This window comes from Magnolia sinica, chromosome 13 (assembly GCF_029962835.1).
Source record: "Magnolia sinica isolate HGM2019 chromosome 13, MsV1, whole genome shotgun sequence".
Taxonomy (NCBI): domain Eukaryota; kingdom Viridiplantae; phylum Streptophyta; class Magnoliopsida; order Magnoliales; family Magnoliaceae; genus Magnolia; species Magnolia sinica.
The window spans coordinates 17,820,150-17,892,238 of record NC_080585.1 but is presented as its reverse complement, the minus strand read 5'-3'; the positions used below and the strand labels follow the sequence as shown (position 1 = coordinate 17,892,238).

General features: G+C 39.7%; 2 protein-coding genes across 4 annotated transcripts; both read right to left on the bottom strand.

Annotated features, from left to right (window-relative positions):
• Nucleotides 1–19,021: 19,021 nt before the first annotated feature.
• LOC131223037 (probable tocopherol cyclase, chloroplastic) lies at nt 19,022–65,202 on the bottom strand. 3 transcript variants are annotated; one of them, XR_009160268.1, is made up of 11 exons: nt 64,718–65,201; nt 53,635–53,879; nt 38,230–38,309; nt 35,507–35,583; nt 28,182–28,351; nt 24,285–24,382; nt 23,168–23,275; nt 22,411–22,527; nt 21,166–21,315; nt 19,270–19,564; nt 19,022–19,236 (listed from the first exon to the last, which is right to left on the bottom strand). XR_009160268.1 is itself a non-coding variant. In XM_058218317.1 (10 exons), exons 1-10 carry the CDS (start codon nt 65,008–65,010, stop codon nt 19,388–19,390), a joined length of 1,515 nt encoding a protein of 504 aa, XP_058074300.1. In that variant the 5' UTR covers nt 65,011–65,201; the 3' UTR covers nt 19,221–19,387. The 3 variants fall into 3 exon arrangements, 2 of the variants coding, with proteins under 2 accessions (XP_058074300.1, XP_058074301.1); XM_058218317.1 differs by having other exon boundaries at nt 19,221–19,564; XM_058218318.1 differs by lacking the exon at nt 53,635–53,879 and having other exon boundaries at nt 19,221–19,564; nt 38,230–38,305; nt 64,718–65,202.
• A 2,515-nt stretch (nt 65,203–67,717) lies between these two features.
• LOC131223036 (pentatricopeptide repeat-containing protein At3g12770-like) lies at nt 67,718–70,277 on the bottom strand. Its single transcript, XM_058218316.1, has one exon. The coding sequence runs from the start codon at nt 70,252–70,254 to the stop codon at nt 67,822–67,824; it is 2,433 nt and encodes an 810-aa protein (XP_058074299.1). The 5' UTR covers nt 70,255–70,277; the 3' UTR covers nt 67,718–67,821.
• Between the last annotated feature and the right edge of the window lie 1,812 nt (nt 70,278–72,089).

Genomic DNA, 72,089 nt, shown 5'->3' with positions numbered 1-72,089 from the left:
AAACTGTTCAAATGATATGTCCAATCTAAGTGTGTCATGAAACAAAAATTAAGATTAACTGATCATTTACATCAATGCCACATGTGAGTCTACTATTTTCAAAATGAGTCCATGCCATTTATCTGATATCTTAGCCATCCAATCACTGCATTCTTTTGATATTTGTTTCTGAGTCCGTATGGGCCGTTCTTGATGAATGGTTTGGAATCTAGATAATTCCTTTCATTAGCATAAGAATGGTCCAGTACTGTTTAGTGGTCACCTTGGTTTTTTTTTTTTTTTTTTTCACACACGGTCACGCCCATACACACATCAAGGGCACTTGAAACCATAATCGTTGTGTTGAAATACATGCACGGCATGAGTATTAGAACCCATTACCAGATTGTCAAAATACATTCTATCTACTACTGAGCCTTGAGTTAGGGTTCACTTTCAAAATCATTTTTGCTTTTGTCTACTCCACTTGTATTTCATGTGATCCATATTACTCTATCTAGAAGTGGACCCTACAGGGATGCATGTTGAGTGTGACCCTGCAACCACTTGAGATTTGGATCTGTTTTTTTTTTTTTTTTAAATTCTGGGATGATGCCTTGAAATGATATGAAAAGACTGATGGGCCACGTTGATATACGAAACATCCGTCAGGATGGGCTCCATGATCAGGCCAACATCCAACGAGATACCAAGGTCACACCTAATCCGCTCTCAGGAGGAGGGTTATATATCCTCCTTTTGAATTTTATTTATATGAGAAAACTTTGATACTTTGGGATGGTGTGATTGATGATGTGCAGCCACTAAAAATAAATTAAAAACTGCATATTTATGATACAATTATGTTAAATTAAACTGTTCAAATGATGTGTCCCAATCTAAGTACGTCATGAAATAAAAATTAAGATTAACTTATCATTTACATCATTGTCACATGTGAGGCATTTTCAAAATGATGTTAAACTAAGAAATGAGTCCATGCTATTTATATGATATCCTAAATGGTTGTTTGGCCACTACTTTGGTTACCGCCACATCATAATTGGGATCATAATAGTATGTTCCAACAGATATGTTATTTTACTTTATTGCTTCCGAAAAAGCGCTTCATACTTTGATTTTTTATTATTATTATTATTATTATTATTATTATTATTATTTTGTTAAGTCATAAAGGTTAGCAAACTCCATTCCGATGAACTTTTTACGGAGTTTGAATTCTAGATCATCTTGGGCTAGTTGCATAAACTCGGCCTCGGTCGTGGTTACTTTGCATTAGCTGTTTGCTATTTTAAACCGAACGATAGATTTTTCGATTGACTTTCCTGAGAATTGTCGAAAACGGGCAAAATCAGCTATAGAAATTTATTTATCCTTATAGAAGAATTGAGTATTGAATTTCTCATTCATTTCTTGTCTGTTTGAACATATTTTGGCAACAAATTTGAGTACCAAGTGAAAGCTACCACAGTTAGTGAATGAACAAATAATTGTAACTGGTAATAACCATTGTTAGCAAGTTCACCACATTGCATGGTAAATCGACTTATATGTTCTATGGTCGATTGGCCAATATTACTGGTAAATAGTAGAAAGTCTGGTTGATAATTCCTTGGTAAAGGATATTGCCGATCAATCCATTTAGGATATTGTTTGTGGTAGATGAGAGTGGTGGTTCGGCCAAGCACTTGGCCAGCTACTTCTTGGACCATTTAGAGAATTTGGTCACAGTCGATCTGGTGAGATTTGGCCACAGGAAGTATCTCAGGACTTATTGAATATTGTTCCTCATTATAAGGTTGATTTTTTAGAGAGAGGTAACCCCACAGGTACTTGATTCTCGACCTCTGGAATGATTCTCGTACTCCTGCTCGAATCATTTGGCCTCAGCAGGAGGAGGAACCATCCGTGCTTCTTGTACTAGAGTAGGAGGCGTATTCCATTATAAGATGGGTACTACCGATATTGGTGATGTTGGAGCCAAATTTTCGATAGAGCTTGCTTCAATAATGGGCTGATGTACAGTTTGTTACGACGCAACAAGCTGAGGCATAGTTTGTTAAGAAACATCACGCATCCTTTCAACAATGATAGCTATCATCCATATATTCATACTCTCAACTTAAATAACCATCCATCTATTAAAGGTTTCGGCCTTATTCTACGATTGCTCAACCTGAGCTCATGATTGGTTTGCAAGGTGTTGAATCCCTATTTGCATATCACGTAACTCAGCCAACATTATCTAGAGAGAATCGGCCTGAGATGTAGATGCCCTGTTCAGGTTAGAAGAACTAGGTGTTGGGTTCAACAACAATCTAAGTGTTGGTTGTGCCTGTAATTCCTCCTCAACCAGTGGAGGTTCATGAGTAGTAGAAGTATTGCGACCACCTCTTCAACTTATGTTTGGAAACACAACGAAAATGGATATATTCCTGATAGCCAAGTAGTTTTTAGTCCTACCAGGTGTGCCAAAACTTGTTTGGCACTTTTTCCATTTTAGATTTTGTGGTCACGTGTACTATGTGCGAGCGTGCCAAAACTGACTATGAGGTTAGATTCCAACCAAACAACTTGACCCTAAGCACCAACTTAGGCGGATATGATGACTATGATTGTATATGATCGAGATTTGAGCATATCAGTCGCCTATTCAATCACTCACGAATTGTTTTAGAAAATAATTAGGTGATAGTCTGACGCAGGGGAGGACGTGAGGTCGAGCACCGTCTTCCTCAAGAGGATAACTATTCCGAATCCACGGAACTTCTCTGGACTCCTCACAGAGACTTCTCGAATCCACGAGGAAAGAAAGCAGAAAATAGAAATAAATTCTAATAAATTCAAAATTGATTGATGAATGATTAAAATCGAGTTCACAACCCTTTAAATAAGGGTATCAAGCAATGGGAAAGAAATCATAATCAAACTACAACTCAAACTCCTAGAATCCGCGACTTACTATAAATAGTAAACTTACTATTTATAGACGGTCGTGATGTCTACTAGTGCGCAAGGTTTTCGGCCAAAATAGTAAGTGTCCTATTTGGCTTCACCAAACCGTTCCCCTAATTATTCTAAGCTCTTTTCACGTTGGGCGCAACTCCTAAAGCCCAACGGATGAAGAGTTATAATCAAACTAAAACTTACTATTTATAGTAAAAACGAAATTAAAATAGGGAAATGACCGTCAATCAAGGGGTTTTTCGCAATTCCTAGCTGCGTAGGACTTTGGTTGGCTAAAGTAGCTCGTTCTACCCCAAAATCATATATTTTACGTCGCGTAACTGATTGCGAGATACGCCCGATCTAAGGTCCGATGGTCCGGATCACTTCTGTCGTCGACCGGGCCTTTTCTGATCCATCTTGGCCATGAAACTGTCCGCGACCCGCTCAACATTATAGTCGGAGGGTAGGGTTCTTCCTCCGAAGATAGGTTCAGCTTTGCATTTCATAACGAAAGAACTTTTTACACCTGGCTGTTGTCAAATAAGAAAGAAATACTTATGGTTAGTCGAGATATGACTGCAATGAGCCTTTCTAAATGAAGAGTTGCTCGTATTGAGAACAGATAAAGTCCAACGCATGGCTGTAGACTTGGATTGCAACTAAGAGATTACCGCTACTCTTAAGATAAAGTTAATGCTGAAAGATTATGTTAAGATAAGATAAATTCGATTGGATTGGTGTGAAACCCTTTGCTTGGTGGATTCCCTCTGTTATTTATAGACTCCTCTGCTACACCAATACTCTGTATCTGTTTCTCCTCTTTACTTCAACCGTTATAATAGTTGAATCATTACCATATCAGATTTTCAGATCCTTTTGTCTCTTTATATTCTTCCAACCATTCCACTTCTCTCAACCACTTTCGGCCTTTTAGACTTTTTGGCCGCACCCTGTCATCAAATAACGTGTATTGTTAGCTCAACACCAACTATGCTTCTATAAAAAAATGTTCTAAATATCTTTAAAGATCTTTATACATGTTATATTTTCCTCTGTGCAGCAACACATTTCCCTAATTGATTAATCCAGAAATAGCTAGAAATATGGTTTAAAACATTTAATACCTTCTTTCCCAAAGGAAAAGTTTGATTCCAAACCTAGGATTCTACTGTCAAAATACCATTGTATTTCTAAACATACAATCATTGTGTAACAATGATGTTTATTTCATACCATTTAATCCCACATTTCAAGAAGGTCGTTAAATGCGGCCCGACTCGACCCAACATGGTGCAACACTAACCATGGGGCCCACCTTAATATATTTTTAGTATATCCACACCGTTACTATGTTTTTCATATTATTTTAGATTAAAAGACAAAAAATGAAGCAGTTCCAAATCTAATGTTAGGCACACCATAGGAAACCGGGGTGATTGGTCACTAAAAATTTTTCCTATGGGCTACAAAAGTTTTGGATCAGGCTTATATTTGGTTTTTTCCTTCATCCATGTTTTGTGTGACCATGTCAACATGTTCGATGGAAAATAAATATTACAATAAGCTTAGGAAGTTTTAACGGTGTGCATTCAATCACGACAAGTTGTGTACTCTTGTACCAGCGATTTGTATCTGCTTTTATTTTTGGGCTCATGCCCTAAAATGAGCCAGAAAAATGGACGGCATGGATATATTAAACATACATTAAGGTGGGCCCTATGGTCGGGGTTACAATGTGTTGGGTGAGGCTGTGCCGCACCTAATCCGCTCCCATCTGATGGTAGGTATAATGGGAACCGATTAAGTGTGGCCCCTGACAATGGGCCTACCTAAATGGAGCATATAAAGTCTTAGGTGATTGAATGTCCACCATTAAATCTTCACAGGGCTCACTGTAGCATTTATTTGTCATCCAATCGGTTGATAAGGGTCACACGCCTACCTAGATGGAGGGAAAAAACAAACATCAGCTTCATTGAAAACTTTTGTGACACACAAGAAGTTTTAAATGATTAATCACTACTGTTTCCTGTAGTGTGGTCCACCTGCGATTTGGATCTACTTCATATTTAGTTTCTTGCCCTAAAATGGTGTGGAAAAAGGATGGACGAGGTTGATATCCAACGCACATCAAGGTGGCCCACACGGTCAGGGTGGCACCGTGTTGGATGAGGTTAGAGCACACCTAATCCGCTCCAAGGAAGGAAGAATCGAAGGAAGTTGTCATCTTGTGTTGACATTCCATCAAAACCAGTGATTCTCAAAAATCGCTGTGGACTCTATCATGATGTATGTGTTTTATCCGTGTCGTCCAACCAGTTTTCTAGTGCATTTTATAGCATGACCTTTAAAAATAAGGCCGATCCATATCTAATAAAACAAAAGTTCGATTCACTTGTTTAAAAGATTTTCTAATGAGTTTAGATTCTACACGCATTTCATATTTATTGAATTCTTTATTTTAAACATTGGGTAATAAACCGAATCTTTTCATTTTTTTCAAAAATACTATATTTACGTGACCTAATCTACTATACCATATATAAAGAGGTTTAATGATATAAATAGAATTAGATATCTTTTTATTATTATCATTGGATACATTTATAATGAATAAATCATCACTACAATATCTATTTCCTACAAAAGTTTCATTTTTAGTCATTACAAACTTATCTGAATCAAATACTAATTGAACTTTAGTCTTATTGAGGAGCGAACTAGATACCGGGTTTCTTCTAACGTCAGACACATATAGAACATCATTCAACATCAGAGTCTTCTTAGAAGCGAACTTCAGAAATACTTTTCATTTCTCTACAACTGGAGAAGTTCAAGCATTAACCATGAACACCTGTTTATGATCATCTTCTAATGCTTGATAGGAGGTAAACATGTTATGATTCTTGCACACATGCCGAGTTGTACCAGTGTCTAGCATTCACTCTTAGTTGTTTACAATGAAGACTTCTAACACCACAACTACCACCATATCAGATTTGTTGCCGCTTATATAATATTAACTTAAGACTTATCTTTGTTTTTCTTAAGCCTGCAATTTTTAATGTGATACCTACACTTTCTACAATTATAGCAATTTTCTTTTTTCTTAAAGTGCTTATTTGTATTCTTCTTTTTGAGCTTACATTCATTAGCATAATGTCCAGACTTACCATGATTGTTACATTTATCTTTTTCTTGTTGTTGTTTTCCTGTCTTTATTCTATAAGATTCGTCTTTAAATCTACCTCATTAACATTTACTCTCTTTTTTTTGTCTCTGTTTCTATTAGTATCTTCTATTTGTATGTGTACGATTATATGTTTAACCAGATGTCGTTCGTTTTATGTTTTATTCTATTTTTATATTCTTTCTAAGAGGGTGGTAGCTTTCCTATCAACGCTCCTGATAGAAACACTTCATCCAATTTCTTTCATTCAAATAATAATTGATGAATAGATTTTGAAAATTATGAATCTGATTTGTGATAGGTTTATCATCAGTCATTAGATAATGAAGGAAATTCACGACTGGATATTTTTTAGCCCCTACATCTTTTGGGACTGCTTTTTTTTTTTTCTAAAGCAATCCAGATGTATTGGCAAACTCATAAGAAACATACACGTCATCTAAGTCATTGGACAAAAAGGTTTAGAATGTATTTTTTACAATTATTTGTATCTGTGACTTCATTTTGATTTTCTAGATTGATTGTAAAAGATTTGGATAATATGTATGAAACTTTAAGTGTGGTCAATGTAAAAGTTAGCTTCTGTTTCCACTGGTCAAAGTGTTGTCCAAAGAATGGTTCGATTTTGAATAACTCAATGGAAGCATTTATTATTATGGCGGTCATAGTCTATTTAATTCAACAAATTTGATTTCAAAATTATTGGATTATCTAGTTGAAATTAAATAGACTATGTAAACAGAAAATCAAAAGGAAATTAAAGAAAATAAGATAAAAAACTTATAGAATTGAGTCGAGACAAGGCGTGACGTAAGTTACTTGGCTTGAAATCGACTCTGCTCCCCTTGGACAACATCCCAAGTGCAACATATTTCCAGAGCAATCGACCTCCCAGTTACAATAACTATGACCCAGTCCTAGCGGTGTACTCACTGTACGTAGACTCGAACCACTTGCAATTAACTCAAAAGTGGTAAGTTGGCTCAACAATAAACTCTGTAACAAAAAAACAATAGCAACAGACTCTCGCACAAAATAAAAGTCCCACGAGTACTCACATATATGCGCTCGCAGCCAAGTGCGACACACTCGGGCTCAAGGCGTGTGTGGTCTATAACATAAATTATAGGTAATGGCATAATCTCCTATAAGGGGCTTAAAACCCCTTGCAAAAAACATTTCTTATATACATGAAAAGTTTCTTGAACAAATTAGATATGTAACCAAACCCACAACTCAAAAAACAATTTAACTTTTCAAAAATATAAAGAAAAATAAAATAATTATTTAAATAAATTAATTAATTAAAAAAAAACAAATACTAGATAAGGTGGGACAACTTGCACGTGGGGAAACCAAATTTGTGGCTCAGGGCCTCTTCAAGATGGCCCCACTTGATGAGTCACCCTGACGGATATCTCACATCACGTAGGCACATATTACTTTGGACCAAGTCATTGTGTAATGGGGTGCAAAACTCCGACTCGACAAGATTTTGTAATTTATATATTAAGAATAAGAAATATCCGAACAAGTCAGACCCAGGACCAAGTTTCCCAATCACTCGGCTCAAAATCTCACTGAGTCAATTTAACTCAGCTGAATTTTGAGTCAACTCAGAGATTTTTAGAACTATGGTTTATTCTACAATGTTCACAAGTGGGCCCCATGGTAATACGTGTATGGCATCCAACCCGTTCACAAGGTTCGTCCCACCATGAAACTGGGATGCGTAAAAATTCAGCCTGACAAAAGGATCATGTGAGCCACCATTTGAAATTGGAGGTCTTGGGTGGATGTCGACCGTTTCCATGATGTAACCCAGCTGACGATCGTGGAGGTCTGGCTTCTATAGTCCCCTTAGCGGGAGTTGATTAGGTGTTACCCTTACTTTGGAACCCACCTTGATGATGTGTTGTATATCCAAATCCACGCCATCCATCCGTTTTTTCACCTCATTTTAGCCGATTAAGTTTTTTATTTGTTGCGATATGATTGGGTTGCATCGTTACGGGCTGTATTTAATACAGCAGTGCTGATAAAATCAGTCAGGATGTGGACCAATCACAGTGGGAAACAGAAAATGCTAGAGGATCAGATTTTTTAAGATATGGTTCCAAAAATTAAGTAGATAAATATCTCACCTGGAACGGTGGTGATTAACACCCACCATTAAAAACTTTTGTGGGCCCACTAAGTAATTTTTATTTTCCATCCAACCTGTTGATAAGGTCAAACATGCATCGTTAAAGGTAAAATACAAATATAGCATGATCTAAAACCTTTGTGGTCTAAAAAAAGATTTTACTGGTCATTCACAACTTTCTTTTTTACAGTGGTGTGGTCCACCGGAGATTTGGATCTGATTAAGTTTTTGAATAATGTCTTAAAATGAATTAAAAAAAAACGGATGGGCAGTGTTGATTTACAACCAATTCATCAAGGCGGGCCCTACGCCTGTTTGGTACGTGGGCTTAGGTGGGATAGAATTGCTTTTGATTCCACAAATTCCACCGGGAGTTTGGAGCTATGGAAAGCCTAGTATTATATGGAATGCAATTACATTTGGTCTCATCCAGATTTCTAAAATCTATTACATTAGTGGGCCCTACATTGACACATGTATTTTATCCACACCATCCATTCACATGCGCATTTTACATGTGACATTCAAGTCATATAGGTGTAAAAGTGACTCACATCAGTTGTTAATCTAGTTCATTAATTGGATCCTTAATCTTGCTCCGGTGGTAGACTCTGGGGAGTTTCAACACCCGGTCAAGGGTTTGAGTATCCATAAGTGGTGAAATCCCACTGCCACGTGAGTGTGTGGGGATGTGTGTGTGTTTAATAAATTATATAATTTTTAAAAAAAATCCATTAATTACACTTTCATAGTCCACCGAACAAAAGTTTCACTTAATGCAGTATTCTTCGAAAAGAAGAAATTTGATTCAAAACCTAAAATTGAATGGCATTTCTGATCATGCAATTATTATGCAATAACAATGTTACGTACGAAACAGACAGACACACCTAATCCACTCCCCTGACAAATCTTATCTTTGCATTCATGAATGAGTGGTGTAAAAACAAGATGGTGGCCCCACATGGACAGTGGATCAGGTGTCGTGATAAAATATGTCTGACAACGTGCCTATTTCGAGGATTCAATGTCGCTAGCTAAGGCTGTCATCGGGCGGGCCTGACGTTGGCTTCAGCCCGGATTTTGAACTGTTCGGGCCGGGCCTCAAAAGTGTGCCATCAATGATCCTGCTGTCTCATTTTCCTAGGGAGTGGATTACGTGTCACAAGTATCTGGTGGACTGATATGCCAAGATTTAGATAGATGATGCTATCGAAATGTACAAATTCATCTTATCCAATTTTTGGACACAAATGGATTTACAGTTGTATGTAATGGTGAAAAAATAAAAGAATAGTAATTTGAAAAAAGATTAAAAATATAAATGTAACAAAGAGCGAGCTTACCCGAGAAAGTATTTACATATGCAAATGAAATCCTAATAAAAATGTTTTACCTTGTAAAGCAATTACATGTGTAATTTGGTCTACATACACATATACCAAAGACAAAAAATGAAACATGTCATACATCTGGTCTCTATAATCAATTCTCTATTTATTAGACATTTTTATCAGAAAATCTGTCACGAATCCCATATTTACCAAAGCATTATAAGTCCTTACTAATCTCATATTTACCAAAGAATTATTTTATGAATCAAAATACTCGTCAAAAGGAAAAGTTAACAAAATACCTTCTATGTATTTTTTTTTAAAGTAATAAAGTAGAAAATTTTGAGGCTCACATTGTATTAATGACATCCAACTTGTCAAGGATAAGGATCATTTCGGTGGTAAATTACTTTAGATAAGCCACCTACGTCATAAGTAGCTTATCTTGGTTTATACTTAATCCGTGCTTGGTAAACAATTTACTTATCATCCAAAAAATAGAAAAGCATAACTGGTTTCCAACATCATAAGTAATTACTTTAAAAGTTTGTTAGTCTCCTCACATGCATTGTCCATCCTATGGGGCCAACCGTTAATGTGAACGATTCATTTGTATGGGCCCCACCTTTGATGTGAGCCATCCAACATGCAAGGTCCACCTTGGTTGTGGGCCATTTATCATTATGGACCGACCTTTAATGTGCACAATTTATTAGGTAGGGTCCACCTTTGATGTTAGTCATCTATCATGTGGGGCCCACCATCAATGTTATTGTCCATCATGTGAGGCCCATCTTCAATATCCACTACCCCATCATGTGGGCCCACCTTTGATGTGGACCATCCATCATGTGGGCCCACCTCCGATTTGGGCCATCCATAATGCAGGACCCACCTTAGATATGAGTCACTCATTATTAGGTTTATCTTTGATGAGGACTTTCATTCATGTGGGGCCCACCTTAATGTGGATCATCCATCATATGGGGCTCACTATTATTAATGGCCCATCATGCGGGGCTCTCCTTGGATGTGGGCCATTCATCATTAGGGACAGACATTTGATGTGGATTGTCCATCATGTGGGGCTACCTTGATATAGGCCATCATCATATCGGGCCCACTAGATTATCTATCCATTCATTGAATGATTTTCCAATCTCATGAACTTAAAAAGGGTTCATAGCTATATAAAACATATTTCCTTAAATAATTTCTTAAATTGTTATGTCACTAATGAAAATGAGGAAAATAAAATACTTTTGGACGTTAAAAAGCAATTAAAAAAATTTATATATTTAAAAGTAAGTTTTTTTTCCCTAAAAAACTACTCATTTAAGTTTAATAACCAAATTAAGTTAACAGATGGACTGCAAGTGAGTTTTGATAATTTCAAGTGATATATATTATTTTTAACGATGTGGCTCAAATTCTGTTTAGATCGATCAAATTTTTATTATGATTTCTCAATATCATGGCAGATGACATCTAGTGGATGGGTTGGATATCATATGAATACCGCATGGCCCATAAGTATCCTTATTACCACTTTAGTAATTTCCCATTGAAAAATATTTTTTAGTTTTTAAAGCCATTATTTGGTAAAATCATAATTTTCCGAGGAATTTTAAGGTAAAGATCCCAATTATCGATTACTAATCCAATTTTACTAAGCCCACACAACCATCAGCGATGGTCCACCTAAAGACCAGGCTCGTCAGCTCATCGAGTGGGACAAACCAGCACCACCCGTCCAACTTACATGACAGATGCCCATCCTCATGACAAGCATTTAATACAGACCATCCAAATTACGGGCCAAAGGGGGCTAAAACCTACAATTTCAACAAACGAGATCCAACCATCCAATATTCCCTTTTAGCTATCCTTTTGATGCCTGTGGACAGTTCAAATAGTCCGATCAGTAACAGGCGTCCATCTCTTCAATTTGGACATTGACCACTCTTCTAACCATCCGCTTGATGAGGCACGGACAGTCGGGATTTTCCTATCAGAGTTTCTCTTGGCCTGTGGCCCATCGACAGCAAAGCATATTGGGCAATCATAATAGAGCAAGGACATGGGTTCTGTAGCCCCCCTTAAATCTTTGCCACCGAGCACTTCAATAATCAACGGTGCTGTTTCATTTTCTACCCTTGAGGAATGCTAAGGGCGCGCTAAGCACGCTATTTTATGCACATGGACTTCTACAAACGTAACTGTTGGGGAACGTAGAAACACTCGGAGACAAATCAAGCAAAATAATGACAATTGCACAACCAAGTTTAAACAAGAATAATTCAAATTTTATGTAGAAAAATTCTTTTAAGAAAAAACCATGGCATAAAAGGACGAGTAATATACTATGAAAACAGAAATTACAAGAGATAGAGTATTGCCAGTTTGAACAAGCCTCGAGTCTTCCTTACATGCCCTAACTATGCCCTTGAACTCTTAGGAACGAATTAGAAAGTCCTAGGACACCTCTCATATATCCAAATTCTGATTACATCTGATATATAAACTATCACAGCTGGAATAGGAAACAAATCTTATACTTACTGTAAATCTGAGCACGTGCTCGATGGGACCTTCGAAGGTATTGACCATTCATTGAACATCTTAAATGACATCGAGTACCAACACTAAAACATTACAGCAACCAACATGAATTTTCCAGATTTTTCTGATGGGATCGAGCATATGTCGAAGGCATCGACCTCTGCTCGATGGCATCGAGTGGGCTGTTAATGGCATCGATGGACCCTGTTATTGATAGATTTAAGACATCAACAATAGTAGATATGAGCCACTCATCAGGTAGGGCACAATACAAGCCTACCCTGGGCGGAAATCAGGTCATCCCTACTCATCCATTATGCCACATGTTTGCATTGAAGATGGACCGTTTCGCTTTTTCTAACAATCAATTTATTTCCATCAACTGCACACTGCCTGATAAGATGAAATTTCTGATTTTGCATGCCAGGGAATGCTGACACTGACTTGACGATTGGGTTAGACAAGGCACAAAGGTGCCAGGTTAGTACATGCTGCCAAGCCCTCTTATCTGAGTTTACGTCTATGGAAATGTGATGCAGCCATCCCAATCATACTCTCATTACACCTGCGCGCGCCCTGTGGACTCCACTCACCAGGTACCCCACAGAGAATATGTCACGCCCCAAAATTTGGATTGATCTGGCCATCAGGTTGGCCGGATATGTTTCCAAACAATTGAATCAACAGTTTTAAAAGATCGACCGATGATCGACTATGTACATGAGCAGCCACCTGATTAACGGTCCAGCCTAATTTTTGGACTCGAGGGCATGCAAAACTTACCTGACAAACAACTCCCCATCGTGCATTAGGGAGGATGGGGTTTGCCGTTGGGACTCGCCGAAGCTCAGAGAGGAATCAAACAAGATAACAACAATCTCACAAACAAGGCCAACAAGAAGGCAATCTGAATTTACGTGAAAAAAACCACGGCATAATGCATAATGCATTGTGAAAATGAAGTCACAAGATATGAAAATCAAAGCTTCAACAAGACAAGCCCAAGCCTTTTCCCTTTAAAATCCCTATCAAATTCTTAAACACGTTTAGAGAACCCTAATTCATACTCTAATCCCGATTACACCCAGTATATATATACTACCACAACTGAAATACATTGCAATTATGCATGCGCCTTCAACGGTATCTTCAATGGCATCGACAAACATCAAAGAACCTTAATGCCATCGAGTAGCAACCTCCAAACTGTTCAACAATCAACAATGATTTTTTCGAATTTTCTTGATGAGATCGAGCATTTGTTGATAGTATCAACATATACTCTATAGAATTGAGTGGTTTGTCAATGTAATTGGTAGACCATGTTAGAGACATATTTAATGTATTAGACAACAATCTCCACCATGTCTTTAATCTTCTCACTTCATTTCTCCTTTGTCGTACTCAATTGTTCATCTCTACTTCCTCTCCACCATAGCTCCACAATCATCGCTTCTCGTGCACACTCGGTCTTCAATCTATTTCTACTAGACTCAAAGAAGTCGCATAGAATTTGAACTTCTTTGCAAGAACCACCTTAATAAGCATATCCACCGGATTCATGATTATATGGATTTTCTCGAGAGTCACGCCTCCTTTCTCAACTACTTGTTGGATAAAATGATGACGCACATCAACATGTTTAGTTATAGAATGGTAAACCAAGTTTTTTGCCAAATTGATCGCATTTTCGTGTTCACAATTAACCGGTATGGCCTCCTAAAGCCCCAACTAATTTATTATTCCCTTCAACCAAACCGCTTCCTTCAATGCTTCTATCATTGTCATTTACTTATCTTTGGTTGTGAAAAGAGCCACCGCAGACTAAAACTTTGACATTCAATTGTTCGCTCCTCTCGCAACACAAATGAGTAACCAGAAGTCGACCTTCTGTTATCCACACTGCCCGTATAATCAAAATCCACGTAACCTACCAACTTCTCTTGATTTTCCAAATATCAAGATGTAATCCTACGTACCTCGAATGTATTGAAGTAGCCATTTCACTACCTCCTAGTGTTGCTCGTAGATGCTGGACATGTATCTGCTAACAACACCCATTAGATATGAAATATCCAGTCTTGTATATGCTATGGCATATATCAAGCTGCCAATTGCACTCGAATAAGACACAAGACATAACCTATTTTTCTTCATATGTTTCAGGACACTGCTCAAAAGAAAGCCTAAAATGAGCCGCATGGAGAACGCTAATTAGCTTTGCCTTGTCTATCTCACACTTCACCAATACTTTCTTAAGATATTCAGCCTAAGATAATCATAGTTTGTTCATCTTCATGTCTCTGTATATGTCAATGCCGAGAACCCTCTTTGCACCCCATAGATCTTTCATTTCAAATGTCCCTGATAAGCAAGTCTTCAATATATCGATCTCACATATACTATGTCTGGCGATAAGTATGTCATCAACATACAATACTAAGATAATAAATTTTCTACCACTCAACGTCTTGTAATAGACACAACGATCATACTCACTCTTGATAAACTTTTGACTTATTATGAAAGAATCAAATGTCTTGTATCACTATTTAGGCGATTGTTTCAGGTCGTACAACAATCTATTCAACCTGCAAACTGTGTTATCTGCCCCTTATATTTTGAAACCTTTCGGTTGCTTGTTGTAAATTTGTTCTTCCAATTCCCCATGTAAGAAAGCAATCTTCACATTTATCTGTTCTAACTTGAGATTGTATTGGGCAACCAACATTAATATGAATCTGATAGATACTTACTTCACCACATGCACGAAGATATCAGTGAAGTCAATACCTTCTCTTTGAGCGTATCCCTTTACTACCAACATTAGCTTGTACCTATCCAATTTTTTCTTAAAAATTCACTTATTCTCGATCGCTTTATATCCAATGGAAAGCTCCACCAGCTCCCATGTCTCATTCTTATATAAGGAGTCTCATCTCGTCATGCATCATCGCTTATCACTTTTCAACATCTTCGTCCTCAAGAGCCTCCTAAAAAGTAGATGGATCCCCATTATCCATGATGAGGTCAAATGCAATATTCAAGTCATCCATATATCTCGTCAGTAACCTATGATCCATTGATGCATTCTTTCTCACATGTGATTGTTTCAACTGCTCCTGTACCTCTATTTGCGTCTCAGTATCAGTCTGTGCCTCATTTCTTTCTATCTGAGCATACACAACCAACTTTTCTTCTTTCTTGTGCTTATCCTTAATGGAACAAGGATCCTTTCTCGAATTTGACATCACGACTAAAAATGATTTTCCATGTGACCCAGTCATATAACTTGTAACCCTTTACACCACCATCATTGTCGACAAAGATGTACATTTTAACTATTTGGTTAAGCTTATCTTTCTTCACTGACGATACGTGAGAGTAAGCATCGCAACCAAATACTTGCAGTCCTGAGTAATTTACTTGTTGATCACTCCATACTTCCTCTGAAATTTTATAACCTATAACTGTAGAAGGGAACCGATTCACCAAGTAACAAGCCGTGTTAACGTCCTTAGTCTATATTTCCTAGTCCAACGCAACATTAATCATCATGCATCGAGCTCTCTTCAAGAGAGTCTAATTCATCCATTTAGCCACACCATTTTGCTCTAGTGTGTGGTGCACTGTGGTGTGCCTCACGATCCTTTCATCTTTACAAAATCGATTGAATTCCGAATAAGTGAATTCTCCACCGTTATCTGTCTTCAACACTTTATGTTTTTCCCTAAATATTTTTCCGCTAGTCTTCCACTGTTTGAAGTTGATGAAAATATTGGATTTACTTTTCATAAAATAAACTCACACATTTCTAAAAGTCTCCAATGAGTAACAAACCATGACAACCTTCCACAAAAAACTACGGGCGACAACCCCTATACATTAGAATGCATATAATTTAGAATCCCCTTACATACATGTTTTCCAAACTTCAAATACAACCTTGTTTGTTTACTATATATACAATGCTTGTATATACTGAAATCAATGCTTTTAAAATATAGAATTAAACAACAGACAGAAAGTACTTTCATACGTCACTCGCTCATGTAGCTTAAGCGCGCATGCCACATACGTGCAGAGATGAAATCCGCTACAGCTACTACAGCTCCACCCTATAAACTGCTCCCGATCAACCTATATATATGGTCATTTCTCTATGCTTTCATGACTACGAGTGATCCCTTTAAAACCTTAAGGACACATAAAACCTGATGAATTTGCACCAAACTGCCTCGAGTGCACTTAGAGATATCACTCTTCTTTAGATCAGGAACATGTCTCACATCAGTCAAGATATGCTCCATGCTATCAAACATCTTGATGTGCACCGATCCAACACCAACCACGTTACAGTCATTGTCATTGCCCATAAACACCTGGCCACCATCGCACTCATTGTAACTGGTGAACCAACTCCCATGAATAGTCATGTGATATGAAGTCCCCGTATCTAAAATCTAGCTGAAGTATCTATATTTTGATACAGTCAACACGTTACTACTACTCGCTTCCTCAATGTATTTCGCAGTGTTGGCCTCTCTAGAAGAACTCCTTGATTTCTCCTTCCCGACTTAGGATTCTTACAATCCTTCTTCATGTATCCTAACATGCCACAATTCTAACACTTCAATTTTCCTTTTGCACTTGCCATTGGATTTAGATCTCGATCGTGAAGATTCACTATCCCGCTTAGAATTCATCCCCCTCATAACCAGTGCATCTGTAGAGCACCCACATCACCGTTTTCTTTCTTATCGCTTTCGACTAAATAGCTGAGATAATGGTCTCAATTTTAATGGTTGTCTTACCGATGCAGAAAGTATTTGAATGACTCATATGATTATAGAAGAGAATTCAAAAGAATACATGCTTGATCTTCATCATCCATTACCTCATCTACATCTAACAAGTTGCAAACAAGCCTATTGAAGTTACTAATGTGGGTTTCAATGTTAGCTACATCAGTCATCTTCAGATGAAACAACTATAGTTTCAGATACAAACGATTCTCAAGAGACTTCTTCGCATAAATGTTTTCTAAACTTCACCTATGTATTTACTGCAGTCTTCTCTTTCATAACATTATAAAGGACCTCATCCGTTAGAGATAATTAGCTTGAGATATTGGCATTTTGATTTAACTTCACTATTCGTCTTTCATAGTTTTCGATCGCTTTTTAAGGAGTGCATCTTCCAATCTTTGCTGAACTAGAGGACCCTTCTTCTTCACTTTCCATAGTTCAAAATTATTTTTTGTGGAATACTTCTCTACATCAAACTTTATATTAGATGTCATGGATACATTGTAGTCAGAGTCAATCTGCTTCCCAACGTTAACTCTGATACTACTTGTTGGGACTCGCGAAAGCACATAGAGAGGAATCAAACAAAATAATCACAATCGCACAAACAAGTTCAACAAAAAGGCAATTCGAATTTACATGGAAAAACCCTTTTGGGAAAAAAACCACAGCACAAAGCGATAATGCACTATGAAAAGAAAGTTACAAGAAGTGTTCAAATTATCTCTGATATTATCTTTATCTCTAAATCAGCGATACTAATAACACTAGTAGCGATAACGATAATGCTGGTAGTATCAGAAATTCCAAGTATTAGCAATGTATTGCTAAGTATCGCCAACGTATCAATATCGCTAATGTAATTTTCAATTATGTAAATTCTAGGTGTTGCTTGTATTGCCAGTGCATTAATATCACCAATGTATTGCCAATATTTTTGACTATGTAAATTCTAGGCAATGCTTGTATCATAAGTGTATCAACAATATTTCAATAATATCACTAACGTATTGATATCATTAGAATTTTGTTTATTAGAAAAATTTGTATTTCAATTTTTTTCATGGGCAGGCTGTATGTAGTGTTCAATCTGTCATTGATAATGTTAATAATATCTCGATATTATCAATATCACAACCTACGTGATATTAACACCACAATCTTTCCAATTGTTAATGATTTCTTAATGAAATGTCATGTGCTGTTGATGTTTTGCAATATCAATGGTTGTTTGGATGGTTAAATAGGCTAGATGGGATGGTCAACACATGCTTTTAAAGCCCCATTAAATGGGAACTTGTTATGTATGCATTCTTTTTGCAAATTTTTTATTTCTAAATATGCAAATATGTACATTTTAATAGCTCCTGAAGTTTTGCTAAAAATTCCACCGTTCTTCCCATGTTTCCATGCATTTCTGGTTATCAACGATATTATCGGCGATATTGATATTGTTTCTGTTTCACTGGCCAACAAAACTTGTAGTGATATTGATACTGAGAACATTGGTTACAAGAGATCAAAACCTTACCGATTAAAGCCCTAAGAAGAAAAGCATAAGCCTTTTTTCTTTAAAATCCCTCTAAAACCCTTAAGCATATTTAGAAAACCCTAATTCATACCCTAATCCCGATTAGACCCACTATATATACTATTGCAACCAAAATAGGAAACAAATCACACACTTTCACAATTCTCAATGTGCCTTCAATGGTACCTTTGATGTCATCGACAAATATCGAAGACTAATTGATGACATCGAAAAACCCTCGATGCCATCGAGTAGCAACCTCCAAACCATCCAACAGTCAACAACGATTTGTTCAAAATTTCTCGATGGGATCGACATATGCTTGATAGAATCGAGTGGTATAACAATGTCATCGACAAACCCTGTTACAAACAAATTTAATACATTAGACAACATTTGCATGGCTACTATCACTGGTAGCACCAATCGGGACTTTAATTATATAAAGGATATTATGCTGTCCATATTCAAAGCTAAAGAAAGAGCCAAATGATTGAAGGGTTGAAATTAGCGGCTAGCAAGGAACAGCTGCCGAAAAGCCTATTAGTAAAGCATGCTAGCATGCTCATATGTTTTTTGGGGTCGGTGATCAAATGAGGAACTACTTTCTGGATCCAGCTTAGGAGTTTTTATTTATTGGTATCCAACATACACTGTGAGCCCCATCAGATAAATTGTTTGGACTATAAAGCAGTATCAATGGCTAAAGTCCCAACGTATCATATTCCAATATGTCAGGATGTATTCAGAACAAAGCTCATATTATCATCTCATGATATTATTGCTTGTAAGGATTAAAGGATGCTGTTCTCTCATATTGAACAACTCCGATTAATTTTAAAATAGAATCCCTGAGTCACCGGATGGCTAAAAGCCAGGGGGTTTGAAAATTGGAACCATGTTGAAAATCCCCTCCACATCCACAGGAAATCTGAGAGCCTGACTAACCAACTCCGGTGAAGTGCTCATGCCTTTCCAGGTGTTGAACCATGGCCCTCCCCCAACTTCTAAAGCAGCCATGTCGCTGGTCACATCGAGAATAACCTGTAGGCAGACATAGCAAAGTATTCCAGCTAGTCAGCACAAAAACACCCAACTTCAGATATTTATGGAGTCAATGGTTTTTGGGGTGCATTTGGATGCACTAACAAATTCAATTACAATGATGATTCTGATAAACTGGAAATAACTTAAATCTTAGATACCAATTGCCAGCATCACGTTCAGGGTCAGGGATCAAATTGAAATTGCATTACTTCAGTGCTGGACTTGAAAGGAATTTTAACTTCAAAAGCATGATTTTTCCTCACTTCCTCTTCATTTTCACAATTTGATTCACTAGTGCATCCAAATGAGCATTTTCATCCAAACGAGCATTTTCAGAACCCAACTCACATTTAGATGGGCGAAGGCAGGTAAACCAACAGGATATGAGAAAGGGAGTGGATTTTATCTTTCCTTTTTCCCAACTATATTCAAGGTTTTATAAGGTTTCAACAACCAAACTTCCATTAGGAAGAAAAGAATCGCATTAAAAACAAGATTCAATTCAAATTAGAAACTGAAGTATAAGAAACAAGATGAAGAGAAAATCAGGAACATCCTTTTTAAACAGAAGATGAGGCAGTCCTATAAGAATGAGCAAGGTTTACCAACTCAAGTAATCAGAAAACTTGCCACGCCGTGAACCAAAGTAAAGGGATGTTTCTGTTTTCCCGAAGCCCGAAAGGCTATAAGTAAACACTCAAAATTTTTGAGGGGTACTAGAAATACTAAAAAATGGGGTGTCCAAGTACTCACAAAAAGTAAAAGAACTTCTAAAGCCAGTGTTTATACCATAGTTCTAAAACTCGGTGAATCAACTCAAAACTTGACTGAGTCAACTCGACTTGGCAGGATTTTGAGCTGTCAAATGGAAACTTGCTGAGTGGTATGACTAGGTTGGGTTTTGACAAGACTCATCAAGCCAGCACTCAGCCGACTTGATATGACTCGGCATGACTTGGTCAGTCATCATCACCATCACCATCACCATCATCATCATCTAAGCCTTATCCCAATTGATTGGGATCGGCTACATGAATCGTGTTCCACCATTCCACTCTATCAAGGTTCAGACCTTCAGTCAGACCATAGGTCATCAAGTCTTTTCGTACTACATCCACATCCTTTTGGGCCTTCCCCTTGCCTGTTTAGAGCATTCAACTTGTACCACTTCCCTACCATATGCGGTTGTATATGTTGAGGTATTTCAATCATTTTAGCAGTTTTCAACAGTTTTAAATATATTCAAGTAATAAAAATTCAATTATTAAAACTTCAAGTCGAGTTTATTGAAAAAGATCCTGAAGAACCGACCTTGCTTTTAGTTGCTAAGACTCAATCAAGTCTACAAGTTGATATGACCTAGCTAGACATAAAAAAAATCAAGTCAAGTTTTGAAGTCTTTGAACTACAGTTTATACTCCAAAACCTCAATTGAGTATCAACCAAGTTTAGATTCATTGTGTCCAAGTCGAGATTAATCTTTTTAAACCTTGGACTTGCATAAGATTCAAGTTTTTAAACTTTGGTTTCATGTAAAAACAAACTCACATTTCTTGGGTCTTTAGTAAAGAGGTAAGTGGAAAGAAAAGAAAACAAACCTTGCCTTTGCTGCCATCATATCTTTTTTCCCATATCTGTAACCTAAGATTGCCATAACATGTATCCTTGCATGCCAAAGCGAACCCAGCTTCCATCGTTGGAGCCCGTAGCGGTGTACCTGGCTCCTTTGTGGTTGCCTCTAATTCCGCCTTCCCAATAAAATTGAGTCAATGGATTAATAACAAGAATAGTTCCAAAAAACCATGAGTTTTTATTATTAAGATGAAGGTAAAAACAACATTCTCACAAAGCATAGAATAGCCAAAGCAATGCTACCTTTCAATGATATTCACAAATTTGTACTGGAAACTAAGAAGAAACTTGAAATTGGTGGGAAAAGCTCTTGTCATGTGTGGTTGACAATAAATAAACAAAGATTGCACCAAGTGGAGGAGAATCAAACCAAAATTTGGGTGTCTCCTTCACAAGTGTCAATTCTTCCAAGTTCCTGGTGCTCATTACTGAGTTCAACTTGGCTTATTTTTCAAAAAATTGTGAACTGTTTGGAAAGAAAGGAAGAATCTGCAAAAGGAAAGGATTCATTGCAGATGGTTAAAAGAAAAAAAGAAAAAAAAAAAGTAAATAGGGAATTTGGGAGGATGAAAATGATTGATACAAGGATCTGCAATCAAGGTCTAGGGTAAGGAATGGTAAAATATAGGAATTCACTAAGCATTTTTTGCATTATGGCTGAATGATGGGAGAATATTCTGAAGACAAGAATATTGACACCAATAGGGTTAGGTTAGGATTAAGTCTAGAGGAAAAAAAAAAACCAGAGAGAGAAAAATAAATAATAAACAAAACTCCCCTTGATAAACAAGGTGACCTCATGAAAGAATATGCAAATAGACTGATTCAACGGCTTTTTATAAAAACCCATAAAACTGCCCCCATGACAAACAAACAAACTTGGCATAGTACTGAGTTTTGAGTGATTAAATGTAAATATTCACCACCATATCAGCAAGTGGATTGGTAGATCAACTCATGAGAAGGATCAACCACAGGTTTTTTCACGAAACCAAGATGACCAACTCGGAAATGTTTTAGACACACGGATTTTCCTCAAGGTGGCTAGACTGGATTTCCATTATGACTTCTATACACGGATTTAATTAGACACAGTGAGCTTGTAGCACCATGCATCTACATATTTTTCTCAAGAAAGAATGCCCAATGTTGGATTCGAAGGATTTGAAACCATGTTGAACTAGAACAGAGTGAATGTAATAAATACTCACCTTATACATTTCATTTTCTGCAGATATATTCCAGTAACCCCATTGAGCAATTTCCCAACTAACAACACCAGTCCATGGTACAAATTCATAGAAAATTCCATTGTGGTGAACTCCAATCTGCACCAACAAACGTCAACATGACTGGTGAGAACATCAGAGTAAACACTCAGGTATGTACATCCTGACTTAATGCATCCAGAGATGTAAGTGTCCAAAATAATGACGACGACGACGATGAATATAAACGGCATCTCTTCCAAAGAATCACAAAAGTCTCCAGTTATTTGAAAATTATAGAATAATCTGATGCACCTCATTTGGATTGACATAATTAGTTACCGATGATTCAAAAGATTTTTCTAACAGAAATTTGATGCTTCTTCTATTTCATAGAATTCAATAAATATAATCAATTAAGCTGTATTTTAAAAGACATGGTGAAAACATAAGCCTTCAAAAAAACAAAAACAAAAACAAAACAAAAGAAAGGGGGGGAACATACTTGAAAATAATGGTGTCATTCTAAAGAAAAGTACATCCATGGGCTAATAAACTCTACTGAACACAGTATTGTTTGCTGAAAGTAAATGTAGACAGGTCCATTTTGTTGAGATCCTTGGATTGACCAGAATTGTATTCTTATGACGCTCTTAGAGAGTTCGAGTCCAACAATGGCATGAATGTGGCAAGAAATGAACATGAAAGAAAATGGAAGTTGGGAGAACATCAGGTAAGAGAGTTGCTATAGATGATTTACCATTGCAACCTCTTCATAGTTATCAGTTAATCCAGATAGCTTCCTCAATCCACCACCTGAAGTCAAAGCAACTTCCCCTGTTGCACCTTGAAACACATTACACTGGACCTGCAACAAGCTACCAACTGCTTATTCTCTCAGTAGACAAAAGGAAAATTAACTCATCTTTGCTTTTTAACTAAAATCAACAAAAATGTGCATTATTCAAATAAACCAAGAACAAGAACTTCACTCTTGAGGGTAAGATTAGAATGTGGAAAAAGCTTGAGATAAAGGAGAACGATTTAGACAGAAGTGTGCATATGTACAAGCACGTTCTTCTTGAAGCACTAAATTTACCACACATGTAAAGCATTAAGAAGTTCATAACATTTACGAAGTATGATTTAGAAAAGTACAGTGAGACTCAATGCATAGTAAAGCATGAATATTTGGACCCAATGGTGAAGTTTTTATGCTCACTATCTTATATAGATTAAAAGAATCCAGGTTAGACAGATATTGAGTTAGGTTTCAAACTAATTCCTATGCATATATATTTCTGGAAAATCTTTAGATTGATGAATTCTGCACGTTAATGAAATCATCATCATCATCTAAGTCTTACCCAACTAATTGGAGTCAACTAACTGGGGTCAGGCTACAGTAATCTAAATTTGTTTATCAGATAAATGAAATCTAATGACTAAAAAAGATAGGAAGAAATGGTTTCTCTTCTGATCTTTTGTTTTTTAGGTGTGAAAATTATCAATTCTGTTCCTCAGAAACTTGAGGTACCAAGAAGAATTTGATTCATTTATCCATCAACCTTCTCTATCATTGATTTTTCTTCTTCATGAAGACATTCAATTCCAGAAAATCCATACAATTTCATTTGTATGGTTAATAAATAATAAATCATTCACAAATCTTCAAATAGAATATAAGTACCTAGTTGATGTTTAAGGAGTGGTAATCACATAATTAATGTTCTCGATGAATGAATAAATCTGGAAATAAGAATTATGCTTTAAATCGCATGAAAAGAGGGTGGATTTATATGTCAAAATCTGTACTAAGTTTTGAGATAAATGCAACACATCTACAAAGAATGTCAAACAAACAAATAAACACCTACCCAGAACCATTTTTTTGGGAAGGCTGCGCCCCAATTTTTTTCGGAATAAGATGGTGCATTTTCAAATTCAAATCGTTCTCCATCCCACTCTATCCAACCTGTAACATACGATAGGAAACTCTGAGCATGCCATTATACAAATCATGGACTACATGTACAATGTTGAGTATTTTAATTTCAAAATGCAAGACTTAGTTCAACAGGCAAAATTGAAACATGTACACACTCATTCCAAGAAGCAAATATTTTGAAAGGGTGTTCCCATCAATAAGCATGCCCTCTTCCTGAGAAAAACAAAATCACTCCCTTGCAATACTCATTGGAAAGTGCATCTCCATTTTTGAATAGAAATGGCCCAAAGCTTGCTCAACACTTGCCACTAGCATTAGTTCGTAGTGAGGTCAAAAGCCAGATACAAAAATTGGGGGGGTGGAAATCCACCTGTAGGTCAAGATGCTGCTACCAACAGATTTCTGATTGTTCTAAACAAGGCACAAGGGTATGATAACCAGTTATGTGGAATACCCTAGTGATGGAACACCTAATAACTGTTAAGAAATCTCCTGAATTCATATTTCTTTGTTATGACAAAGGAAAAACTAAGATGTCTAATGTTTCCCAGGATTATCATTAAGCTACATCAACTTGGACTGTCAAAGTTGCATAAAGGGGTTAGAAATTGTGCGGCATACATCAATCATAAAAAATGGCTATTTCCTATTCTGGTAAGTAGGCAATTTTATTCCATTCCAGAAGCACCAAAAAAAGTCAAAGGCAAATGCTAAAAGATAAATCAATACAATACACCTTCATCCACCATAGCTAATACATCTTGTTCCATTTGTATTATCCTCAACCCATTAAAAGTTCAATACCTATAACTTTAAAGAACTCGATAGAGAATTTAGTTGTTTTTCAGAAAGTAGGAAAAATGCTAAGAGAAAAAAAAAAAAAAAAAAAAGCTATAAATGATCATAAATGAGAATAGAAGTATTGAAAAAAGGAAAGGAAGCTTTTCAAAGGACAGCACGTGAGGACTAGCTCCTAGATCTGAAGGGAAGAATGTGGTTAATGGAAAATGGATATACAATTTAAAGGTGAAGTTTGATGAGGTTGAGCATTACAGACCAGTGTTTTAAATATCAATGATATCAGCCGATATATCCCATGATATATCTTGAATCCCACCTGTGCAATACGAAACACACGAGTAGTGGAATCTATCCCACATGTTCGATCCGGTGAGCTTTTTTTTTTTTTTTTCCGATCATTTTTTTCTGTAAATCATGTTAAATCAGTGTCAAATTGTTACAAATCCATGATTTTTCATGTTTCTCATGGCATGAAAAATCATGGATTGGGAGCTTCGATTTCGAGATTTAGAGGAGAATGACCGAGTTGCGGAAAATTGAAAAAAATCAAAATCAAACATGTTATGTAACCTAATCTAGTGATTCTTCTTTTTCTTTTGAATGTATTGCTTGTGTTTCCACACATCTTCTTACATTTATAAATTATATGAATAGACTTTGAATATACTTACATCAATTCAGTTAGACAACACATAGATTAGGACCCCATACAAAGAAAACCTATTATGTGCAACTGTTTTTTGTAATGTTTTGATTTGTGTATATTGATGTCTTCTTTAACAATCATTGAAAAATTCAACCAATTTCCAATGTTTCCCCATGTTTTCAACCACAACGATACATTACACGATACAACTGATATATCCCATGCGATAACCGATACGTATCCGTATCCCAAGGGTGCGATACGTAACGTGATACCGATATTTCAAACATTGTTACAGACCAAGAGTTGTTAAGATTGTTGCAGTTGAGATAGGTTGCCACGTGGCAACTCCTCATCACTTCCACGACTGCTTTGCATAGCTTTTTGAGCCACTTATTGGTTGTGTAAGTCATGATAAAATTGACCACAAATTGGACCTCAAATCTTCAATCTAAAAACAGAACATGAGGGGACCAAATGCAACTCCATACTACCTAATCCCACGTTCCAAACAGGCCCTAAGATTGTTCAGATTTTATTATTGAAAATGTATTACATAAACAAACACTAGGATTGTTTGGATATTCATTGAACAGAATTGCAGCCCTTCAATTCAGTTAAGAGGAAATGATCCTAGCGAAGTTAGCCCCTCCATTTTAAATGAGGGACCAACCCCCAAACTGCAATTAGTGTTGTTTCAACTCCAACTTGAAAACACAGGACCCATAATGACGGGTCTGGTTGTCATTGTGAATTAAAATGCTGCCAGCCCTGCTTTGGTCTGTACAAAATGGATTGAATGAATTGCACCCAGTCCAATTGAGCATCAAATGCATCCAAAGAGCCTGTTTGCGTGATGGCCACTCGAATAAATAAAAAATCAGATTGATCACCCAATCTTTTTCATTTTGAGCAGGAGAGGAACAAAACCGATTGCAGAACAGTGCCTTTTTCTTCTTCTTTTTTTCATGTGTTTCTGCCTTTGGCAAGGGATGTTTTGCATAAACCAAATGTCCAAGTTTTTCAGACTCAGACCCCTTTGAATTAGAAATCCAAAAAATCCAGATTTTACTTCCATCCAAACACGGGCCTAACAGTATTTGACAACCTCCCTCTTCAGCTATCATTATTAACAGCAATCAAAGTGTGATATGGATATGGCTCAAAACACAGTTTACCAAAAAAGGACAAGGTGTGTACATATCTTTCTTTTCATTTTCTAAAAGAGAAGGAGAAGCTTGAAACTGGACAACAAAAGCCTATGTACATTCCACCCAGTGGAAAGATTGCAAACATTGTCACCAAAAGTAGAGTAATAAAGTCCCTTGATATACATTGATACACCACACTCTGACAGCTTAAGCTTTTAGAGTAAATGGTTGTTTGACATGGTATCAAAGCGGTAGGTCAAGTGTTCGAATCCTGGGAGCAACAAATACACCTCGGTTAATATATTCTCCCACGGGGGGCAAGCCTGGCCTATTTATGGTGTGAGTGTCCCTCCACGCTTGCCCTGTATGTTCCTGTGCAAGGGAGTGTTGAAGTGTTAAAGTCCCTTGATATACATTGATATGCCATCCTTTAACGGCTCAAGCTTTTAAAGAAAGTGGTTGTTTGACATGGTATCAGAGCGGAAGGTCTTATGTTCAAATCTCAAGAGCAGAAAATATGCCTCGCTAATATATGACTCTCCCACACGGGGTCAGGAAAATCAGGTCCGGCCCAGGGACCGGGAAATCAAGCCCGGCCTATTTATGGCGTGAGTGTCCCTCCACCCTTGTCAGTATCTTCCTGTGCGGAGTTCCCAACCTGCACATGCGGGGGAGTATAGGAGTAATAAAGTCCCTTGATATACATTGATACACCACACTCTGACAGCTTAAGCATTTTTATCTTAAGCTTTTAGAGTAAATGGTTGTTTGACAAAAAGACCATTAAGAAAAAGGCATGACTCTATCAAGCAGCCCATCAGTGCCCTAATCATGCATATCATTGACTTGTTCATTTCTCCTGTAACTTGTTGGCAATGATAAGTTAGTAAGGGATTCATTTGTCATTCCAATTTTAGGTTTGGGGTATTTGTCAAAAAATAAAATAAAAATAGACACCTATCATTGCACGTAAATGCACTTACAAACCATATCAAAACAAGAACCTTCCAATCTAGACACTGGACTGATCAAGCATAGTGCACTTTTTACTGGTCATTAGAATCTATTCCTTTTCTTCTTCTTCTTATTCTTCTTCTTTCTCATAGGTAATACTCGAACCCAAACATCAATGTAGAAATGCTGTGCGCCTACCATTGAACTACTGGTTTGAACCCCATTAAAGTCTGAATTATTTATTAGATGTGAAATTAACCAAAGTAATTCATACCTGTTGACAATCCACCTGCCATACAAATTTGCCAATGTGGTTCAAATATGGGAAAAGCTGCAAGCCACCCTGCCGTAGATTTTTGTTTCGAGTCAACATTACCCCAACCATAGACAGGACGCGTACTGTACTCCCAACGTGCAGTCTTGACAATTTTCATGTTATCTGACCTATCATTTAAAGCAAATGGTCAAACAAATGCATGTGTTCAGATCAAGTATGAACTATAATTTATGAATAAGGTCATTTAGCAAAAAAGAAGATATGTCCATGTAAACCAACGCATAATAAACAAAGCTAATCATTTAGCATAAAAAATTTCAACCTGCGCAACACCAACAACATATGTGAAGTGTGAAGTCATCATATTTCTTAAATCATGTAAAGCATTCGTATGATCCATACAGGCCATGCTACCCCGGCCTCCATAAACAGGGAGTCACACCTGTGTTTGACACATACCATATAATTGTACTTCTATAAAACCATCCTCTTATGCAAGGTGTAGATGTGATAGGAAAACAGGTCCTCGTCATCCAAAGCTTCTCGTAAATGATAAACTTTTATATTTTAAACTGGGAGTCACACCTGTGCTTGACACATACCATATAATTGTACTCCTATAAAGCCATCCTCTTATGCAAGGTGTAGATGTGATAGGAAAACAGGTCCTCGTCATCCAAAGCTTCTCATAAATGATAAACTTTTATATTTTTACACAGATTGCAGCACAAATAACTAGAAAATACACTAGAGATTTGACATGTGATGTCTCCTTCGCAGAAAGGGCCAGTGACGAAGGACACCTTTCTCCTAACAATACCAAATTCCAAACATTGCATTATGAAAGGTCATTAGGTCCGCCAAGTGATTAAAGCTGCAACAATGTACAATATGGCTCGATAGAGTTGATCGGGACTTCCTGGATTATATGCTAACCAGAATGGGCTTCAATTTGGCCCATTTTTCCATCCTGATTAATGGCTCTCCAGCAGGCTTCTTCAGCAGCTCAAGAGGTCTAAGACAAGGGGATCCCCTTTCTTTGTCCCTCTTTCTTTTGGCAGAGGAAGGTTTGCACAGTCTATTTGTGAGAGGAGAGAGATACATAATGATCCAGTGGCTTCAGGATAGAAGTCTGTCAGTATCCCATTTACAGTTCACAGATGACACGATGGTTTTTATAATGCTTCGTCTAGAGAAGTGAAGAACATCAAGGTCATCATTAAGATGCTTTAAGGCACTGTCAGATCTCAAAGTCGACCTAAGATTGTTAGGTCTATGGATAAGGTGGGTTGTAAGATCCAAGAGCTTCCATTGTCATAGCTTGGGCTCCTACTGGGGTCCAGTGGTTCTTGCAGATCTATGTGGGACCTTGTGATTGAAAGAATGGATAATCAAGTGCTTTAGACAAAAGGAGTATCCACCTGGTGAAGTGGGATGAAGTCCAGAAGGCTAAAGAAGGAGAGTTGGGCATCGGGAAGAAATGGGAGAAGAACATAAGTTTATTAAGCAAAGGGTGGTGGAGCTTTGGAAGAGAAAAGGATGCTTTTCAGCATGAGGTTATCTTCGAAAATATGTGTGACTAATAGCGGGTGGGATCCTGGTACCAAAGGAGAGAACAAAAGTGCCAAAGATTTGGAAGGATATTCTAGGTTTGGGGGATCCTTCAAAACATTGGGAAAAGACTCTTCTCAAAGAGTTAAAATTCTCAGTCAACAACAGCAAATCCACGCTTTTTTGGGAGGATGAAAGGATCGACAGCAGCTCTCTCACTGTTAGATTCTCAACACCATATAGATTATTGCAGATTAGGCATGTTTCAGTTGAAGATTGCATAGAGATCTCTGGGAACCTAAGGGATGAAGAAATTGATGATCTGCAGGCCCTCCTGTCCATCTTAAATGTTGCTGCATCCAAAGCTGAAACGCAATAGAATCTGGAATTGGGACAGATTGGGGAAGTTCACCCGACCTATTTGAGGAAGTTAACTCTTATCAAGGTGACTTTTGCTAACCTGCTTATCTTTCTTTCTTTCTTTTTTTCAATCCCTTTTCAAAATTCCAACTTCAATAGTAGCAAAACAGAAAATTCAAAGACGATTCTTACAGGTTGATGCTTTGGACAAAAGAAGTATCCACCAAATGAAGTGGGATGAAATATAGAAGGCTAAAGAGGGAGAGTTAGGAATCGGGAAGATATGGGAGAAGAACATAAGTTTATTAAGCAAACGGCGGTGGTGCTTTGGAAGAGAAAAGGAAGCTTTTCAGCGTAAGGTTATCTTTAAAAAAATATCGTTTGATTAATAGGGGGTGGGATCCTGGTACCAAAGAAGAGAACAAAAGTGGCAAAGATTTGGAAGGATATTGTAGGGTTGGGGGATCCTTCCAAACAGTGGTTAAAGACTCTTCTCTAAGAGTAAAAATTCTCAGTCAACAAAGGTGAATCCGTACTTTTTTGGGAGGATGAAAGGATCGACAGCAGCCCTCTGACTGGTAGATTCCCAACACCATATAGATTAGTGTAGGTTAGGCACATTTCAGTTAAAGATTGCATAGAGATCTCTGGGAACCTAAAGGACGAAGAAATGGATTATCTGCAGGCCCTCCTGTCCATCTTAAATGTTGTCAAACTGCATTCAGAGATGATGACAATAGAATCTGGTAATGGGACAGATTGGGGAAGTTCACAGTTCACTCAACCAATTTGTCCCCCCCCCCCCCCCCCCAAAAAAAAAAAATAATAATAAATAAATATAATAAAAAAGGAGTCTACATTTGTGTGGCTTGCTATTAGACAAAAGATCCTCGCAGTTGACAATCTGCAAAAAAAAAAAAAAAAAAGTGGCATATATCCCAAACAGATACCTTTTGTGCAAGTTGAACAAAGAAGACATTGCCCATTTGTTTCTCCACTGCCCAGTTGCAGTAGTGATTTGGAATTCTGTTCTTGAGATGTTTAACTTCTCTTGATTGGAGGAATGAGTCAGTTAAAAGATGAATTCATTAGTGGAGTTCTTGCCCAATGTCCAGCGATTCCAAGATCATTTGAAACCTGGTCCCTTTTGCTACTTGCTGGGAAATATGGATGAAGAGAAACAACAGAATCTTTGAGGATGTCCAGAGTCCCATTGAAGCCCTCAAAGAGAAGATTGGTGGCTCCATTTCTGAGTGGGCAGCAATGTTGTCTTCTAAGCTTAGGGGCCGCCTATCTCAGGGATTAGGAGAGTCTGGGGGTCTTAGCGTTTTGATGTCTCTCGGCTCCCCTGGGTAAACTATTCGTTTAACTGGATGAGTTGGGTTCTTCTTGCCATTTCAGTTGTTTCTTCCCTAGGCAGTTTGCCATTGTTATCCTTGATCTTCAGATCTTTAATGAAATATCATTATTTGTTCAAAAAAAAAAAAAAGTACAGTATGGCACATGTGAATGCATCCACTACCAGTACCATGGGAAACATTACTATTTCACCCTTTGCAAATCTAAACTAGGCTTTTCATGCCAGTGTTGCCCATGAACAAGGCTTCTCCATATATCAATAAGCATTAAGAGGTATAGAAGTAGCCTTGTTACCTGGCAATAATCTTTTGGATCAATCTCTTAGTATCTGGTTGTATTGTATACAATTCAACTCAGTGGATTGTTTAGAGAAGATCTATTTAGTAATGGCAATTTTCAACGCAGTTCTAAAGAATTCTCACACTAAAATGATGACAAGGCCATGAAAGAGCTTCCCAGACGCATACATATCTCATCCCTAATAACTACTTTTACACAAAAAAGGCCATTAAGCTTCTACCAATCAGATTTTCAATTCAAGGACTACGCATATTTATGTAAGCCCTCAACAAAAATGGCCCAGAAGAGTTATTACCCAATCTCAAAAGTTAATCCATTAAGACACTACATCTTTTGACCATGTCAATGAGAGATTTGTCTTGTCAGGGAGTACCCAATCTCACAAGTCAATCGATTAAGAGACTACATCTTTTGACCATGTCAATGAGAGATTTGTTTTGTTAGGGAGTGATAGTGATGAGGACATTACGTCACGTACACCCTTACATATGTATCAGAGGAGGAGGTGGGCCGCGCTGATTTCCCTGTGGCTAGGTGAGTACTCGTGATCATGCTGAAAACCCCATGCGCATGTGCGAGCATCTGGAAGACCCCACACTGGGAAGATACACATGGGCTACTTGATGGAGTGATCCAAACTGTTGGATCAAAGGGACGCAACGATCAGGCCATTGATCATTGATCGTCCACATCAATTTTAGACTATCATATTTTAGGATTTAGTTTTTTATTATTTTACATTTGGACACATTATGAGTATTTTAGTTTGATTTTATTTAGACTAGGGCTATTTTCGTTAAAATTCACAAGATAGGAATTTTTGTAATTTTTGAAACTTCTTGGATCTATAAAAAGAAGGGGGCGTGTGACCTTTCTCCCATTGGATTTTGTAATAATTATAAAAAAAATAAAAAATTTAAAAAAAAAAAAAGACAGAGAGAAAAGCTCTTGCTTTCTTCTCTCATCTTCATGCGATTTGAAGATACTTCCATGTGATTTGGAAGGAAGATTGGTGCGAGGCTAATCTTCATCAACGGAGGTGCGAGGTCTCCATCTATCCCCACGTCACCTTCTCTTTTCTTCCCCATCTAGGTATTTTTCTTCATGTTCTCCATTCTCCCCATCACAGATCTTCGTCTTCTACCAAACCCAACATTCCCATACCCATTCACAATCCAAACCCTAACTGACCAAAACTCATCCCACGCCACACGTGTGATCATACGGCGAAACGTGTGAATCCCACCTGCCCTTTTGGCTTCCCACCATCATTATATCAAAACTCCTTTCTTTCATCCCCGAAACCCTAACCCTAAATCTAAAATTCCTAATTTTCCTACTTTCTCAAATTACCCAATCCCTAATTTGCAGCCTAGGTTGTATTAGGTTTCCTATTTTGAAATAGACTATACCCTATAATAATTACATGTCCCTACATTCATTAGATCCTAGTTTCTTTTTATTTGATAATCTTGTGTTACGATGTTAGTAGCTTAGGTCAGGATTATGCATGATTTTCTTTTGATTTTCATGATATTTACGATGAATATAGCGATGATTCTGTTTTTTTGTTAAATATCTTAATTCGGTTATTTGATCTCGCATGTTACTTAGTTCATGCATCGATCCTACATCAGATCGACAGAGTAGAATTGGACCAAATCTACTTATGAATGGGTGAAAATGGGAACCCAGGACAAATTTTTGTGCTAAGATCAGGCGAAGAATTAGCAAAAATATAAGTCATATTAGTCCAGTATTTGCTAAATTTCAAGAAAAGTGACAGAACAAATTCAATAAAATGATGTACTGCAAATCTCCTAATAAAAGGAAACACGAAATCATCATAACCACTCTCTCCTTGTCCCAGCTATGAGGGGTAGGCTTAAGAGGGAAATATGAGATGTCTTGTCAAATTCAGAGTGGAAATAGTTCAAGAAACTTCAAAATGGCCTTGATATAAGAGCATTTGGAGATGTTTCTTGCAAAAATAAAAATAAAAAATCACCTGAATCTACTGTGAATTTCAGAGGGATAATATAAAGTATTTGAGTGATATGCATTGCTTGGTTTTCATGCTGAAAAGAGGAAAACATCGCCTCTTGATATTCACTTCGGTAGTTTCTATCTACTATTTAATATTTTTTTAAGGGCTCCTACTTTTTTAAAAATAATCTAGGATTGATCCTGAAGGCTAATTGATATTATTACAGACCCATATGAGCATTTATGTAAGACGGAAAAAAGAAGGGCATGTACCAGATAGAAGAACTGAAACAGAGCGTAAATAATAATAATGCCTAGGGTTGATACTTGAGCAGGTTTGCGTCGGGTTGAGGATCAAGCCAAGCCCAACTTGATCTTAAGAGGCCACAACCCAACCTGAATTCCTCCATACTCGACCCAACCCGATCCGACCAAAAACCATGTGATTGTTCTAAAATCAACCTGACCCATATTTTGCTCAACCAGACCTAATTTGATTTCATATCGAGTTGGCATTTTCCAACCCGAACTCGACTCCAAGACCTTGACAACCCAATCCAAAGTTGGGTTGGGTCAACCGGGTTCAGGTCAACACAAACCCCAGTTGAAGTCTTAATAATGCAGCAATAGTATGTGACACTAAGTGTACACATCCAATAAAGCAGCCTGAGTTCTCTAATAAGAAACATACCGTGATCCCTTGCAATAGTGTTAGTGGGAAAATAATGATATGCTAGACAAAAATGCAATACGTGTTCGCACGGTACATGCTCAACGAATCACCGTAGAGATGACAGAGGTGCCATTAGGCTCTGGATCGCTGGGTGAGATTTCTCAAATCTCAACAATCTACATGGATGTTTTTGGTCATTTTGTTTCCTCTGTTGATTCTTATGCTTTCATTAGTTGCTGCATATAGCAATCAACATTTTGGACTTTGCTATTCCACAAACTCAAGAAACCGCCATCAAATCTTGGAAATTTCAGCTGCATATGCCAACTGGCATGCTTATCCAGTGCGATAGTTTTGGGGTGTCAAGTAACAAGTGGGAGAAAGGTTTCTAAGGCCATATTGGTCACACATGTGCAAGCACATGCCAACAATGGTTGCCTAAGGCAACAAATGGAAGCAATTCAAGATCAACCTATCACTTAGAAATCAAGTGGCACTTTGTATGCCTCGTAAACTCTTGAAGCTACCAGTGGTAGTCTAGTACTATCAAAGAGAGCCAAAGTAATACGACACAGTCAAATGAGTATATCAGCAGCACAAGAAACAACAATCTTGCCATGCACTATGTGCAAGCAGAAAGCCTGTGAGTAAGCAAGAATCCCGCTACTTGCTACTGCTGCAAGGAACAGAGATGAAGCGACAGAAGTGAGTGGTAAACGATTCATCAAGCTTAGCAACCACCAGAATAGGATGAAAGTTTGACTTCTTGAAAATCAAGGAGTAAAATTCCATCATCTGCATCAAATAGACTTCATAATGCAGGATTTGCTGTAAATAAGGACAGTTTCAGATTTTGATGAACTACAAGCACGAGAAGTGAGGTTGTAGCTGTAGCAAAAGCACCTAACCAAGGAAGCAGAGACTTCCTAGCAGCATAAGTAAGAACCAATCAATTTTATTTCGTTGAAGATTTCAACGATCATTTTCAGAAAATAATCATGCCACTTAAAATGCAACCATATCCACCATATCTACTTACTCCTAAACATATACTACAAAATTTAGATCCTGCTGTAATGAAGAAATTGCATGCCTTCCATCATCACGAATAAATCCTTGATGCCAAATTGGGCTGACCTGGAACCCTTCTAACACACGGTTATTGAATTCCTGTACAAAATAAACAAGAGTCAAGGTTTCTTGAGAGTATCATAACTTAGGATGCTAATAAGATACAACAGTAATTATTAAATACATTAAAAAAATGGACCTAGAAGATGCAACCAAGTATGATGCTTGCTTGACCACAATGTCTTAAATATCATTATTGCGTAATGTATTGCACCCTTCGGATATGGATAAATATCGGTTATTGCATGAGATATATCGGTTGTATCTCGTAATATATCGTTGTTGTTGGGAAACATGGGAACATTGGGAAATTGGTCGAATGTTTCAATGAAACTTTAGGGATTGTTGAAAAAGACATCAGTACACACTTAGAAATCAAATATTACCCAAAAAAAAAAGTGCACATAATTGGGGTTTCCTTTGTATGGGGTCCTAATATATGTGCTTTCCAACTGAACGAATGGAAGTATATTCTAAGTCTATTCATATAATTTATAAACCTAAGAAGACATATATGGAAACATAAGCAATACATTCAAAAGCAAAAGAAGAATCGCTAGATCAGGTTACATACAGGTTTAATTTTGTGTTTAGATACAAAGATTGCAACTGATTTGTGATAAATTGAGAAATTTTGTTTTTTCTCAATTCTCCGCAACTTGACCCATCTCCTCCTAATTCGAAATCAAAGTTCCAAATCCATAATTTTTCATGAAAAACATGAAGAATCATAGATTTGTAACCATTTGACACTGGTTTAACATGATTTACAACAAAGACATGGATCAAAAATTGAAAATGCTCACTGGATCGAATAGGTGGGATATATCGACACTACCTATGCGTTTCGTATTGCACAGGTGAGATACAAGATATATCGTGAGATATATTGGCTGATATCGTTGATATTTAAAACACTGCTTGACCAATTTCACATAGTATTTGCATCTTAAAATAGTTGAGATTAACTGACTTTACTGATAGCTCAAGTCATTTACTTTCTAATTAAAATGTAATTCCAATCAGCAATGACCAATTAATTTAATACCATCCATAGAAATGTTTCAGGGGACAACAAAATGCAAATCAATTGTCAACTGGTGAAGTATCAAGGTTGTAACAAATATAGTACATGTCAATGCCTTTCTTGCACAACTGTTTATCATGAAGAATATATTTCAAAATAATACTTCGAGATTTGGAAGCCCTCACTGGATCAAGAAAGACAATAGTCTAATACCAAACAGGGAATGAGTCGATTCTGAATGTTAAGGAGTTCAGATGTTCATTTTGAGGGCTTATTTGTTTCTTGTCTTTAGATTATTGAAATGGTTGTCTTTTGATAATTTTGACTAATTAATTTTGGAAATGGTTGATCTTTGTTTTATCTTCACCTGTTTAACATGTTACTTCTTTTCTCTAAGGTGAAACAGTTGAAGCTAGGGTAAGCATCGAAACTTTCGATGCTGAGATTCCAAGAAAATATCAACTCAAAAAATTAAAGAAAAAAAAGAGTATCCGCTCAAAATAGGTGTGGTCTGACCATTGCAGGTCATACCCATGCTTTGTTTGAACCTCATAAGTATCTAGTTCTTCGCATGTGCATGTTTTGCAATTATTCCTTTGCCAGCTTTTTGCAAAATGAGGTGACGACAAATGTCAAGACAACCCACCCTGGTTAACAACTGTTTTAGTTCCGTCTAGTCACAAGATTTCAGAGTTCAATTTTCAAAACACAAGTGCACAAGGAAATTGGAGATTAGGTTTGGCACAATCAATTACAATTTGATATAAGAGCTGCATGTTTGTGCGCAAATGAGCAAAAACGTCGCTTCAACAAATGTATCAATGTAATCACTTCTACTGAGGGATGGCACGATGTGGGTGTGCAAAAAATAGGTACAACAACCAAGTTCAAATCAAGATTGGAAGATTTTCCCAATCTTAAGACAATTCGACAACTATTCTACTGTCAGATGCAAGGTGTTCCAAAATAACGTTATGATGTGGGCCGTAACGGTCATTACGGCCCCCCGTATCGGCCGTTACGGCCCTTTTCTTTTTTTTTTTTTGAAAAAACTGTTACAGGACCGTTACAAGGCTGTTACGGACCATTACAGGGCCTTTACGGCCGTTTCAACCCCGTAATGCGTAACAGTTATCACTGTTACCATTACGTAATGGCCGTTACAGCCGTTACATAACCGATTTTGAATACCTTGGTCAGATGTCATTAATTTTCACTAGGCCATGCTCTTGTTTGCCTGGACATGCAAAACACCTTTTACAACAATCTTATCTTGGAAAGATCATGAACAGAGACAGACATATTCTAAAATTGATGCGTCCTCTTGACAAATACCCAGGACAAAACATGTTATTCCAACCAGCACAAGGAAGTTAGGTATGTGAGAATTGAATGAATAAAAGCTGAAGCAACAAGTAACGCCTACCTGCTTCTTTCTGGTAATATGTTAGTATACTACATAATATTGAGAAGAAGTTTGGTGAGCTTTAAATAAGGAAGCAGTTATAGAAATTGAACTGAAAAGATTTCAGATCCAACAATCAGAGTTCAAAATGTCCTTAAAGATTTAAAACAGAAAACATCAAATAAATGCAAAAATTTACATATTTTAAATGCTAAATAAGTTAAAATTTGAACTTCACAAGAAAGATATATACCTGAGGAGGAACTTCCCCTCTTGGTGGGGTGAAGCCTTTCCCCTCTTTGAAGGTATTCCCTAATATAAGCTCATGCCTACCTATGCATAAACAAAGAATTAACTGAAGGAATTTAACAAACATGAGCACTTAACATTCAGAGTTCAAAGAATACAAAAGCTAGAGCCCATAAAAACCAAACCAGTTACAAGCCTAAGATAGATGCGTATCAAAATTTAAAAAAAATTAAAAAAATGTACACATTGATGAAACTTGAGATGGAATGTGACAATAAGGAATGGAAAGAGCCTGCTCTAAACCAAGGAAAAAGTTGATGTAAAATTGACAATGGTAATTGTGGTTGATCAAATCTTTTAGCCTACCACGCGTTGCATTAATAGAATGTTAAGGGGAATCATAATGAAGTTATATCCAACCTGCTTATGTGACAAGTGGATGATAAACAGGGTAGAAGGTCATAGTTACCAAAAGATTAAATGAAGTTGATCCAATAAGGAGTTGCTTTCATGAGAGGAGTGGAGAAGACCAAGATTGGATTACTTGCCTTTCAAGCGCCTCATAGTTAAAGAGTCCTTCTATCTCGATTGCAAAGTGAGATAGGTAGTATCATCTCAGAAAATCAGAGTTCCTTTGTCCTAGGTAAGCAAATCTTGGATAGTGCTCTTATCGCTCACAAATGCCTTGATTCAAGACAGAGGGGAAGTGAAATGCAGTGTACAAACTGTTAGGATTTGATCTGCGGAATCACACAGAGATAGATCTAGGATGGCAATCCAAGAGCACCAAGCAAACACAAGAGAACACAAAGATTTAAAATGGAAAACCCTTTCGGGAAAAAACCACGGCACAAAGCGACAGAAATCCACTATGAAAGCATAAATTACAAAGAGAAAAGATTTACCCGATTCGAACAACCTTGAATCTCACCCTTGCTACACCTTTTGAAACCCTAGAACCCCTTCTAGAAACCCTTAAAATACTTTTAGAAAGCCTTAGCATTCTTTAGAATAGCCCTAGGGACCCCTCTTTATAGTTTAGGAAACTCCTCTTTCGCACCTCTCTAAAACCACCTCAAATTTACGTAGTCTGCGCAGAATCCGCACACAATCTATGTAACCTTCGATTGGTCGAGCCTGGGCTTCAACTGGTCGACCCTGTCCTTTGACTGGTCGAAGACCTCGGGAATTTCAGATACATTGTTGCTAGACTTCGAGTCGAACTTTCTTCGACTAGTCAAAGATAATAAGATTTAAGACATCTTTTTGACAACAATCTCCACTATGTCTTTAATCTTTAACCGTGTAGCTTCTTGTCCTCTTATCTTATCTCTGCATCACATCATAGCTTCTTGTGCACAGTCCGTCCTTCTTTTTACGTCATCGACAAGCCCAGAGAAGTTGCACAGAACTTGAACTTTTCTGCAGGAACAATCTAGGTGAGCATGTCTGCCGGATCTGAATCCACATGCCCAACCACCTTTGCTCTTGTCTTCTCAAAAGTAAGACGTAGTCTTCTGTACTTCGAATGTATCGAAGTAACCATCTCACCGCCATCCAATGTTGCTTACCGGGGTATTTGCTCGCAACACCAATTGCTTGTGAAATAACTGGTCTAATACAGACCATGGCATACACTGCCAACCACATTCGAATAAGGCTCATAAGACATATCCTGTTTTTCTTCATCTGTTTTGGGACATGTCCTGAGGAAAACTTGATGAGAGATGCATAAGGAATGCTCTCTGGCTTTGCCTGGTCAATCACATACTTGATCAATACCTACCCAAGGTATTCTACTTAAGATAACCAAAGCCTACTCCTCTTTTAGTCTCAAAGCCAAGAACCATCTTTGCAGCCCCCCGATCCTTCATCTTGAATGTCCCACTGATGGGGACATCTCGCGCACACACACGCCCCCCTTACGCACTTAGGCAAGGAGGAGGGCCCCACTTTCGATTTGGATCAATGACAACATCCATGGATGGCCTCCTAGTTAGAGGACTGTGTTTTGATTCCTTGGGGTGGTCCCGATCATCATGTGGATCCCATCATTGGATCTCATGATCGTAGCCCACTACCCTAGGTGACCTAGGACTTTGAGTTTTGCTTATTATCATTATTAAGAACATCATGAACGATTTAGATTATATTGATTAGTTGTTATTTTTTATTACTTTGTCTTTAAGTAATAGTATGCACACATGGCGCGACTTTTGGGGTATAGGTTTTTCTTATAAATAGGCCACCCCTTGTAGGGTTTTTTTTCATTAAAGATGATTAATAAAATTCTATGTTTTCTTGTTTTTCTAATTCTCTGAGTTGTGAAAACCTAATTGGGTGCGAAATCCTCCCTTCTTCGAAGGGCTAATTACCGTGGTGCGAAGCCACACCCATCCCAAATCCAAGTAAATGCCCCCACATTTAATGGCCACTTGGACCCTAAAGCTTTTCTAGATTGGTTAGCAAACATGGACCACTATTTTGAGTGGTACGACATGTACAGCCTTGTCACTAGAGAGCGCGCACCAAAGGCTAGTGTAGAGTTACCCACTGAGGCCATTCCGATAGTGGATGAGTTTCGTAATATCTTTCCTGATGATCTACCGGATGAGTTTCCCCCTATGAGGGATATGCACCACACCAGGACGTAGGACACCGTACTACCTATAGCCGAGTTTGCATTTAATAGTTCTGTTGATAGGTCCACAAGTCTAAGTCCTTTTAAAGTCGTTACTGGTTATAAACCTAGGAAACCTATTAATCTTGTCCCTATGTCACTGTCTCATAGGCCATCAGAGTCTGCAGAATCTTTTGCGCATCACATTCACTCATTGCATCAAAAAATCAGGCAAAAGATTACTACTAGTAATAAACATTACAAAATTTCTGCAGACCAACATAAACGATTCAAGGAATTCAATGTAGGGGACTCTGTGATAGTCTACATCAGGCCAGAGAGTTGTTCGTAAATTACATACGCGTAGCGCTCGACCATTCCAAATTATAAAATGAAACGATCTCAATGCGTATGTGGTAGATCTTCCACCTTCCATGAGAATTAGTTCCACATTCAATGTGACGGATCTAGTTGCATTTCAGGGGACCATTGATACATTGTCCGGCCTTTCACCTAATCATCTTGATTCTTCAGACCTTTCCCTTGATCCATGGTCCCCACCCGACCCATCTTCTTAGCCTCTACCTCTCATACCTACCTTTCCCACACCCAGAGAGGAAATAGAGGATATTCTAGACCATTAAATAATATCAACGTCAGACGGCGGATTTCAAAAGTTTCTGGTCAAGTGGAAGTCACGCCCACCTTCAGACAGTACGTGGCTCACTGAAGAGGAGCTTCAGAGACCTGATTTCTTGGAGAGGTTCAAGAGTTGTTTCGCCAGTGACAAAATCTTCGCAACAGGGGAGAGTTGATGGGGACATCTCGCGCACATGCACGCCCCTTACGCACGTACGCAAGGAGGGCCCCACCTTCAATCTAGATCGATGACGACATCCATGGAGAGCCTCCTAGTTAGAGGACTGTGTTTTGGTTCATTGGGGTAGACCTGATCATCATGTGAATTCCATCATTGAATCTCATGATCGTGACCCACTACCCTAGGTGACCTAGGACTTTGAGTTTTGCTTATTACCGTTATTAAGAACATCATGAATGATTTAGAATGCATTGATTAGTTGTTATTTTTTATTACTTCCTCTTTAAGTAATAGTATGTGCATATGGCGCGGCTTTTGAGGTATAAGTTTTTCTTATAAATAGGCAACCCCTTGTAGGATTTTTTTTTTCCATTGAAGATAATCAATAAAATTCTGCATTTTCTTGCTTTTCTAATTCTGAGTTGTAAAAACCTAATTGGGGGCGAAACCCTCCCTTCTTCGAAAGGCTAACTACCGTGGTGTGAAGCCACACTCATCCCAAATCGCCCCCATCTCCTACCCTCCATATTCCTCATCTCCTACAACCATCCCTCATCAAATCCACCCACGTTTGTAGCTAATCTTTCCCCTACAGCAAATTTTCATAATTTGGCCCTGTAGGAAGGCTGAAACTTCGGTGGAGAACCATGTTCAAATCAATCATCTGTTTGACCTAAAATTTGGAAGGAAGGTGGCCCATCCCTGGCCGATCAGACCCTAGCTGGCCAATTCCAGATTCGTGGGCCCCATACACGTGCGGGCTGCCATCCACGCACGTGCATCAGGCCGATTTGCTGTCCACACGTGCAGGCTGATCACAGGTTCCCTCTCGTCTCTATCCCACTCCTCTTTCGCCTTATTTCCATAACCCTAACCCTAGATCATCTCAAATCCCCAAGTTCTATTCCACTTTTGAAACCCTAAGTTTTCCTGAATTGAAACGTGAGAATCCCTTAGATCAGGAAATAATCATTTGCATGTGTGGAGGAATCTACTATCATTTGAGCATTGTTTGGTCTATAATTTTTAATTGATCCAGCCCTAGCATGTGCATGCTTAGACCCGCATAGATTCCCCTTGTTGAGTGTTTGACGTTATGTGGGATGTGGAATCTTGTGTGATTTTTCTTGAACTAGTACGATCTAAAGCCTGAAATCTTGCCTATCATATTTAAGTTTTCATGTCCTGCATCACCCACTTAACCAAGTCTTTAATACGTTGATTTCAGACATGTCATGACTGACGATTTATATGTCGTCCACACACAATACATAACTCACCATGAAGGAATCAAATTTTATACCACTACCTAGGCGACAGGTCGTGTAACGACCTCCTGCAAACTTTTCTTCTCAGCCCCTTTAACTTCGAACCGCTCTGATTGCTTCATATAGATCTACTCTTCCAATTTCCCGTGCGGAAGTGCAGACTCCACATCCATCCTTTCAAGCTCGAGATCACATTGGCCAACCAAGGCCAATATGAATCTTATAGACACCTACTATACCATCGGTGCGAATATCTCAGAGAAGTCGATCCCTTCTCTTTGAGCATAACCCTTCGCTACCAACCTCGATCTGTATCTATGTTGTATCCTCCTGAAGATCCACCTACATCCAACCACTCTCCGGCCCACTGGAAGATCCACCAACTCCCATGTGTCGATGTGGTACAACGAGTCCATCACATCGTCCATAGTCACCTTTCACTTTTCAACACCAGGCTCACCTAGAGCCATCTAAATAGTAGACAGATCCCTCTCGCTTGTAACGAGTGCATATGCGATATAAGAGTCGTCCATGTACCTCATCGATATCCTGCGATTACGCTGTGTGATTCTTCTCACAGATGACTACTCCACCTGCTCTGTATCTCTGTCCACGCGTCTCAACCTTCATGCCCTACCCGCTCATGTGGTCATGCTCAGCATGCCACACATGTGCAGAGATGGAATCCGCTATATCCACTACAGCTTCACCTGTTGAAGTACTCCCGATCAACCTGTGAAGATTACCAAGTCATTACGCTTTCATAATTACCTATGCCCCCTTAGATACTTTAAGAGCACCATCAATACCTGTGAACTTGCAACCCATTGCCTCAAGTACACCAAGAGAAATCAGATTCTTCTTCCAATCAGAAACGTGCCTGACATCAGTCAAGGTATGCTCCACCCCATCAAACATCTTGATGCGCACCGTACCAACAGCCACAACATTACAGGCAATGTCATTGCCCATAAACACCTGTCCACCATCGCACTCCCTGTAGCTGGCGAACCAACTCTGATGAGGAGTCATGTGAAAGGATGCCCGTGTGTCTAAAATCCACAGCCCCTACGATCATCGTATGGGCGGGCGTTTGATCATAGACATAGACAAGACATCACCATCACGTCCACTCGATCCATTTGACGTGACAGCGTTGGCCTCCCTGTATGAAGCCTCAGATTCTTCTCTCTTAGATTTAGGATTTGTACAATCCTTCTTCATGTGTCCTTCTATCCCACAGTTCCAACACTTTATCTTACATGTGCCCTTGCCTTTGGATTTGGATCTAGAACTCGAAGATCCTATTCCTTGTTCATAATTTCTACCCCTCGTAAACAGTGCATCAGAATGTCCCCATGTCACCGTTTAGCTTTCTCAAGGCCTTTCCTTGCAGGGCTGAGATAACGGTGTCGACACTCAGGGTTTTATTCGTGGTGCACATTATGTCCTTGAATGACTCATACGATGCCGGAAGAGAATTCAACAACATACATACTTGTTCCTCATCTTTCATCACTTCCTCCATATCCAGCAATTTGTAAACCAATTTATTTAAGTTGCTAATGTGAGCCTCAAGATCTCCACCTTCTGCATCTTGAAGTTATACCACTAACGCTTCAAGTGTAAGCGATTTTCAGAGGATTTTTTCGTATAAACATCTTTAAACTTCACCCATAACTTAGCCGCAATTTTCTCCCTCATGAAATTGTAGAGAACTTCATCCGTGAGACATAAACGGAACGAGGATAAAGCCTTTTTATCAAGAGTATTTCAATCAACATCAGTCATAGTAGACCTTCGCTCCTCAGGAGCACCATCTTCGCCTTAATCAAGGGAATGATCATTTTGATCTTCCATAACTCAAAGTTATTTGTTCGTGAGTACTTCTCAATCTCATACCTAGTGCTTCCCATTGATGCTAATCCCTTAGATTCAGATCTGTGCCCCAACAATTGCTTTGATACCAGTTGTTGGGATTTGAACTACGGAATCACACAGAGATGGATCTAGGATAGCAATCGAAAAGCACCAAGCAAACACAAGAGAACACAGATTTAACATGGAAAACCCTTGCGGGAAAAGGCCACGGCACAAAGCGACAGAAATCCACTATGAAAGCATGAATTACAAAGAGAAAAGACTTACCCGATTCGAACAACCTTGAATCTCACCCTTGCTACACCCTTTGAAAGCCTATAACCCCTTCTAGAACCCTTAGAATACCTTTACAAAGCCTTAACATTCTCTAGAATAGCCCTAGGGACCCCTATTTATAGTTTAGGAAACTCCTCTTTCGAACCTCTCTGAAACCGCCTCAAATTTACGCAGTCCGCGCACAATCTACATAACCTTCAACTAGTTGAGCCTGGGCCTCGACTGTTCGAGCCTGTCCCTCGACTGGTCGAAGACCTCGGAAATTTTAGATACATTGTTGTTGGACTTTGAGTCGAACTTTCTTCGACTAATCAAGGATAACAAGATTTAAGACATCTTTTTGACAACACAAACATGATATTGAGAAGGCTTACGATCATGTTGATTGGGCTTCTTAAATTACATGTTGCAGACGGTGGGTTGTGGGGAGAGAAGGAGTAGTTGGACTCGTAAGTGAGTTGGTTCGGCGCACTTCTTGGTTCTTCTAAATGGTTACCCAAAAGGTTTTTTCAAAAACTCTAGGGGCCTTTGCCAAGGGGGCCCGTTATCTCCCTTCTTATTCGTCATAGTGGCGCAGGCGTTAGGGAGGATGCAAGCTAAGGGGCAAGGGGAGGGCTTGATTAGTGGGTTCAAGGTGGAGGGGATGGACTCTCCCATATCTCATCTCTGGTTCATAGACGAAACTCTAGTTCTTTGTGATGCAAACCCTAGTATGGTGGATAAGTTAAGAACAATTATTCGGTGCTTTGAAGCGGTTATATTCCTTAGGTTAACATCTCTAAAAAATGTGCAGGGCTCAGATGGAGGAGGCTGAAGTGGGCATTTTTCTGAGGTTTTTGGGTGTGCAGCAGGATCACTTCCAGCTACATACATGGGTCTCCCTCTGTGTTGGAAAACTAGCTATTCATCTTTGGGAAAAGGTGGTGGAGAGATTTGACAGGAAGCTTGCTAGATGGAAAAGTCTTGGCGGCCGCATTACTCTTATAAAAGCGGCCCTCTCCAACCTCCCTCTTTATTTCATGTCGGTCTTTAAATGCTCGGCTCTGGTGCTTACAAAGCCTAAGAAACTTCAATGTGATTTCTTGTGGCAAGGGGTGGACGATAAGAAGAAATTTCACTTGGTGGATTAGGATGAGGTTTGCAAGGCCTATGAAGATGGTGGGGCAGGTATAAAGGATCTAAAATCTATGAATGTGACTTTGCTCAGGAAATGGCTTTGGAGATTCGAGGCAAAAAGTGGGGCCCTTTGGAAGGAAGTTATCAAAAGTAAATATGGGTGCTGGGAAGGAAGATGGTGGACTACAGATTCTTCTATTTATAGCATTGGCCTTATGGAAAGGAATCTCCCTGTGAAGCCGGTTTTTATGGAGGGGTTGGCTTTGCTTTGGGGACGATGTTTGGATTGGGAGCTCCCCTTTGAAGGTTGACTTCCCTAGAATTTTTTTGTTAGCCCCGAACCCATCCATGGTGGTGACCATTGTTTCTCTCATGTTGGTGAGGAAGTAGATTGGGATCCTACGCAGGCAGTTTCTTCGCAACGAGAAAGTCGACGAATTTGTGTCCCTTATGTAGCGTATTTGACTTTGCTACCCAGTCAACTTCGACCCCAATAGAATGATGTGAAAGGTTGACAATTCAAGATCTTTTTCAATTAAGTCGCTCTATTCCCTTGTGCATGAAGAAAGTAGGCATGAGGATGTAGGGCATACCAAATTCATTTGGCATTATGATGTCCCTCAAAAAATTGCGGCTTTTGGGTGGCTTGTCAATAGGAAGAAAGATCTCACTATCAATAATCTTCGGAAAAGGGCTATGGTGATTCTTAATATGCGCCTATTATGTGAGCATGATGAGGTGCGCCTATTATGTGAGCATGATGAGGAGACGGTGAACCATCACTTTATGCATTACTCCTTTGTGGGGTTGATTTGGGCAAGATGTATTTGGCCAATTTCAAGTCCTTTAGGTGTTCCCGAGTGGTTAATGGTCTCTTGTATGGCTAGCACAGGATGCGCCTTGGGAAGAAGAAAAAGACCTTGTGGAAAATGGCTTTGCTTGCGGTTTGGTGGGCTGTTTGAGAAGAAAGGAATGCTAGATGTTTTAGGAATGAGAGGAAGTCATCGGATGGAATCTCTCTTAGGGCAAAGATGCATGTTGTTGAGTGGGCCTCTAGTGTCTCCAAGCTTAAGGAATGTAATCTGGATTTTCTTAGGTTGCAGTGGGTCACCTCCTGGCATCCCGTCTCTTTGTAGTTTGCTTTGTTGGCTTTTTAATAAAAATTTCGTTATCTTAAATAATAAAAAAATAAAAATAAAAATAAAATAAAAAGTCAATCTAATAATCTAGTCCAATACCGTAGAAGAATATAAATGTAAAATACAAGACGAGCAATGCCCATCCAATGAAAGTAGATTGGTAATCAGAGAAGTATATGCAGGATCTATAAACACAAGCACTAATCACAGAAGGGCATCGCATTTTCTAAGTTGATTTTAACATTTCAAACAGCCAGCATATGAGCAAACCTAGAGGTGAACACAAGTTGAGTTCGATTCAAGCTAGGCCAAGCTCGGCTCAGCTCGACCCCACCATGATCCAAACTCGGCTCGCTAGTTTGAGCCGAGTCGAGCTGGGATAGAGTCAGGTCGAGCATGTTGTTCGAGTCAAGTCGAGTTGAGTCGAAGTATATTTTAAAAATCGTAATAAAATCATTAAAATGATAAAATCAAGATTTGTTAGAACCAAAGTAGGTGCAATGGCAATGCATAACAAGTTATTACAAGTTAACAAGTAACAACATGAGAATGTTTGTTGCTACAAAACCTTAAACCCACTTAATATTCATCAACAACTTGTTATTATGGTCCATATGATGAGCACCATCAAGGCCGACAGATAAGAGAGTTACCACCTTCATCTGAACTGGATCCATCAGCATCGCTTTTGTCGTCCCATCCACCTGACGCATTATTAGTTTCATTGACAACAGGAGATATATTTGCAGATCCGGAGGTGCTATCTTCTCCTAGATATTTGCTTACTTAATATTCATCAACAACTTGTTATTATGGTCCATATGATGAGCACCATCAAGGCCGTATATATTTAACTTACTTTTTCAAGCCTTCTTTATAAGCTAATCTATAAGGAGTTCCCAACATCTCATAGAATGAGTTATTAGTTTCATTGACAACAGGAGATATATTTGCAGATCCGGAGGTGCTATCTTCTCCTAGATATTTGCTTACTTCTTCTAAATCAGAAAGTAGTGAAACTTTACCGTCATGTTCCTATATATATTTAACTTACTTTTTCAAGCCTTCTTTATAAGCTGATCTATAAGGAGTTCCCAACATCTCATAGAATGAGGAGAGCCTGGAGAGAAATTTTGATGTTTTGTGACTCTTCTTACTTCCTATGCTCGGCCCTGCCTAAGCATCATGTTGTTTTGGAGGACATCAACATTTAGATACCTCCGCCTCTTCCCCACTTATCTTCAAGGCAAGTTTCAATTATTCTTTCAGATCTTTTAATATCACATCCTCCTCTTCTGCTTCTTCTTCCCTACTAATTCGTTGCACTCTCTCTATTTCTAAATCTTCTTCTACTATAATAGGCTTGTTATTATAATTTGTGTGGCTAGTTAAATTTGGTGTGGAGGAGGTGGACTTTTTCTTATTTGAGTCCAAGAGAGCTTGGAATAGAATACGCGCTTCGTATGAGGCATTGCGACATGGTTTTGCATCTCCTCCCCGACCAGATAAGTGTATTCTAAGCCAGTTTGTTTTGTTCACGAATTTATCTCCACACAAACGGCATTTAATTTTCATTCTTCCAGATGTTGGGGAGTACACTTGGGTACCGTAATCCCAAATGTCTGTGGATGGGTCATCAGACGACATTTCCGCACAAGGGCTTTTGTTAATAGAGAATTACATTTTTTAGGCGAAGTCATGAAGCCAACATAATTTACAATAAATAAATTATAGTACATTCAAAATTCAAATGTCGATGTCAAATCATTCCAAAAATAATATAAATTAAAGTCTTACAAAATAAAATATGAATTATAACAACTAACAAGATCAAAAAGTGCTAAAAATTTAAAACCACATTTAAATAGATGAAGGTGCAATAGCGTCTAGACTCTCAGTCTCATCCTCTTCATCATTCTCTTCATTAAATGAACTACCAACCCAAACTGGACGCAACCAATCTTGTGTACAAACGAGCGCTTCAATTGTTTTAGGTCCAAGAGAGCTTTTATACTTGCAAACCACCCTACTATCGGTGCTAAATGCAGACTTGGATACCACTGTTGTAATCGGAATTGATAAAATATCTCGAGCCATCAACGATAGTATAGGGTATTTTCCTTCGCAAGCTCCAGTCTTCCACTAATCTAAAACGTCAAAGTCTTGGCTAGAGACATTCACGACTGGCTCCTTGAGATATACATCTAATCCTAACACGTTTGTTTGATGACTTGCTTCATCTTGTTCTAAGGTTGAGAAGTACTCATCGAGAAAATGGTCACCACGTATAGACAAACTATAGCCACGTTCATGCGTAAGTTGTGTATCCTGTGTTATGGTAAAATTAACAACATAAGAATAATACAATTCTCAACCACACGAACACTAGATGCTTCAATTGCTGCTTTGTCAAACAAATAAATTTTCTTATAAACGTAACTAACCAACCCAATTTTGCAACAAGAATCAAGGACAATAGCTAAAGTCATTAATAGGTGACATTCGCTCCAGTACTTTTCAAATTTCACTTTCATGCTTAGTGCCATATTCTAAATATAATTTGGACTTATTGTGACACTTCTCTGAAGAGCATCCTTAATCTTTCAAATCTTCGGAAGAAACAAATTCTTTGGAAGAAACAAATTTGTTGTTAGATATTTGTTTCTTCCAAAGATTTGAAAGATTAAGGATGCTATTCAGAGAAGCGTCACAAATTTGTTGTTAGATATTTATTTTCAAAAAATATCTTTGTACAATCATAGTAAAATCGAACGTCTTTAGCTCTTCTCCAATCATCTTCATTAGGTAACCAAGCATATAAAATAAAAAAATAAAAAAATAAAAAATAAAAAAGGTAAGCAAGCATATGCTCTGTCACAGATGACAAATTCTGGGAATGCAAGTTTCAACTTGACTGTCGCATCCAACATTTCATATGTTGAATTCTAACGGGTGCACACATATTTAACTTCAATGTTTTTTATGATCCAACATTCAAACATTAAGAGTATATTATGTCAGATACTAAGTCTTAATCGTGACCCCCTTATATACTTCATGCTCTCTCTTATGTTCTCAATCATTTTGTCAATTATTTTTAGCCCCTCTTGCACAATTAGATTCAAAATATTAGCACAACATCTGACCTAGAAAACCTTTTCCCCAAAATCAAAATTACTTGTTGTCTTGAATTGGTTCCGTAAAAAAAGAAATCACAACATTGTTTGCAGATGTATTATCTAGCGTGATTGAAGATATCGTACTTTCGATGCCCCTCCTGAAGACAATTGTGTTTGCAGTTTGAAAAATCAAACTGGCATGAGGGGGAGGAAGGTGACGAAAGTTTAAAATTGTCTTATGTAAATTCCAATGTGCATCCACATAGTGTGCAGTTAGTGATATGTACCCCCTCCTTTGGTTGGACGTTGTCCACAAGTATGAAATAAGACTTATATGCGAGACTGTAACGGATGACAAAAGGGATTTCATCTTTGTCTTCTCATTCATATACATGTTCATGCATTTTCTTTTCACCGTGACCCACGAGCACTTTTCAAATTTAGGATTAAGTATTTATTGTATTCGCTAAAAACTCTACTCTCTATAAACCTAAATGGTTTCTCCTCAACGATAACTATTCTTGCAAACCACTCTTTCAATTTGTCTTTTTCAAACTTATGAGTGATGAGAGTAGCTTGTAAGTCGTTTCCTCCATATAAGACAAATGAGAACAATTGTCGGCTTGAACGTGGGATTTTTGGACTGTTAGCACAATTAATACTGTGTCTGTGATAATGTGAAGTTGATCCCCCAGAATGCTTTGCAAAAGTTGACTCGCAATGCTTACATTTAACCTTGGTAACACGGTTCACACCCTCTTTTATATCGATCTCTTCAAAATCGTCCTAAACTACTGCTCTTTTCTTCCATTTATTAGACGTATCTGAATTCAAGTTTTCCTCATCTCCTTGGATATCAACAACTAGAGGGGATGTGGCAAATGCACCATCACTAGGGATTTTCTTACTAGCTATCTTTAAATATGAAAATAAGAAAACAAGCGTAAGATATGTAAAGTTGGAAGGTGTCATTATAATCTGTGATTTGTAAATAAGCATTTTCTAACGTCTCCTAAAATTTAATTTCACTTTTTATCACATTCAACAATATATCATGTACCATACTCACACAATTTACATGCAAGTCGAAAATTCGACAACATCTCCCCCATAATTCTCCAAATATATATAAAAATTCTCTACTATTTGAGTGTCATCACCATTATCTGTTATTCATAGAGGGGACGCAGTCAATCAGTTGAGAACCATATATTCAAGGAATAAATTAGGTTGATGCACCAAATCTCGAACTCCATGTAAATTGTGTAAGCAACATTCGGTACGTGATATATTACAAAACTATCTAAATTTAAGAACTCATATATATAAAGAATATCAAACCAATAATTGATTTGAATACAATTTATTGTATATGAATTCTTAAACGGGTAGGTAGATTATTAAATTCATCTCTCAAGTGTGTCAAATGTCAAGTGGGGTCGCTCTATATCTAATTGATTTGTGTTCAATTGAAGTACAAAATTACAAATCATATATTTAATATATGATTTGTAGTTGAAATCAAATTCAAGTAATCAACTACAAGTCTACAAAAGTCTAGAATTTCCCAATTCAAGTAATCAACTAACATAAGCAATTATTCAAGTAATCAATTAACAATTCTAGAATTTCCCAATTCAAGTAATCAGCTCAACCCAACCCGACACAACCCGAGCACCCCCCTAACCATCTTAGCCTAACCTTGACCCAACCCGACGCAACACAACTCGAACTCGTGTTCAGCTCTACTCCACCAACTCTTTACTTGACCCAACTCAATATTTAATGATTAAATTAAAGATATTTTGATTAATTACATCAAATAACTAAAATAAATGCCTTCACATCTGACTTGGCGAGTAATTTCAACTTGGGGTCGGGTCATACTCTCAGACAAAGTTTGAAATTTTGTTGATACTTGACTCGGCTGAGTTTTGAGTCAAGCAACCTAGTTTTAAATCGCGGATTAGGTACTACCCTCAATAGGATGTAGGTAGAGACTGACGGTCTTGTCATCGGGTCTATGAGGCCCACCCTGACCCAACCCGACGCAACCCAAGCTTAACCACATAAATAGATAAACATACCTTTGGAGAAAGAAATCAGAGAAGGAGAGAGAGAGAGAGAGAGAGAGAGAGAGAGAGAGAGGTAGGGTCGCTCGCCGTCGCTCGTCGAGTGGTGGGGTTGGGTGGGGTCACTACCCGCCTGCCGCTCGGGTAGGGTAAAACGAAGAAATGAAGAGGGAAAGGTGGGGGGCGGGTAGGGTAGGTTTTAACTTTTAACTTTTTTTTTATAAATATATTATAATATATATAATATAAAATACGAGCGAGTTGGTTCGAGCTTGGTTTCGAGTCGAGTCAATTCGAGCTTGACCCAGCTCGAACTCAACTCGATTTTTTTCGAGCTACAGGTTTAGGCGCTCAGATTGACCCGAACTAGTCTGCAAGTAGAGTTGGATTGAGCTCAACCAAGTCAGATCGAGCAAGTTTTTTGAGGTAGCTTGACTCGTGTTCAGCTCTAAGCAAACCCAGCCGCTTATTCAGATATGTATGGTCAGATTGGCAAGACATGTTAAACAATCCTATAAATAATACATCATAGCTTGATTAATATCACAAATGAAGATACCACTTCAAATAATCAAGTTGTCTTCAGTTGTTTCTCACCTTCCATCCCCCCATTGATTGTCTTGATGGAAATGTTCAAAACAAAACCAAAAAACCAAAAAAAAAAAAAAAAACACGATTGTCTTGATTAATAAGCAATCCAATTTTGTTATTTAATAATATTTCCATTGCTTTAAGAAAAACTTTGCATTGCAACTTCCATGATGATGTCATTTCAAAAATAATTGCCAGAAACCACAAGTTAACAATTCAATAGACAAAACCCATAAAACTGTGATTGATTAGAAGATTTTAAAGATGTCACACTCACAAAGTTAACAATTGAATCCAGCATGTTCTAATAATAAGTATTTCGCTCAAAAAGAAAAAGAAAAAGGAAAAGAAGAAAGAAAAAGAAGAAAGAAAAAGAATACCTTTATAACTAAACAGTGCTGATACTAAAAGCATCAAGTAGCAACTAGCAGATTCATGAAGTTCTCAAGAACGGTTCCTCAACTGAAATAAAACACAAAGAACTGCATGATAGGATTGTATACTTACTTCCCCAGAAGTACTTAGATTCTTTGGAGTATTGGCAAATATACTTATCATCTGCACCAAGAATTTGGGCCCCGACACCAGTAAATCGAGACCCATGAAGTGCCTCTTCCAATGTCCCCAGTTTCTGTGGAAATGCTGGATTCTCCACCGAATACATAAAGCAAAAGCTTTGCCTCTGATCTGGAATCGAGACCTTGAAGTACCAACCCTCAAAAAATCTCCGTGTACTTCCATCAAAATGATACCTAAGTCAGTAGCCAAAGAGGTCCAAAATCAGACAAATGCCAAAGGTTTTGGCTGGTTGAGAAATCAGTAAGACGAACATTTGCTAATTCAGGACTACATCCAACCATCAAAATAGGGCTAGAGTGGACCCCATAGCCTAACAAATGTGTCTAGGAGCCTAAGCAGCAACTTTGACCACCTTTTTGGCTCCATAGCTGCAACCAGAAGGCCCAAATACATTTAGATCATCCAGTGGGCCTGTAGATGCGTATACGTTCCTCAATGCAGTTTCTTTATTTAATAGGGCAGCGAGTAGTCTAATTAGATTTGCTTTGTTTAATAGCGCCCTAAATGGACTGGATCATTTTTGTGCAATTGTATAGGTTATAAATAGACCATACATATGAAACAAGAGGCCCAGCTCATTAGGTGAGCTGGGGGTGCACTATTTTCTTTTAGCTGATGGTGTACTCTCCCCTTCCAGAGGGGAGACCTGGACTCAAGCCCCACAGATGTACAGGTCTTGGCTATGCTGTCCAGAACATATATATATATATATATATATATATATATATATATATAGCCCAGTGCTCGGCTGAGCACCGGTCCTCACGAGTTCTCGCGAGAACTTTTTGAGAACTCATCACACGTGATGGGAGCCCAAAATCTGAACAGTCCACGTGATGCAGCACCCCATGAAACCCCAAGAGCCCAACTTTTACCCTGATCCAAAACTTTAGTGGGCCATGGCAAAAGAAAACAGTTTCCTCCCTTGATTTGTATCTCTCATCGCTATGGCCCACCAGAGTTTTGGATCAGGGTGAAAATTGGTCCCTAGGGGTTTCATGTGGTGCCGCATCACATGGACCGTTCAGATTTTGAGCCCATGACACGTGTGCAAAAGTGCGCACGTGAGCATGCCTATATATATATATATATAGGGCATTATTTGATTGAATGAGGGTTACTAACTCCTAGGATTGGAATTTTAGAAGTGAGACTCTTTGGAAAAACTCCAAGGATGAGACTCTAGTTTTATCTTCTCCTTGTGGTGAGACTCTCTAACTACCTAGTTTCGTACCTTATCTTTTTTCTTCTATCTCTTTTCTCCTTGCTGCTACATTGTTAATTGCATCTTGATTTAGTGAAGTTAAAAAGCTTAAGGTGAAGATTGAAGCTCCAAATCAGTACTGACATTCCTATGCATGCTTGAATCCAGTTTTTGCACTGCCACCATCATGGGCACCATACCTAATTACTCAAATCAGTATCAGAATATGCTAAAATCATTTACGTAGAAGCAAAAGAGTCACATGATCCTCCTGCAGTATATGTTCAACCATGCTCATGCACACATCCAAAATGCATAAGGTATGCATGTACATCAATGAAGACCTGATGGGGACATCAGAGAACCTACTCGGGTATACCAAAGACGGAGACGACCACTCCCATCAACGCAGTTTTCTTTGTGGATGGGAGACGACTTCCAAATGGGGGCCCGTCGGGCCATTTTGAAGACCCCACATGCGTTGGACGTGCATCAAAAAGACCTCACCTTGGGATGATGCACGTGGGCTACTTAGGAGATCATTTTAGTTGTACGATTTATAAGTGTCGATTTGACCATTGGATCTTGTCGATCAGGCCATTGGGCCACCAGATCTTTTAAATCTAGGCCCCTTGGACTATGGTATTGCTTTCTTTATGTTTTTGTTATTTTTAAGAGTTATTTGATAGTTAAGATTGATAATAAATGTTTTAATTTTCTTATTTTGGATGATGGGCTACTTCACTTAAGTGAGTAGCACAGTTGTAATTATGCTGGATTTTAATTCCAAATTTTTAATTATAAAAGCAAAGAGTGGTGGAGTTAGGATTTTTTTTAAAAAAAACCCTCCCTTCCATGTAAATTGTGGAAGGGTAGAAGCTTGTTTGGTGGTGGATTCCCCAAGGTATTCTTCTTCTTACATCCTTCATCTCTCTCCTTCGAAAGTTATTCTGCTTCTTCTCTTGTCTTCCTCTTTTTCCTTCCATTACAACCTTCTAAACCCTAGATCTTCAATTTCCTTTTTTTATTTTTTTATTTTTTTTAAAGTAACGGAATTCATTGAAAGAGAGAAAAAAAAAAAAAAAAAAAGACAGCGACTGCCGAGGTGGCAGAAAAGGAAAAAAAGAGAGAAAAAACAGACTACTGTCCTAGGAACATGAAATTAAAATCCTTGAGATAAGAGACATTAGCAGCCCATTCAATAATTAAATTCTTCGCCCTGGAACACACAACTTGAGCCGAAGACTGAGTATTGTTAAAGCATCTGTTGTTCCTCTCGTTCCATACCGCCCATCGTTCCATACCGCCCACCAGATTGCTAAAAAAGCCATTCTCCAAACACGAGATCTGATTTTCCCCAGCTTAAAGCCATGCCAAAGAGTCAGCAGCTGGAAAGCAAAGGCCGGCACGCACCCGCTGACATTAAATCTGTTGCAAAAGTCTGCCCGAATATGGGATATAAACGGACAGTGAACCAGGAGATGATCGATTGATTCCTCACCATCCATACAGTAGAGACAGATATTGGCTAGTTGCATGCCTTTCTTTTTCAAATTGTCGATCGTAAGAATCCGGTTTTTTTACGCCAACCAAGTGAAGCAGATGAACTTGGGGGGAACTAAGTATTTCAGATGAATGGAGAGGTGAAAGAAGAGTGAGAAGGACTGGGGGCAATAACTGCGCACAAGGATTTGACCGAAAATCGAGAAGTTTTGTCCCTCTTCCAGATAATTCTATCTTGCTCCGTCTGGGTCAGGTAAACTCTAGAGAGCCAATCAAGTAACTCTGCATATTCATTGACCTCCCTTTCATGAAGATTCTTGCAACAAGGAATGTCCCAAACAATACCTACGCCGGAGAAAGAATAAAAGCTGGCGATAGGAGCTTCATTGTTGACAGCTAGGCGATAAATATTAGGGCATCTGTCCTTCAGTCTCAAGTCCCCCAACCAGCGGTCCTCCCAGAAACGAATTACGGCACCATTCCCCAGATCGAAGCCTACATTCTCAACAACAAGCTTTTTGGCTTGAAGAATGCCTCTCCATATATGTGAAGTTTTGTAAGCAGAGGAGTCCTTTGTCCACCAACCCCCTGGAGAGGACCCGTATTTACCTTTGATGATGCTACTCCATAGAGCCTCTAGTTCCGAGGCCAACCTCCAGGACCATTTTCCCAGAAGGGCCTGATTCATGACTTTCAGGTTTTTGATACTCGCACCGCCTTCCCGAAAGTGGCTGCACACTTCTTGCCAGTCCAAAAGGTGGAATTTCTTCTAATTATCCTTGTCGTACCATAAAAAATCTCGTCTCAGCTTGTCAATCCGACACAGAATAGATTGCGAGCATCGGATAAGGGACATGTAATAGATAGAGATGTTGGATAAGGCGGCTTTAATAAGGGTGAGCCTGCCTCCCATAGACAGGTACCTACATTTCCAAGTAGCCAACATTTTTTGAAATTTTTCCACCACCTTATCCCACATTGATAATGGGGGGAGCCTAAAGCAAGCGGCAACCCCACAAATGACATCGGAAGCGTAGCAGACTTACATCCCAAGGAATCAGCGAAAGTGGTGAGGTCCTGGTCCGATAAATTCACCCCAAAAACCTTAGACTTAGACATGTTAATTCTCAAACCTGAAACTGCCTCAAAGCATCTTAGAGTTGTGTGGAGGTTGATGATATGTTCAAAGTCCACTTCAATCATGATCAAAGTGTCATCAGCGAATTGGATATGAGGAATTGGCATAGGGATTCCAGGCATTGAGATCCCTCGAAAGAGGTCAACGCTTTGACCCTTAAGCAACATTTGAGAGAGGGCCTCACCAATTAAGAGAAAAAGGAGAGGAAAAAGGGGGTCTCCCTGGCGAAGGCCCCTGCTGCTAGAGAAGAAGCCTTTCGGCACACCGTTGAGAAGGACTGAAAATCGAGCCGATTCGATGCATGACTTGATCCATCTCCTCCATTTTTCTCCAAACCCCATACGGAGAAGCATATAGTGTAAAAAAACCCCAGTCGACATGGTCGTACGCCTTCTCTATGTCGAGCTTACAGAAGATGCTTTTTTTCCCCGATCTGTGACAGGAATGGAGAACTCCATTGGCTATCAGGGCTCCATCAATTATCTGTCTTCCCCTTATAAATGCATTTTGATACTTGGAAATCAGGCTCCCCATAACTGACGATAGCCTAGTGGATAGAATTTTGGCCAGAATTTTGTACGGGCTGCCTATCAAACTTATGGATCTGAATTCCGAAAAGGAAGAAGCGCCGGCAACTTTGGGAATGAGGGTAATGAAAGAGGCTCCGATGCCCTTAGAAATCCTTCCCCGATAGTGGAATTCCATTAGGAAATTCATCACATCTGGACGAACAGTGTCCCAGAAGCATTGGAAAAAAGTGATAGGAAAACCATCAGGACAAGGGGATTTGTCTCCTTCCAACGCGTTGATTGTCGCTTTTGCCTCCTCTTCCGAGAAAGGGGCCTCTAAAGCATTTGCTTCCGAACTCAGGAGAGAATGGAAAGGGATTTCATCTAGACGAGGTCTAGACCATCCTTCAGAGGAAAGGAAGGCTTTAAAGTGAGCCACTGCCGTGTCAGATATCTCATCTCTATAATCGACCTGTCTCCCCTCCACAGTGATGCTATGGATGGCCTTGGCTCGAGCCCTCATACTTGCTAATCTATGAAAATACTTGGTGTTCCCATCTCCCTCCGATATCCATCTAGACCTTGATTTTCGCTTCCAGGAATGTTCATCTTCGAGAACTCTGGACGACAAGGATTGAATGATCTGAATGCGCTTGGATAGAGCTACCTCTGGGAGATCTTTACCTTCAACAGAAGCATCGATTTGATGCAGTTCAGTAAATAAAGCTTCATTCTCGAGCTCCCTATTCAAAAATTCTGCTTCCTTCCATTCTTTGATCTTCTCCCTAAGAGATCTGAGTTTGCAGATCAATTTATGACCTGCGAAGCCAGTCTCCTGGAGTGAGGGCTGCCACTCCAAAACTTTCTGTTTAAAGCCATTGATGTGAAGCCATGCGGAATTGAATTTAAAAGGCTTGGGGCCCTAATTAACATTGGCCACCGAGAGGAGAATTGGGCAATGGTCGGATGTCGTTCTCAGAAGGGCGAGCTGATGAACTGAGAGAAATTCCTCAATCCAGTCCGAAGATAAAAGGAACCTGTCTAATCTCGACTGAATCTGAGATTTACGAACATTAGACCATGTAAATTTTGCACCTGAGAGAGGGAGATCTACCAACTCCTGCTCCTAAATCCAGTCGGAAAAAGCCTACATAGCGAGGCTTGTTCTCCTTTTCCATGGGTGCTCCTCCGCAAAACGGATCACGTTGAAGTCACCCACAACGCAACTTGGGCCTGAAAAGGACTGTTTGATGGCTGTCAGCTCGTCCCAAAAAATTTTCCTGTGAACGTCCTCATTAGGACCATAAACAGAGATTGTAATGCAACGAAAAGATGAGGACTTATCTTGAAGAACGACCGCTTTCGAAAAGCTCCCCGACAAGGAATACTGAAGATCCCACTTGGAGGACCTCCAAGCAATTAAGATGCCTCCTGAGGATCCCGTGGCGTCTAAAGACACAAACTCTGCGTCCTAAACACCCCAAAGCGTAGCCAGAAGGCTATGGTAAAAAGAAGGTACTTTTGTTTCCTGAAAACAAATTACATCTGGGTTCTTTCTCCTGACTGATCGCTTAACCAGACCCTGCTTCTGCTTGGAGCCGACGCCCTAACATTCCATGATAAGATAATCATTGGGAAACTAAGTTGCCCCAAGTACCCTTCCGTCTATGTCTCGCAGAGGATGTGGATGCTGAAACCGGAGAAGGCTGAAGTCTGAGGAGCTCACGATTACTAGCAGACCGGTTAACTTGTTTTATCGAAGTCTTTGATGGTGGTAGAGGTCTTCCCCTATTTTCAATGAATTGGAAAAGGTCGGTATAGTCTTCAACTCTGTTACCAAAAGACAGACCCAGTGAGTGACCCACACTGCCCACAGCATCCCTTATCAATTTTTTGTTTCGGATTTTTTTGAAAACTTCTTCTCGGCTTCTATCTTCGGATGGCCCCGCGCCAGAGAGGTCCTGATGCTGATGAGGAAAGTCAGCGCACATCTAAAGAGGCTCAGCCATTATCACTTCACTGGGTAGCTCTTCTTGAAAGAGGGTTAAGGGGCCCAGGTCTGCCCAATCTCTGCTCTGGGACGCAGAGGTAACTGGAGAGGAGGGGACAGAAGATGCAGAGTGAGATTCGGATATCCGATTATTTGATAAATCACCTCTTGATATGTCGTCGTCCAGCACTGAATAAGGGGTTGTACGGGAGGAGGGGTTAGGATCTGGGGTGAAAGGTTGGGAGCGATTAGGGACTTGAAGAGGGTCGAGTCTGAAGGTCTGGAAGGAGTTAGGGATGGGGTTGATAGGAACAGAATCGGATATACGAATCGATCCCCATTTGTGAGGGGAAAGTCGGATTCAGGTCGAGAACGGACCCGATTCAACTGCCCCTAATTCAACTAAAGAGGTCAGCCTTGGGGAGCACACTCGGTCGTCGATGGGAGATGATCTTCGATCGTCGATTTGGCGAGTGGGGGACACGCGTCGAGATCCCGACGCTGACACAACGTCGTCGAAGCTAGCGCCCTTACTGAGGTGATATGGGAGGTGACATGGCTGCACAAAAGACGTCCGATGAGGAGAATGCGCCTCCCTCCTTCTCAACTCTCCTGCCTCAAGGACACGTGTAGATCGTTGTCCTTCAAGTTCTCTCCGCCGACTCCAAATATAGTGTCTGGCTTGCATGATGCGAACGCTGAGGGTAAGGCGCCACGTATCCCCTGCAAAAGCTGGGCGCTATCTTGATCGATGTCAGCAACAATAGATGAGACAGACCGATGAACCGATGGTCCGCTGGAGCATGGCGCCTGTACACCTTCTTCCCTTGAACTCCTCTGAGGCTACACCTGGTGGGGGGTCGCTATTTCCCTAGATCTCCAGACATCTCCCCATCTGGGCTGGAAAGAATCTGGGTGTTCTCTCTGAACCGGAAGCAAGATTTTCCGGTTGTCCACGTTGACGTGAATGTGGGCCGGGAGGGGGGAGCCTTTCTTTCTTCTCACCCGAGCTCTGATCACCCCCAGCTCCACCCCCTGCTGCGTCTTGGAGTCGATTTCAAGGATAAAACCTAGGCAAGAAGCTGCTTTGATGAGGAACTCATTGTACCAGCACTCCATTGGGATGTCCCAAATGTGGACCCAGATATTTTCTTTACCGAATATAGAAAATTCATCCCACGCTACGATTTTTTCTACCGGACCAGAGGCATGCAGCTGTCCCGCCATTGTTAACATATCAGGGTTGAGGCCTGGACAAACTCTAACCCAAAGGGCGTTATACCTTAGAGGTTTAATATCAAAGTTTCCATATTGGAAACCAGTAGTATCTCTAATCCAAGTTCTCACCTCCGATATCGAAGCCCCTTCCCGAGTTAAGATCACCACAGATTTTGCTAACTCGGATCGATTTTTGTCGAAGATCTCTTGTTCTACTGTTACCGTGTAGTCCGATACTTCATCTGGGCCTTCGCTGGCTGTTGAGTTTATCAGATTCTTTGGGGGGGTAACCATCCTCCGTCCGTCAGGGGTGGCATCCTTGGGGCCATGAAGTAAAGCATCTCTGTAAGAGAGGTCCTCCGAGCGAGCATGAGGCGGGTTAACTGGATCTGAAGGAGTGGTGGGAAGGTCAGAAGGTTTGGAAAAGCGGGGAGAGGGTCGTTTTTTGATAGGTAAGGAGGTTAAGGTTTCCGGTCTGAAACGAGCTCGCTGAACCAACATTTTTTTTCCCCCGTAGCTGACTCCATGCAACATGGCCACTGCCCTGGCCAGTTCAGCTTCGCTACCCATGCGTACCAGCGCGAATCCACGATATGCACCACTCTTTCTATCTTTAGGCATGACAACATCCATAACTGCTCTCGCCCGCCCAAAGATTTTTTCGAGGTTGATGGGAAACCATGCATGAGGATAGCCTCTAACATATAGAGTGGTATAGGAAGTGTATTTGCTACGACTACGTCCCAACAAGAGTCAATTCTTTCATCTCGATTCCACCAAGATCCATTCCCGATCATCTTTGCCTAAGTCTCCACCACCTGCTATTCCTTTCCCCTTTTCTCTGATGGAAGGCCGATCAGTAGTCTTTGAGACGTCGACACCACTTCCTTTTCCGGTCGTCGAAATTGCTTCTTTCTCCACACGTCTCATTTTTTTTCCCCAATTTATATAAATAAATAAATAAATAAAAAACCTACAAAATCCTCAATTTCAGATTTTCCCATTCCTAACCATAATCATAAAACATACAAATCTATCCCTTGAGTGTGGAACGTGCCTATGCTAAATTGGAAGTTCTATCTTTCTATTGATCCTAGTTTTAATTGATTAATGTGATTTCTTAGCATGCAGGCATGTGATTTAGGTTACATTAGATTTTATTTCCTATTGTTTACTCTTAATTACTTGGTAGATTAGCATCTTTTGTTAATTGAAATACTTTCTGAACCCTTTCATAATCTCCACAGTGCATGCTAGCATTAAATCATGTGTCCTGCATCAAGACCATTTAAATTGTAGGCACTAGTGTGGAAATGGTGAAATCCAAAAGTCAAATCGAGGTGCCATTTTTAATCATTTGATTGATTGCCATCAAATGGATCAATGGTCTGGATTCAACAGGAATAAATAAATAAAAATATGGACCATTTGATTGGTGTGATTTTTTGGCAAGCCCACAATTGTGCGGTCCAGAAAGTGTCTGTCTTGATAGAACTACATGCATGCCACGTGCCGTGGACAGGTGAATGAGTACGATCCACCATACCCATCATATAATAAAAGGTAATTTGCTCATATATAAAGGTGAGTTCATCCTATGGGAGTATGCTAAGATATCAAGATAGGGGCACAGGCAGTGACAGTCCAATGACCAGAAATGCCCACCCTGTGGGCACTGCTATGAACAGGTCACAGTCAAAAAATCATGAGAAGAGATGATTCTAAACATTTATCAGTGACATTCAAACGGATACTTGAAAGAATGGACTATACTCCACATTCAACACCAATCGATGGTTAGCATGAATACTTGCATCATGGTCCATCCACAATAGCGCCCAGCAGATGGTTTAGATCATCTAATCATTGTTGCATGTGCATCGCCATGCGTGCAAAAATCTTCAAGAATTGTAGGAGCAAGAACTGCTCTCAGGAAACAAGCCTTAATCAATGAAAATCCATTTGAACTCTTTTCTTGTCTATGAATTTATGCATGTTATATCATTGGATAATCTTCTTTTTTCTTTTTTTTCTTTTTTTTTTCTTTTTTTGAGAGATAAGAAAATTTATTAAAAAGCCGAAACCACAAAACTACAAGAGAACAAAAAGACAACAAAGAAACAAGGCAAGGCCCAAAGAAAGAAAAGAAACAAAAGAGAGGAGAGAGGAGAAAGCGGGGGCAACCGCCCCAAACCAAGAAACAGCCCAAACAGAGAAACAGACAGCCCTAAACTCAAGGTACCCAATCCCTAAACAGAGCAAGGACCCTGGAGAAAACTAAGAGAAATGGAAAACGCTGCAAAAAGAGCTTTACTAATTGCTAAGACCACACTTACACCTTTGTGCCAACACACATGCCAGCCTAGCACTTGTGTGTGACACCGACATCTGATACATGAAGGTGGTACCCACCTTGTGATTGCCTGGTCCAAAAGCAAATTATTTGACACATTGCCAGAGTGTGATGATCCCATCCTCATTCACACAGACATTGCACAAAAGGCATTCATTTAGCTTAATCCAAACCACCCAAATCCTGATGCCCATTGTGGATTGGTTACAAACCAATAATCACCATGAAAGGATAATCTAGAAGGTCCAATCAGTGGCCATCAAATGGAGGAATGAAAATGGTCTAGAGTCCAAATTCAACAACAAATCACCACTAATCAGATACTAGGATTTTACAGATAATTTGATATTCATCTGTTGGCCCACCTTTAAAAAAAAAGTGTTGGCCTACCTACGTTGGAGCTGTGAAATGGACAGATTGGATTGATGCACATGCATGCCACAGTCTCTGTGCATGCATATGGACTGTTTACATTTCTTGCCCAACTATCAGGCCAATCAACTCATCAGGTGAGTCACACTTATACATGTACAGTGACCTGCTTCAAAAAATAATCGTCAATGGTCCACATATGAAGCACACATTTGACTGGCCTGATAAATGGACGGCCCAGATTTTTGCGCCAGGTTCATTACTCGGATGTCCACATTCATGCTGGCTGACAAGCCAATCGTAATTGGGAGTCCACATGCAGTTGCAGTCCCATGATCAAGACTGTCCAACAGGCGGGAACAGACCTGGATGGGGCCACATCATCAAAGAATTACTACCAAGAGATTGGTAACATTCAATGGCAGTCAAAAACAAATGTGAGTGGTCCATATTCAAACTATTACTACCAAGAGATTGGTAACATTCAATGGCAGTCAAAAACAAATGTGAGTGGTCCATATTCAAACTAAACTGGATGGTCAAAATCATCTGTTCGCCACGAGTACTTGCAAATGCGCCATTCACAGTACAGAAAGTCCATGCGACCGTTGATGCATGTGGACCCCATCCATCAGAACAAGCACTTCTAGAGGGGGGGTGAACAGATTCGGATTCAAGAAAATTCTAATCACAGGAAGCAAAAAAAAAATCAAATTTTCCTCACCCGCTGTGAGGAGTTCGTAGATTCCGGTCCGGAGGCGTGGGGTTATAAACAGGCCTAACAGAAACCTCACTCTCCGTCGACAAAAACCGCCGCTCCTTCACCAAAGAACTAGGACCGTAGCTTTCACCGCTCGACATCGAATCCGCCATTGAAACGCGGTGCCTGGATCTAAACCCTAGCTTCAAAGGAGCAAAACGAGATCCGAACGACAAACCGTCTGAGATTGGAGAAAATCGAGAATCGAGAGGTGGGGATTGAATGCGCATTTGGAGAGGAGAGGCGCTGATTTCCATCTGAAATCTCTTGCGGAGAAGAGATTGAGAGAAGGTGTAAGAAGAGGAGCTTTGGCAACGACGGTAATGAGGTGGCTGTTTGCTAAAATAAGGTGGGATTGACCTTTTGCAGTCAGAAAAGTGGGTGGGAAATGTCAGTTGGGAAAGCTTCAAGCTTACAAGCGGCTGAGATTAAATCCGAAGTACTCAGCTTCGTTTGGCGGGGATGCAGCCACGAAAGGAGAGGTGAGTGTGTTGCGGGAGTACCTAAAAATGTGGCCCTCTACGGTGCACCGCACTCATGTCAAGAGCAGATGTAGATCGGAATCGTTCATTAGCTGTGACTAGCAATGAAAATATGGATATGATCAAATCGATCAAGAAGTCTCAGATATCTGATCGGTGGACCATCAATCCGGTGGATGTGAAGATGCAAAAGGGTTATGTTTCTATGACTCTAGTTCATGTCGGTCATACTGACCACCAGACCATATATGGATCTACGGTTGGTGAATCCAGATCGTCAAACGGCTGCATCCGTGGATCTAGATCGCCAAACGGCTGCATCCCTACTGCCATGTGTCAACTGATGAGCGGCGGTGAACTAAGACCGGTTCATGAACCCAAATTTTCCACCGCCCATCGCACTTGAATCTCAAATTTCTTTCTGATAGCCCACGTGATCGCAGCTAAAAATGATCTAAACTGTCCATGTGGTCAGTATGACCCCTGTTACGGGATTCTTTTTTCAGTTTTGGATTCGGCAGACAACTCGGTACTGGTTGGAATAAGCTCTGTGGGCCCCACCACGATGCGTATTATCTACTCCGTCCAATCATTTTTTTTCTCACTCATTTTAGCGCATGATCCAATAAATGAGGCAGTTCTAAGTCTCGGGTAGACCACACCACAAAAGACAATGATAATTGAACACACACACCGTTAAAAACTTCCTGAAACCTCTGTAATTTTTATTTGTCATCCAACCATTTGACTCAAATAACTGGATAAAGGGAAAACACAAATATTAACTTGATCGAAAAACTTTTGTGTCCTGATAAGTTTTTAATGATGGGCTTTCAATCACCAATCTTTCTCATGGTGTGGTCTACCTGAGACTTAGAAACGATCACTACCATCTTGCGCTCAATCGAAAGGATGGAAGGAGAGACTCTAGGCCGAGTGTGCTATATTGAGACCCTTTGGAAGGGGTGCCTCTGGCCTGGACACAGATTGTGTGATGGCCCAACACCATCTTGCTCAGCTGTGTTGGGATGTGGCGAGATTTGGGAGTTAAAGATGGGTGATGCAAGGAATGTTAGACGGGGATGTGGAAGCTCCTTCAGACATGGTGGGATTTGATTGGCCAGGGTAGGCTGTCAGAATGAGGCTCACACAAAGCATGTTTGAAAGGTATTGAGTAGAGTATTCACTGGATCAACCCATCTCTCACTGTCACTATTATCCAATCAAATCCTGCAACCTCAAGTAGAGAGAGCTAGGCTTGTTATATTGAGCTCAGACTCAACAGAGCCCGGTGTTGACAGGAACAAGGCCCTATGACGTATATGTTTTATCCACATCATTCATCCATTTGCCAGCTCACTTTAGAGTATGTCTAAAATTGAAGCATATCCAAAGCTCAAGTGGACTGCAACATAGGAAACAATGGAGATGATCAAGTCACCGTTGAAACCTTTATGGGGTTCAAGTGATGTTTATTTGTTTGGATGAAGTAAAACACAAATATTAGCACGATCCAAAACCTTTATATATTCTAATAAGTTTTCAACACTAAGCATTCAATCCCCAGCATTTACTGTAGTGTGATCGGCTTGAGCTTTAGGTATGATCCAATTTGGGCTCATGCCCTAAAATTAGCTGGCAAAATGGCATGGGCAGCCTAGAACACATACATCACAGTGGCCCCCAGTCCCAAGCCATGTGGTGTTGGGTCAACTGGCAATCCAGAAAGTGGATTGAGTTTTGACCTTTGTGGCCCACCATGATCTTTGTGTTTTATCCATATCATCCCTCCATTTTTCTAGCTCGTTTTTGTGCATGAGCCCGACTACAAAGCAAATCAAAAGCTCATGTGGACCACACCACAAGAAATATTGGTGATTGAATGCCCACCATTAAAAACTCACGAGAAGCCACAAAAGTTTTGGATCGAGCTGATATTTGTGTTTTCTCTTCATTCAGGTTATATGCCCTTATCAATACATACGCTGGAAAATAAACATTACATGGGCCCTAGGAAGGCTTCCACCAACATTTATCTTGTAGCTTGGTCCTCTTGAGCTTCCGTTCTGCTTCGTTTTTTAGGCCATGCCACAAAATGAGCTGGCAAAACAGATGGACAGGTGGATATAAAACATATATATCACTTAGCTAGCAGAGAGGCGTTGGGTCACCACCCAATCGACTTCCACAATCCGGATTCCTCTTTCAACCATCCCAACACAACTGAAGCTACACAATCTGAGCCTTCTTCTGGCTAGGAGAGTCAGCAAGCTACCGGAAGCGAAGCTTCTGACTCCCCCTTTGAATTTCCAATTCCTCCTTTTCGTTCTACTTAGGTGGAGCAATCCAAACTCTCGACAAAATATAAAAGAGGACCACAGACCTGTGTAGACACCTCAACGAACTAATGTGGAAACTCCTTGAGTCCCACTCCATCACATGATATACCGCTAACCTGTCACTAATCCGAAAAGAGCCACCCTGAATTCAGATGGTCAATCTGGTTGGTTTTAATAAATGAATCACCAATCATACAGAATTAGAGATAATTTTAGAAAAGATGATCAATCCAACATCTGGAATTCATCACCAATAATCCCCACAAGAACACTCACCTTTCTCAAAATGATGAAATCGATGCGCATCTCTCACAACGATCTTCCGTCCAGTGATCTTCGAGATAAGCTTCGTAACATGGTGGCAATCCGCACACACGCGCAAGTTCTTGGTCACTCTGATCGGCTCACCAGGCCCCATGTTGATCAATCCAAAGGCGATGGCTAGCCTCTCACTGTGGCTACTAAGTTTATCTTCCTTCACCTCTTCCTCCACATCATGTAGCACTAAGTTCGTGTCAGCAACGTAGCCAAGTTCTTTCATTTTCCACCCCAACTCTTCCAACTTCTCATATATCACAGCAGATTGAGGGTGTGATCTGTCACCCACGTAGAATTCATGAACCCTGCCATTCAGACCAACCCAGCTACAACCAGGTGGCTTCTGGAGGCCTCTGGTTTTCATCAGTTCCCGCACTCGGGTCCCGTCCTCCCATCGACCTGCAGATGTATAGAGATTCGAAAGCAACACATAGTAACCTGCATCTTTCGGATCCAATTTGAAAAGCTTCTCTGCTGCATAAGCTCCTAGTTCTGTGTTTTTGTGAATTCGACATGCACCCAACAATGCGCCCCACACGGAGATTCCGGGTTCAATCGGCATCTCCTCAATGAAGGAAAGGGCCTCATGAAGACGGCCCGCTCGTCCCAATAGATCGACCATGCAAGCGTACTGCTCGCTCTTTGGTGTGAGGTTGTAAACATGGGTCATTTTATTGAAATAGTCCCACCCCTCTTGCACCAGACCGGCATGGCTACAAGCAGATAGAACTGAGGTGAAGGCAACATTATCAGGCTGGAATCCATCGGCCACCATTCGATGGAACAGATCAATGGCTTCTTTCGCCTGTCCATTCAAGCCATGGCCAGATATCATCACACTCCATGTCACCAGATCCTTCTCCTTCATCCCCTCAAAAATTTCCCTAGCCATCTCTACTGTCCCACACTTGGCATACATGTCAATCAATGCAGTACCCACAATCAAATTCACCTTGGTCCTGCTCTCGACGATGTAATCATGGACAGTGCGCCCTTGTTGCAGTAACCCGAGATTTGCACAGGCACTCAAGACTCCTACTAGTGTGATTGAATTTGGTTTCAGTCCAATCTCCCTCAACAAGAGGAAGATATTGAGAGCTTCTCTAGGTTGCCCATTTCTCACATAGCCCCAAATCATGGAATTCCAAGATCCCATTTCAGTTCTTGGAATTTCATCAAAAACACTCCTAGCATCTCTCAAACTCCCAAAATTTCCATACATGTCTATAAGAGCAGCTCCTACAATCTCTTCCTCCATCAATCCCATTTTGATTACATAACCATGCATCATTCTCCCCTCTATCAGGCCATTTGAGGCCATGATCATGGTAGTCAATGTAATCTCATTTGCATCAATCCCTTCAACTTGCATTTGCTTAAACAATTCCCAAGCTTTTCCCTCTTGATTGTTTTGAACATAGCCAGATAGAATAGAATTCCAAGAGATCACATTCCGCTCGGGCATGGACTCGAAGACCCATCCTGCAGAGTCCATGTCATGGCACTTGGAGTACATGAACACAAGAGATGAATTCACCGAGACATCTCCACAAACATCCTCACCCGATTTAATCACGTGCCCATGAATGGCCTGCCCGAGCTGCACTCCTGAGAGCCGGCCACAAGCTGGAATTACGCTTGAGAATGTGGTGCAGTTCGGCTCCACGTCCGAGAACCGCATCTCGGAAAAGACCATCAGAGCCTCCTCGCACGCATCCTCTTTCATGAACCCGCTAACGATTGAATTCCACGACACCAAATCCCGGCCACCCATTTCGTCGAACACCTGCTTTGCATGATCGACATTGCCGGAATGGGCGTACATATGAATCAATGCCGAATTCACATAAAGACTACGTTCATGCCCGGATTTCACGGCGCGGGCATGAACCGCCTGCCCGGCGGGCAGCGATGGTAATCCGGCGCAGGCGTTCAGGACGCAAGGGAGGGTGAACCCATCCGGCTCGAACCCAGCCCGTTGCATGACCACATAGAGCTCCATGCACTGCCCGAACTGCCCGTTCTTGGAGCAAGCCTTGATCAGGAGGTTCCATGAAAGCACGTCCGGCTTTTCTATGCACGTGAAAAGGGACCGGGCAGCTCGGGCAGCGCTTGAGCTACGCTGCGAGGCATAGAAATCGTGGAGCCTTGTGGAGAGATTGATGTTGTGTTCGAATCCGGTTTTGAGGATTTGGGCGTGGATCGATTTCACGTGTTTTGCGTTTTTGCTGTGGGTTTGTAAGAGAGAGAGGAAGAAAGAGTAGTTGTAGGAATGGGATTTGGTTGCGTTGGGATTCGAGCTCGTGATTGATGGTTGGCTGGCTGAGAAGGGAGCAGATGGGGGAGAGGGAGACGTGGCCATGGCTGTTTTGCGGTTTGAGAGAGAATCAGGCGTTAGATTTGTACTGGGCATGATGAGTGTACTCGCTCGCGTGGGATTTACCTGGTGAATCGCGGTGCACCTGGTGTCATCCCATTAATTTGCAATATCCGAGCCATTCATTAGCAAAGGCGTACGGTGAAAATTCTATAATCTAACGCCTGGTTTAGTACACCCAATGGACCGGGCCACACGGGTGTGAGAAAAAAGGACAATTACAACAAATAACCAACGGTGGATGTTCAAATTAGAAATGTTGCGTACCTGATAATTGGAGGGGAAATTTTCTAAAAGTTCCTTCCATTTGATGGATGGGCTGGATCTTTTACATGTGTGCCATGTAAAGCTGTGCGTTGAATCCAGCACATCACAAGTGTGTTCCCGCATCTTGTTAGTGAAATGAACCAGTGGGGTCAATTGCATTGTATGTGGACCCACAGAGGACCCACCGTGATGTGTGTCGGACATCACAGCCATGTAGGGCACGTCTCCTCAAGAAAATGAGATGCCCAAAAAATTAATCAGACAGAAACTTAGATGGGACCCACAATCTGGAACAATACATAATAATATACAAAACCACAAAATTGCTTGGTGTGGCCCCACCCGAGTTCTGGATTGAACTTTTTTTATCCGGGCTATCCATACATCTAGGTGGGTCTGTACGCACTAAACAGGTCGCAAGATTCATAAAGACATGGTGCGGTGCATACAAGTCCACGTCAGTGAGCGTCATGTCTCCATTTGTTCATATTGCCTTTACCCACCAAAACAATGGATAAGGCTGATTTTTTAAGCCTGGCGACTAAAAGAGGGAAACTCACCTGCTGGACGGACTGGATTTCCACAACACATCACCTTGGCCCCCACAGAAATTGAAACTACGGCAATTTGACACACGCAGGTATGGATCCCTGTCCAGTAGTGTCGATCGACAGTGTTGTTAACACTCGGTGATAGTGTTGATTATATGGGCCATCATGATGTGTGGTATACATGCAACTTAAATTAAATTGTCCAAACCATTCTCCCTCAGACATAAGCGCCTGTGTAAGGTCCAAACTTTAAAATCAGTCCCATTAATATTCGACAATCACCGAGGGTTCAAGGGTACAGATAATCACTTCCTTATCTTTCTAGTGCAGAAGGGGAAAAAAGTCATTTTATAGTCAAGAATTGGGTTGTCTGTTTACTGTGCCCCATTACGCATTAACGATAGATAATAAAAATGTCCCTCAAATCCTAAACAGGCCTGGCTGAGGTGTCAGGATCTTAAACAAAACCACCTGAGCCCAACCTGATTATTAAACGGGCTTACCTTTTAGGCCCAACCTAGGATTTGGGTCCAGTATTCTACCACAAGACCGGCCGAAAGCTAGGCATAGAACTCAAAAATCAGTAGAGGGAGAGACATCTGCCTTTGATTTTTACAGTACCCACGATCATGAGTAACTGAAATCCATTCGAACCATTAGATGCCACATCAAAAGCTAGGCATAGAACTCAAAAATCAGGCCCATACTTGATTTAAGTGTGCCTCGTGAAAGGAATTATTTTAAAAGGTAAGCTTTTTTTTAACACTCTCTCTAATTGTGCTGTCTACTTGAACCATGGATGAAGTTGATTTTCGGTTCTTAGATCTAAAATGGGGTGACATATGTGATGGTCAAGGTGGATTTTATATTAACACCATAGTGGGGCCCACCCAAGTTAGAGATCATTTTCTAAAGACCTCTTAAAAGGCTTCGCACTCTCAACATTAATTAGCATTAGAGAAAATTTTTCTCATTAAATGCTGAGCTAGTTGGACCAAAATG

Excerpts from the sequence above, each read along its gene's own strand:
- LOC131223037 (XM_058218317.1), bottom strand. The coding sequence starts at position 65,010 with ATGGAAATCAGCGCCTCTCCTCTCCAAATGCGCATTCAATCCCCACCT. Across the intron at positions 53,880-64,717 it reads CTACGAACTCCTCACAGCGG|GTATCATTTTGATGGAAGTA; the intron begins GTGAGGAAAATT and ends CTACTGACTTAG. Across the intron at positions 35,584-38,229 it reads GAGGGGAAGTTCCTCCTCAG|GAATTCAATAACCGTGTGTT; the intron begins GTATATATCTTT and ends TATTTTGTACAG.
- LOC131223036 (XM_058218316.1), bottom strand. The coding sequence starts at position 70,254 with ATGGCCACGTCTCCCTCTCCCCCATCTGCTCCCTTCTCAGCCAGCCAA.